Here is a 68551-nt window from a genome sequence, read left to right on the forward strand (position 1 = left end):
GTCTCCAGACTGTCGTGAATCTCGGCCCACATCAGTAGTGTCTTGGGAGAGAATCGAAGTCGACCTAGTTGAGGTATTCTATAATTCCAATTCTTCCTACTTGGATCCCATTTTCATTCCATGTGACTGTCTAGTCATATTTGAATATATTTGCGCCTCCTTTATCTTCTTCTTCCAGGCAAGTCTTGCATTTTGGATCTTTGAATTCCCACTTTGCATTTTCTCTAATATTGGAGAAGGGGTATTTTGTATGCCACCATCAGAAAGGGATTCTCATCCCATAGTCGCCTGCTGCTGCAATTATGCAAGCAACCTTGGATATTTGTTTATTTTAACCTATTTCAAACCAAGTAGGATGTGTGTAAAACTTTCCTCCTGATGGAGCTGATATTCTATCAAAGCCATGAAAATTGACCGGATTTGGTCTCTGTATGAAGAGGACTTTTAGTTCCATTACAAGTTCTTTGTTGATTAAGAATACATTAGATCCTAAATCTAACAGTACTTGTATTTTGTAGCGCTGGTGATTTGGGTTTATAATATAAATATAAGCATGTCCTTCAGGACAATTATATCTTGTAAGTTTTGATGCACTAAAAGCGCATTTCTTTAGGTAAGGCATCGAATGGTCGTTCTGTCATTTCAAGATATCTGAGATGTGATAACAACTGGAATATTTATTACTACGCCTGTGTAGTTTTGACTACTTAAGTCTCCTCAGACAAACTTATTTCCTTTTGTTATATTGGGCAGCACACTACTAGTGATCTTTACTCCCTGCTCAGGAGTTCCCATACTGTTTACTTTTACTACTTGTGGAATCAATCTAGTGAGTTTCTGCTATCATTCAAATATTATGGAAATAAAAGCTGGGTACATAGAGCTGGTTGGCTGTCTCTTTGATAACCTCTCTGGGCTTATTCTCCACCCTTTCTTAACCGCAGACAGTGTCCTCACTTTATCAAGTTCTACTCAGTCCCAGCACGGCCTCCAAGAAGCAGTAACTAAAGTTAAAATCTAGAGCTCTTGTATCTATTCACTGTATAGATCGAAGATATGTTTCGCTTTTCCTCTAAATCCTTCATCTTAGCCCCACTGTCACTCCCTATTCAGTGCTCTTAGTGCTGTCTGTTTCCTGTCTAGGTTTTGGTCCTTCTCAAAGACCATTCAATTTCCAGGTTACATACCTGACTACCCTGACAGACATGTATCAGGCTATTAGAAACAAACCTGTAATACTTCTTTGAGAAGTATAGAGGCACTGCCAATGTGTACATTGCTCTTTATTAATCCCCTTAACCTTGCAGTAAGACGGACGCTTGTAATCCCCATTCAGGTCATAATTGCAAGGTTGATTCCTTCACTTCAACATCACCTTTTACTGTTAATTTTAATTCCTAGAGTGTATGTCTCTTCTAGACTACCTGAATACCGTCATTGTTGGTATCAATAAAATAATCTAGGTTGTTTCTTTGTCTTCACCTAGTTCTCAGAGCTTGATGCCATTTTGAACTTGTAAAGTAGAGATCTTTCTGGGATGTTGAACTATTGCCACTATTCTGAACCTTAGTGTCTTGAATAGGCGGTCATCTGCCCTTGTTTTAAATACCTGAATTTGTTCTCAGTAGGTTTTGTACTCATAGTTTTTCTTTCCGCAATGAGTGCAACAGCCTTCCTACTTTCTTTCATCAATCATAGACTGGAGAATTCCTTTGTAGGCCTCTTTGAAGTTTGTGTGTATTAACTTCATAGTCTCAGTAGACCTCTTTACTAGTTTCTTGTGTTCCGCTTCCTGTTTTCGCTTCTGAAAGTAACTACCTCTCTTTATAATTGGTTTCTCCTTTTAACCTTTCGGTTGGTTCTTGTCAGCAGTGTTTTTATCTGAGAATGTTTTCAGGGGTTTTAGTTTATTCCTGTCTAGGTAGTCCCATTCCTGCCGTTCCTCCTCATCGCTTCCTGCTTGACAGACTGCCTTTTCTCAATGTCTGTCGATATTGGATTTGTTCAAAAAAAGCCGCCATCTAATCTTGGAGGACAACTTTCTATCACATGCCATATAGCAGGCTGGTCCTATTAGTCAAGTGTAGAGATTCAGATTATGTATCTTTCTCATAAACATCTGAATATCGTTTTTATACTTACCTAATTCTATGTCCTGTATAGCTTTATATCCTTCTTTAAGGTATGCCTACCAACTGGTGAATTGGTATTCAAAGCGAGTCCATGAATACAATTCTAGGTCTTGTTTTTCTCCATGGAGGCCATCTATTGCACATCAATACTATACAGCTATTTGGCTCACCTGATCCCTTTTTGTTCTCCCTAGGACTTTGATGATATGTTCCCAATTATCATCTCAAATTCTGGGATTACATTCGAAGTAATCCACACATTGAGTTAACCAATAGTAGATGCACTGATTAGTTTTTACTTCCAAAAATGGGGGCGGGTCTGTTAATCACTAAACTGTTTTTGCCAATACTTCTGCTAGCACATTGGTTGTTCCATGTTGTTCCTGGATCAGCTCTCATTTAGACCTGAATGGTCCTTCTCTACATTTTCCTCCATTTCTAGCATTATCCCTATTATCACTCCTATCATCCGGGTCACCCCTCAGTATCATTAGAGTTGGAGGTTCTCTCTTCCTTTATTTTACTCTATCTTGGACAGGGGCTTCCTCTAATTCCTCCCTTTCTGCAGCATCTTTCCATTCTTCCAGGACTGATTCTAACATAACATGCTAACTACTCTGTTGTCGGCTACCGAGTGCTTTAATTCTGTCAAGCACTAGGGCTAAGGTATCAGATATGTGCATTTGAATAGTACTAGTAAATTGACTATAGATTTCTGCCTCCCGTTCTTGTCGGGTGGCCAGATTGAATACCCGAGTTCGTAATACTTGGTTCTGTTAGGTCTGTTGTGCTCTGAACTCCTAGAAAGCTCGTTGCAGAGGAAGGTCTTATTCGAGAGCTTCTCAATACAGTTGGGTGGTTACCCTCTCATGATGCTCTTGTCATGCATCTTATACTGCCAACTTGGTGGCAATTTTCCCATTAATCCTTTTTTGGATCTCTTGGACATTTGCTTCCACCACAGAATACTGACCTAATATAACAGCAATATCACGGTAATGTATATCTTGTCCTTCCAGCAATAGTTGCTAGACTTCTATCAGCCCTTGTGCGTTGGTCTGTGTGTCAGCTGACACATTATTAAAGACAATATTGGCAGTATCAATACTAGTTGAGATGTCCTACTAGATTTGATCTATGACTATTTCTACCCTAGTAGCAAGTCTTGCAAGGTCTGGTGGATGGTTAGTTGGGCATGGTGTGGTAGATTGTGAAACAGAAAAGGGAGCTCTTAAGAACGGAGGGATACTGGAAGCATTATCTGCTTGTTCTACAAAGTATTTTTGTAGAGCTAGAGCGAGAGAGGATGAATGACTAAAACTTGTATAGTGATCATCTTCCGAGTTATCCTTCAGTTCTCACTGGGTAATTTGCTTAAGAAGTTGTACTATCTCCTTGGCTCATTTGTGAGCTTTGTCTTTTTATCATAAATGGGCCCAGAAGCCCGAGCTTCGGAAAGTATCCTGGTCGTGTCGTGCTGTAAGAGGAGGTAGGCCAACAGGTAGAGAGACTTGGTAACAAGAAGATCCAACAATATACTGTTAGGCACAGAAAATATTATAGACTTCAAAGTTGTTTAGGTCAACCAAGATTTGTTTCTGCAGAGGGAAATTGTCTCGGAATGCGCAAACTTCACACATTTCGTTTATGACTACTAAGACTGAAATAAAGTGGGCAAGGTAGAATAAAGTCATGAAAACAATATTATATTGTTAAGATATCTTATCCATTGCTTGATAATGTCCAAAAGCTTAGGAGGCACTAAGATATTTATATTCCGCATCTGAGTATTCGTGGACTATATATATTTATTATATAACTATGTACCTCTCTGATTGTAACTCGCAATATCTGACAGTCTTCTTAGATTCAAACCCCTGAAAACTCTGAAAATCACCACATTCTCTTCAGTAATTACAATATAACTAACTGGGAAGTAAGCTGTTCTCAATAGTAATTAACTAATCATCAGAGTCTTTAAACTTAAGGCCTAGTTCTCAAGTCGACCCGAGTGGACCCCAAGTGCTTCCATCATTGTTGAAATGATTAGGTTCATTTGCAGGTTGTATCTGTGAAGGTAGTTGTAATTCTAACCTTTCTAGGTTGCCTGATTTCAAACCTTCATAACACCCTACCCAACCAACAGATATCGTCGGGGGACTTCCTACTAATTTACAGGAAGCTATTCCACCAGATTGAAATATAATCTGACAGTCAACATTCTTAGTTGCTCTGGGTAACAGGTTTTCAATCCCTATTTTAGTATGAGGGGTCATCTCTTCAGCTACAATATATTCCGAAATTTAGTTGTATCACTCCATGAAGTCTATTGCCTTCTATAATAGTGTCACTCATAGTTCTAAACTGTTCTGGTTATTATAGGATGTGTGCAAATGTGTTAGGAATACCAGGATCCAATACCTAGGAACCACTCTAAGTAGAATAACTCTTCTCAAAATTGGAATTCCTTATCTTCAACAGCCCTCTCTAGCTCCTTTATGGGGCCTGCACATCATCATACATGTCAACCTCAGTTGCCTCCTGTGACTATAATACCACAGAGTTGAAGGTGCAAGAATAAAACAGTATACCTCGCCGCTGTCCATCCGACTGGATCCTGTTCATAAGATATATGAGCGAGAACCTTTGGCTAGGTCTGAGAAGTAGAATAGTGTAAACCTGTCAACTACTCAGAGGGTTACTAGGCTTCAATGATGTGATATCTTTGGTACAGGCTATAAGTAATGGGACATTATTACCTAAAGAGATAGTATCGAATGATAAAGGATCTCAACAAGAAACCAATATATTTACACCCACCTTACGACAATCAGAAGAGTCAAGAACTCTGAGAAACACTACCACAGAATCCAATAGACTTCATGGAGTGCTACAACTAGGTTTCGGAACACAATGTAGCTGTAGGAATAATTCTTCATGCTAGAATGTCTATTGAAAACTCTGTTATCCAGAGCAACTAAGGGTTATCAACCGAGGGATTACCTGTCAATCTGATAGTATAGCTTCCTGCAAAGTAGTAGAAAGTCCTCCAAAAGATATCAGTTGGCTGAGTAGGGAGTTAAGAAGGTTTGAAGTCAGGTGACCTAGAAAGGTTGCAATTACTACTACCTTCGTAGATACAACCCACGGAAGAAACTGATCATTTCATCAATGATGAAGACAAAGGGGGCTAACTCAGTTTCACTTGAGAACTAGGCCATAAGTGTAAAGACTCTAACAATCAGATAATTAATATTGGGAACAGTATGATTCTGAGTTAGCTAAATTGCAATTACCAAAGAGGATGTGGTGATTTTCACAGTCTCCGGGTGTTCACACTTTGAAGGATATCTGATGTCGTGAATTATAATCAGAGAGATACATAGTGGTATAATAGATAGATGTAGTTAGCAAATACTCAGATGTGGAATATAAATATCAAAGTGCCTCCCAAGCTTTTAGACATCACCAAGCAACGGAGAAGAGACCTTAACAATATAATATTATTTTCACGATTCTATTCTACTTTACCTACATTACTTCGCTCTTAGTAGTCATATATAAAACAAGCCTAATTTGTGCTTTCCTAGACAATCTCCGTCTACAGAAATGAATCTTGGTTAACCTAGACAACTCAGCAGTCTATTAAGTTGTCTCCACCTAACAGAAAGTATTGGTTTCTTGTTGAGATCCTTTATCATTCGATATTGTACATTGACAAAATTAACCACGATTCAACAATTGATAGCAACCCACCCCTCTTCATCACCCCGCACTCTCAACAATACCTAAAAATATTGCTCAAAGTCAACCAAGATGAAATCATTCTGCTCAATTCTTTTTTCAATAAACTATGCCTCCTATTCTTTGCAGTCATGACAAAAAACCTATTCTCCCTATATATTTCTCTGAGTTTACCAAGGGAAGGATTCTTGAGTTACACAAGGCTCAGATAAGATATCAGTAAATTTTCCACTAACTTAATATCCCCTACACTAGTGTCAGAGACACAATTGCAAAGAAATATCAGGAGGACAAGGAGAATAATGGTAGAGGAAAATATCCTAAAACTACCAAGTCACAAGATGATGCTATGGTGGAGCAAGCTCTCAAAAATCGCTATACCACTTATTCTGACATCATTGAGTAAGTTGCTCCCAATGTTTCTAGTAGAACAGTAAGGAGAATACTTGAAAAAAAGCATCTTGAAAAGTGGATAGCATAAGAGAGAGTTCATTTGGATAAGAATCTAACTCAAGAGAGGTTGGAATGGGCATTAGCTTATAGGCATTGGACAAAGAAGATGTGGAGAAGGAATATAATATGGGGGGATGATGTTAGGAATACCAGAACCCGATACCTAGCAACCACCCTAAGTAGGGTAACCCCACTTGGAATCGGAATCTCTGGTCTCCAACACTCCCCTCCGGCTCCCTTACGGGGCCCCCGCGTCATCATACATATTAATCTCAGTTGTGTCCTGTGACTATATTATCACAGAATTGAAGGTGTTAGAATAACACCATATACGTCGTCGCCGTCTGTCCGACCGGATCCTGTTCACAGGACATATGAGAGGGGACCTTTGGCTAGGCCTGGGAAGTGGAACAGAGTAATTCCATCAACTACTCAGAAAGTTACTTGGCTTCAAAGACATGACACCTTTGGGGTGGGCCGTAAGTAACGGGACGATTTCGCACAAAGAGATGGTATCAAATGGTAAAGGATTTCTACTAGAGGCCAATACATTTACATCTACCAGAAGAGTCTAGAACTCCAAAAGACACTACCAAAGAAGCCAACGAACTTCACGGAGTGTTGCAACTGGGTTTCGGAACACGTCGTAACCATGAGGGGATTCTCAATACTACAATGGTAACTGAAACCTACTACCCAAAGAGCAACCAAGGGTTGCCAACCGAGGGATTAATTACCAATCTGGTGGAATAGCTTCCTGCAAATTAATAGGAAGTCATCCAGAGAAAATCTATTGGTTGGGTATGGAGTTATAAAGGATCAGAGTTAGACAACCTACGATAGTTGTAATGACGACCACCTTTGCAAATATAGCCGTGGATAAAACCAATCCTTCTATCAATGGCGAAGACAATTGGGGCCTACTCAGTTCGACTTAAGAACTAGGCCATAAGTCTAAAGACTCTGCTAATCACGATATTACTATTGGGGACAGCACGTTTCCCAAGAAGAAATATCGTAATTACTGAAGAGGGTGTGATAGTTTTCAGGGTCTACAGGTATTCGCACCTTGGAAGAAAACTCGACATCGTGAATCATGATTGAAGAAGTACATAGTTGGATGATAAATAGATGTAGTCCGCGAATACTCAGACGCGGAATATAAATATCGAAGTACCTCCCAAGCTTTAAACATAATCAAGCAATGGAGAAGAGACCTTAACAATATAATATTGTTTTTATGATTCTACCCTACTTTACCTATTCTACTTCACTCCTAGTAGTCATAAACGAAACGAGCAAAGTCTGAGCCTTCCTAGACAATCTCCATCTACCGAAACGAATCTCGATTGGCCTAGACAACTTTGAAGTCTATCAAGTTGTCTCTGCCTAACAGATGAGGTAGCGGTGAAAAGGAGAAGAGAAAAGAGGAGAAAATGGGTTTTCAGATATATATATGAGAAATAGAATAAGAATTGTATTGAACCTAAGGCTAAAAGAGAGGAGAGAGGGATTAGCCAGATGATGACTGGTTGTTTTTATAGTCAAACACATGGTCTTTTTTTGCCTGTTTTTCCTGATCCTTCTTCAGCTAGGGGTGGAGTTACTGGGAAGTCAATTATTGATGTTTATAATCTTTATGACTTTCTAGGAATATGGGAGAATATCAGAGAAAAGGCTGAAGAAGAAGAGGTATTGTTATCATTGACAATGCTAAGACTCACTTGCCTTTTAGGAGATAGCTCAGAGGGCAGGGAATTACACTGATGGAAATTCCTGCCTATTTACCAGATTTCAATCCAATTGAAAATATTTGGTCTCTGGTAAAAGGTAAGCTTCATAAGCACTACTCTGAGCTATATCTTATGAAGAGTAATGTCAATGTAGTCAAGAAGGCAATAGTAGAGGCCATCACTCATTGTTGGGAACTTCTTGACCCAAAGGTTTTTGATACTTTAGCTGGATCAATGGTGGATAGAATAGTGGCAATTATTAAGGCTACTAGATAGTATATCAAATATTAATTTCTACTATATATATTTTCATCTTTTAATTTTTTTTTTGTTTTGAATGATAGTGGATTGGTGGGTGAGTGTCGTTGTCATCATTGAAGATTTTCTCTGTTGAATTGCGGGTAATTTTATCTATGCATAATACCATCTCTTCGTGCGAAAACATCCTGTTACCTACAGCCCATGCCAATAACATCACATTTCTGTAGCCTAGTAACCTCCTGAGTAGTTGGCAGAATTACTCCGTTCTACTTCTCAGACCTAGCCAAAGGTCTCCTCCCATATATCCTACGAACAGGATCCGGTCAGACGGATAGCAGTAACACAAACAGTATTATTTGTACATCTTTAATTCTCTGGCATTATAGTCATAGGATGCAACTGAGGTTGATATATATGATAATGTGCAGGCCACGTAAGCTGGCCTGAGGGGGGTGTTGGAAACCATGAGTTGCAATTCTGAGAGGGGTTACCCTACTTAGGGTGGTTCCTAGGTATCAGATCCTGGTATTCCTACCAGTTAGGTATTCTGGTATTCTCTCTTACACTACAAGTACTGTTAGACTACTATCAGAGTACCACTCTACTCATACTACTAGTAACCACTTGTTTTTGTTTCAATTCCATTACCTGTTTTATCAAGTTTTCTGCTTTACAACTTCTATCTTTTTACTACTGTGTAGTCATGTTATATAGCTTCCTTCAACAGGATATTACTATCATAGTTTCGTTCACTAGCTACTGTCTTTTATAATTCAAGAGCTTCCAATTCCCTTAGGATTTAGGTGGTGTTGACTAAACTTTATAAGAATGCTCTTTGAGTTCTGAAGGTACCAGGGTAGATCATGAATTCATAGTACAGAGCAGGAGTAGTGAGAGGTGATTTTAGGCGGCACTTTGGTACACTGCAACTAAAGTAACATTTCACAGAAGAAATATGTTTGTGGTGCAGAACCTCTTAAACCAAACCTTTTACCGAGATATCCTCTCACCTCAAGTTGTAGGTGTTTTCAGTTATTACATCTGTAGGCAAGAAATACAATATTAAATAGTATACCAATATATTCTCTAGATATAGGTAATGACATTTTCATGAATAGCATAATCTCCTCTACATAGGTTTGAGTTGACCAATAGCTCATGAAGTGTATAAAATGGAACTAGGTTTTAAGGAGTCACTTACCGCACTACAATTTGCCTTTAAGATTGTTTGATTTAATGAACTTATAAATTTATTAATATTCCTCACTATGATTTTACTTGATTGATCTTCCTAGTCCAAAATGAAAACACTATTCTCATGATATTATATTGTAAGTGTACTACACCTACTAAGACGTTACTTATGCACTGTACTATGAATTCATGATCTACCCTTGTACTACCACTCGAAGCTGAGTCGTCATTCTAGTATCTCTCTTCCTTAGCCCAAGTAGGTACCTATATCTTAGAAGAGTATCCATAAATGCTTCTCCTCCTATTAGTGTCCGAAAATCTTTCCGAGATTTTTGATATGCTTAGAAGCAGATCATAGATATTTTATCCAAGAATATTACTCTTAAGAACACGATGGAGGAGCAATAACTTGAAACTTTTTATTATGAAAGGATAATTATATATTCCGATTCTCCGTATCTAAAAGTACCCGCTCACAAATTTTCCAAGCGGGATCTCTATTATCATACTCGTACCTACAGCGATAACTAGGTAGAGGTCCGATTTTCTATAGGTTATCTATCACCTGCCGCATGCTGGTTCGGCGGTGTCGGGATAATAAAATTTGATTGAACACCCGTGAGATGTTTCACCATAGGATTTCATGATGCTCGCCTATAGTCTACCGTCTCACCCACTTTATTGTCACAAAGGCTGTCCGCGTGAGTCTGCCAGGTCCCTTTCGGCCGTGCAGCACCTGTACTACTTGTAGTGTGCTTGTGAATGGTAACACCAGTAGGGCTCACTCGATCGGTATGATGCCCACAGAAGACTGCTCGAGCATAGAACTCATCGGTATCATAGCATGATATGGATATGATTCGGTTGCCATGGGAATGACCCCTTGCACCAGATGATCGCCAGCGCAGCATCAGCATCTCCTACCTGGCCTTTGCATTGGTTTCCTGCATCTCTTACAGTTTTCTCTGATGCAGCGGGGAACGATGGCCGCGGTTCATATTCTTCTATGGGGTTAGCCACCATTATTCTACTCGAGTATGATACTAAGCCTTGGTTAAAATACAAAATAAAAAAACCCCGGGGAGGCTATTGCTTGGACGGCGAAAATAATAATGCAGTATCTCTACTCGAGTACGGTACTTGTACTGTATTATGACACAGTATGGTACTGGTAAGCATATTCGGGGCTTTCCGCCCCCGGTTCTGGTGGATCTTTGTCTGGGGAGTGGCGTTGGTGTGGGTTTCAGGTGTGTCGGCAGGTGCGCAAGCCAGGTGAGCCTTCCCGACGTGCAAACGGTCCAAATCTAACGCCTCTATGCCCTACTCCCAACCATAATTGACCTTATGACCCCGAACAGCAGGACGAGCATCACGCTTCAACCACCTCCTAGATCTCCTTCCCCGCCCTCCCCTTATCATTCCCCTTCAACTCCATCCACTTTCTCAGCGTTGGAGGTAGTAGTACCCGACTCGCATTCATCGACATCATACACCATGCAGAGACTCAGAGAATGGTGGAAACCGACCTACGAGCCTTTGGAGGACCAGGATGAGCGGGAGGATATGAGCTCGTCGAAGGCACAGCGTGTCTCTCGATTTGAGTATTTTATCTTCTTGTCCTTGGGGGTAGCTATGTAGAACCCCTTTTACCGCGGAGGAAGCCTAGATTAACATAAACTTATGGAATACAGGCTGTGGAGCTGGAACATGTTTATGGCATGCGCTACATATTTCCAGCGCCGGTTCGCTGAGGTGAGAGCTTTCGTGATTCCTGCACCGAACCGTGCGGCTGTTTGACAAGGCACACAGAACGAGTTTCTCCTGAACAACTTCCAGTCACTCATCCTAGCGGTAAGCACGATAACGAACTTGGGATCTGCGGTATACCTCTCGTATCGCCAAAAATCCGCAAGCTATCCTTGGAGGATATGTGCCTCGCTGGTGATTAACTGTGGTGTGTCTACGGTGCTGGCTTTATCCGCGGTTGTGTTTAGAGTTGGGCCGGAAGCGTACATCACCATTCTGTTGACCTGCGTATTCTGGGCGAGCTGGAGCGCAGGTTTGAGTCAGAACGGGATATTTGCATTTGTCAACAAGTTTGACGGAATATATACCCAAGCAATCATGACGTTTGTTACCCCATAGATACATCGGTGTGAATTAGTAGCTAAATCCAAGTTTAATACAGTGGCCAAGGAGTTGCTGGTGTTCTTCCCGCAATAGCCCGTATGTGAATCCTGACCCGATACCCTACAATATACGCCTAAATGCATACTAAAATACATCCAGAAATCATATCGGTTTTAGCGATCCCTCAGTCTCCGGGCACTGAGGGGAGCACGGCATCGCCCAAGTCCGCATTTATATACTTCCTTACGGCAACATTCGTTTCAGGTTCCTGCCTGCTTCTATTCCTACTATTACTTTCCCGTCACCGCATCTCCCCACACAAATCCGGTTCCGAAGTCATTGACTCAGAAGACCTTACTCCAGAAACCCACACCCAAGTATCTCTGTGGGTCCTCTTGAAGAAACTAAAATACCTTTCTTTCGCAGTATGGCTGTGTTTCCTCGTAACAATGGTGTTCCCAGTCTACACCCAAGTAATTCTTTCGGTCCGCCCAGAGGATTCGTCTCCCAGAATGTTTAAACCGGACGTATTCATCCCTATCGGGTTCATGCTCTGGAACTTGGGCGATTTATCTGGACGAGTAGTCTGCGGATGGCGGAGGTTCGCCTGCGACAGACCGAAGCTTCTCGCATTGATCTCCATAGCCCGATTGGTATTCATCCCTCTGTACACGATGTGCAACATCAAGGGCCACGGAGCCGTGATCTCGAGCGATCTCTTCTACTGGCTTGTCCAGTTCACATTCGGAATGTCAAACGGATGGGTTGGGAGTAATGTCATGATGTCAACACCTGGATGGGTTGACGATGACGAGAAAGAAGCCAGTGGCGGTTTTATGGGTATTTCCTTCCTTCCTTTTTGTTCCTCTTAGTTAGTAACACCGCTAACAACAGACCAGGAATGTGCCTGGTGGCTGGCCTTGCAACAGGAAGCTTGGCAAGCTTCTTGATTTTCAATGTTTGATAGCCGTTGTTACTGCTCTCAGCAGTGTTTATTGCCGTCATTGTGTTTTTGTTTTGACTCCGGGCGTTTTGGGTAGTGATGTGTTATCGCACGGTATATCAAGGTTGCTTTTGTTTCTTGGCCTTGGAGAAGGATTGCTTTGGGCATGATACTGGCGGTTAGAGTTTGTGTGGTAGCCTAGTAGAGATGCATAGAACAGTATCGAAATTTTGATACTGGCCATTTTTCCCCCCGATTGACGTGACTGCACAAGCAATTCTGGAAGTACTATCGTATAGTATACCTCCTACCACATACGTTTCGCCGACCTGGACCGGGGCTTACTTTGTCGAGTGCTATATTTGACAAATATTCACGCAAACCAACTGTACTGTACCACGTTCTGAGTATGCTATATCCTCCGTCCACAATATTCCATTTCATATTTCAAGATCCACCCCTCACGACCCAACCCTACCACATTCCCGGAATCAAGTACTGTACTCGGGGGTAGGCATAAGTCGGGCGCACTTCCGGATCGGGGGGGTAGTTACATGGGTAGTTCTATGGGAGCTAAAACAGATTAGGAAAGTCGAGTGATTGGTGATGAATACTGTTGCAGGCCAGCAAAAGAAGCGCACTTCTGGTTTTGAGAGAGCCGAGTGATATCTTGTGACCACGGTCGCATTTTCACTTTTTCTATAGAGCCTACAAGCGATTCACTAGATTAAACTAATAAATTATCTGTTACCCCCGAGTCAACTAATATACCGTCGCACCTCCCCCAGCATCAATAACAGCCTGCAACTGTTGAGGCATACTATCAATCAAGTCTAGCAGACATTTACCAGGGATCTCCTGCCAAACACATTCCAACACTCATTCCAAGGCTGGAATATTCCCAATCCTTCCCCAGGTCTCCCCCAGTTCTGACTCCATATCTAGCCATAGGGCTTCTATAAGGTTCAGAAATGGGGACTGGGCTGGCCATTTGATGGATTCCATCTCATTTAGTTGCCGGTATTGTCTGACTGCTCCTTTACTCCCAGGGGCACCATCTTCCACTACACCAACCCACCCATATTCCTCGCAAGCCTTATACCAGAATGGGATCCATTGCGGTTCCATGACCATCTCCACATACACTACAGAGTCTACCTTGGCTTTACCAGGGATAAAAACCAGATCAGACTTTAGGGTACCACAAAAGGCTCCACAAACCATTTTTGATTTCCTACCAGACTCAAAGGTCTCATCAACACAGTTGGGATGATACTCTTCTGAAGGCTTGCATGTTACTCAGGATCGATTGCTAAAGCCAAGGTTGGAAAAGGTTGATTCATCAGTCCAAAGTACTCAAAGCCAATCATCCCAGGTCCATTTTAATCGCTCCTGGCACCAAGCCACACAGATTGGACAGCTAAATGGGTGGATTCCGAATTTTTGTCAAGGAACTCGTCGGTGATATCCCATAGAGTGCATTATCCTCTTGACCGTATCTGGACTGCAGGCATAATTCATCTCAATACAGATAATATCTCAACTCATACATCATATTCTTGCATCGTGTATAACAAAGGCTTCAAACCGCTGCTTCTTAGTGTCATCAGATATTGGAGGCCAGCTAGTATGGTGTTGATCTGAAGGCGTGCCTGTTTCCTTACCTGTTGATAGATCTAGTCTCTATTTATTAGCTCTTTTATATCTTTTTAGTTCTTTCATACCTTTTAGGCTACTATATGCATCTTTATTTACCTTCTGACACCTTCGTCTATCAATATTTAATTAATTACCAATCTTTGTCCAACTCCACTCTGCCTCCCGTAAGGTAATTACCTTGATCTGTTTATTCCAGGTCATTTCATGGTACCTCACGCCCTCTGGCTGTTGTTTGCATATTGCTTTTTGCTTCATGTCAAGATGTTTATACGTGTCCAGAGTGTGGTTGCAGTGCCCAGAGTGTGGTTGCAATTTTCCACCTACTACAGCCCCTAGCAAGAAAAATCGGGAAACAGGTAGGTAAGACAGGGGAGCAGACAGGGGGGTAAGACATATAGGAATCTGTAATTAAACTCTAAAATACAAGACACTTTCAGCTTTCTACAGTACACTCACTACCATGTATACCCACCATTAGCACTAATCACGTCCTGAATCCGCTCCGGCATTTTGTCAACTAACTTTACAATTTCCTCAATTGTGATCTTGCTCGACTTATTGATTAAGGCCTCTTTGACTTGTGTTCTGCCTTTGAGTCTTGGTTGGCATTGGTTGACACGAGTCTTAATCAGGTTCCATATATTTTTGATAGGGTTTAGATTAGGGGAAAATGGCGGCCATTTCAGGAAGGGGATTTTGTAGTAGTCACAGTAGGATTATGTAAGATGGGCCTGATCAGATAATGCTCCATCCTCCATGAGCCAAAGAGAAGAACCTATATGGCAGCTCTAATGGTACCAGAATGGCCAGATCGTAGGAACAAGAATATGATTAATATTGATTTTGACTGAGATTGTGCTCCAATCATCCCTTTCCCAAATAACCAAAACCTTTTTTCCTCCATCACCTAATATGGCTCCCCATATCATAACAGAGTCCTTTTTTTGAAATTTTGGAACTAAACAGTCCTCATACCACTCTTCATGTACTGTACAAGTAACATACACCTTTCCTTGCAACCCTCTCAGCCAAACATAACATTCATCCATCCATATCACATGCCTCCACTCTAGTAAACTCTAATAAGAATGGCTCAAGGTAAAGGTAAGATGCTTTCCATGTTTGACTTTGTTGAGGTAAGGCTTTTGGCGGGCAGAGTGTCAGTGGTAACCCTCCTTGGCGAAGGTATTTCGCAAAGCTTTCTCACTGGCCTCAATTCCTAGCTTCCAGGCGATATCAACTAGACGCATATGGCGGTATTCAGCATCTGAAGTAGCTAAAGCTACCAGTTCTCATCATTGTGGAGCTGAGTTAAGCTTTCGACCAACCCGGGATCTTTTTTTTGTGGTGTTGCTGGCCTAGTGCATATTCATTCAACTGTTGATATCAGTTTGTTCTGGCTCTCCACTATTTGCTGTAGTGTCCAACCCACAGTAAACCGCAAGGCATGTATTGTGCATTGTTGCTTATAGCTAAGGTCACCCATTGCAGCAGTTGTTACCTGACTACCGACGCTGGAACTCTTCCTTCTCTCCCTTCTTTAAGTAATACTGACATTCTAACAACCAATCAAAGCCTGGTTCAACACAGACTTTGCACAGACTTTGCACAGACAGTTGAATTGTAGATTTCCCGATTTTTTCGACCGGAGGCTGTACAGTACTACCTTCGGAAAAGGGGCACAATGGCAGGGATAGAGCCTTGTTCTACCGCGCCCGAGATACCCCTACACCCAAGTACAGCCATCTATCTGTACCACCTCTGCCATGATAGGACATGCGCAATCGGCTCGCCCTCACGATACGAACGTTTGCAACTCCGGCTTCCCACCCACGACACCCCGTACGAAGTGAGGGGTACTGTACGCACCACGTAGACAGCACAGCGGAAACCCCAGAAACCACTCCGAGCTCGAAATGGTGACTCTCAAATGTACAGCAAGTAGTACCATATCCAGTGTGCCACCTGAATTTGAATCAAATCTGACTTCCGGGCGATGGCAACGGTGTGGCTGGGCCTGCGAGCAGGGTTTCGGTGGGCAGCATGAAATGGACTGATGGCTTTCTCTTTGTGATTTTTGGTTTCTCATGGTCTATCTTCGACTGATGCGGCCTGGCGTTGAGGCTTGCTTTACTCGTACAAGCATCATACCGTCGGGGTCGCCTCCCGCGATTCGTTCCTGTCCTCTCCCTGTTCCTGGAATCGGGCGCTGTGTGACTGCCTGCACTTCTGCGGTTCTGAACATAGGCTCTTGGGACAGTATCATACGAAGGGTTGCAACGGAGTTTAAATTTACACGGAGTTCTCATCGGCGTGTAATCACAGTACGTCACTCGCAGTGTGGGGGTCGGGGGCTTGGAGAGCTTTGCGGGTATGTGCGTAATAGCCATTAACCTCTCCATCAGTCGTGCGCCGTAAACGTACACAAGGGAAACAAAGGAAAAAAAAAAAGAAAAAAGAGATATCATAAGAAATGCCACCGGTCGCTCATTGCCTCCCCCTAATCAAGAGAAAATTAGATACGAGGGGGGAGAGAAAAAGAGAAAATGGAAGATGGAAGAATGGGCCACAAAGAAAGCATCCCAAATATGCTGCTAATACGATAGTTCTACTCCGCAACTCTAACTTTCTTAGAAGCCCTCCCCCCATCACCATTAGCAGAACGCTTCTTCTCCGTTTCTATCTCCTCCACTTCCTCCTCTTCGACAGGAGCGGCCCCGGCAGCAATCAGCAATCCCTTGTACTCATCCTCAACATGCAAATACGTATCATGCAGCCTATCAATCCTCTCTAGACGATCCAACTGCGCGAGCACATCCTTGTTCTGCTTGTATATCCTCGCCTTGACCAGTAAGCGGAAGACCTTCATGCTCTTCTCATCGCCCTTTTCAATCCCCTGGAGCATGAACATCTCGCACACACGTGCGAACTGGCGCACGGGCAACTTCGCCCGGGTGCGGATATCCGCGCCGGGGAAGGACTTGTTGGAGAATGATTGTGGGGTCAGGTTTGATCGCGTAAGGGCTGGGGTTAGCCGATGGAGGTCTTGGATGTCGCGCAGGTTTTGGAAGGCCTCGCTGGGGTCTTCGACGGTTATTTCTTGGATTGAGGTTATAGTGAGAAAGTGAGTGATTAAGCTGTTGTACAGGTTCTTGCCGTGACCTTGGTGTTGGAATGGTGGGAGGATAAGGAATTGGCTTATCCGGATGCGGCTGGTGTCGGGCGACTTGGGATTGTAGAGGTAGTAGCGGTAGCAGGTGCAGTAGCCGATGAAGGTGTGGTTGGCTGCAGATCTCTCATATCTAGCGGGGTTTGTTAGTGTGAGTAATAGAAGAGGGCGGGAGAAGGAAGGGAACTTACAAGAAGAATACTTCCCAGCGCTTGTTGGTCCATTCTTCGTCTTCAAGGTCGATCGCTGTTCCCCCTTCGATGTAAAGAGTAATCAAGATTTGTATATTCTTGAGAATGCTCTTACAGTATGCGTCATCGATTGTAGAGCGCCAGATCTCATAGGTCCTCCCCTTAAGAGTGTATTCCGAGATTTTATCCCCAGGCGGGCTCCATTTTGTATCATCACGTTGAGCGATTTTCGTCTGGAATTCTTTGAGGTCTTTCTCACAATCTAGAGCAAGACGTTAGTTTCCCCTCCCCCCCCCTTCTACCCTCCCCGAGCCATGGTGACCAGAATGGTGTCATACCTTCGGGAAGAAAATCCGTAATAATCGCTTCTAAATCCTCCGCCTGCACAGAGCCTTGCGGTTCCATCTTGTCCTCGTAGGAAATATCTAGACAACACTTCATGTCGTTCGCTGCAAACGATATTTGCAAGTTCGGATCCTTGTAACCGAATATATTTTCTGAATCCCCGAAGATCCCATAGGTGAACTGCGGATGGAAGGTAGCTATTGGTTTTCCACTAGTGGTCGAGATGAGCGATAGCTCTATAGCTTCGTTCGCGTCGGCGGACCATTCTTCCTCCATGGTGATTGTTTTTTTTCTCTCTCCTTCTCCCTCCCGATTTGATTTAGTTCTGTCGCAGGGGGAACAGGTAGAAGGTGTGTGTGTTTGGGAGGAAAATGCCGGAATGGTGGTTATGGTGGTAAGTGGGGAGACAGATGAGGATGGTAAAGGGTTGGGTGGGAAGTCGCGTTTTCTATGGGTGAGATACTCTAGTCTTGGCAGACTACTTGTTTATACGGTAGTTGCTTGAACCAGTATGATAGCCGTGTTTTCTGTCTGTGCTGTAGATCCACAGAGCGATGCGATGAGACTCGCCTTTTAACCAATATTTATGTAGATGATCCCATTCGTGAGAGAATTATAGGATAGACAAGCTTCCTCTCACCTATTTCGTTGATGTAAAAAAAGACGTGACAAACTGTATACAAAACACAAGCTGGTATTCCCAGACACGTTAATTGAAGCATCCCGAGAAACCCCTGAAGCCAAGAGTTTTTATTTGCTGCTACACACCGGGCATCACCTCCCAATCTCCCCGGGTGTCCTGGGTCTCTTGTAGGTCCTGGCCATCATCATCACTTCACATCATCTGGACCAAAAGACATCATTTCTCCCCTCACGACTAATGAACTTGATGACATCAAACAAATAGATCGCTAACTAACCAACCAACCATTGTCACTCGCTTTCTTTCACTCTTTCACTCTCTCACTCTTTCACTCCCTCACTCTCACTCCCTCACTCCCTCGCTCCCTCTCACTCTCACTTCCCAAGGTACAGAGCTGCAGCTATAGTTACCGGTATCCTGCCTGCATTATCGTAATCCGTGATAACTGCAATCACCATCATGCCAGAAGGCCTCTTCACACTTCTGCTTTTCTGCATCGTAATGGCCATAACGTACCCCCCCTCCTTCTATCCGTCATATGCCGCCAAGTGAACGCTAACGAGTGAAACAGCTCCTTCGGCGCTGGAATGCTCCCGTTAGCAGTGTCTCTCTCTCCCCCCCAACTGCGCTTGATCTCAACCGTAGGAATGGGCGTTCTAGTGGGTACAAGTCTGATAGTCATCATACCCGAGGGTATAGACACCATATACAGCGCTAAGACCTCTCCACCACCAACAATGTCTTCTCCGTCTGGTCCAATGCTGCGCGGACGTACTGCTGCCGCACCTGCTGCTTCCTGGTTCGAATATGCAGCAAACCTCCCCCGTCAACCCCGCCATCACTCCCGGGACGCCAAAGCCATAGAAGCCTCTGACACAAAAACCCACACTACCACCACCCCACCACACAGCCACAGCCACGACCACGACTCCGAGCATGAACCCAAATCCTCCCACTCAGATCCCGAGCCCGAGCATGAGCACTCCACCGAAACCGCGCACAAGTGGGTCGGCCTATCACTAATCTCTGGCTTCATCCTAATGTACTTAATCGACGTCCTCCCGCACCAAGCGCACAAGCACAACCCACAACCTTACCACATCGAGATCGACAACCTCCGTTCCCTATCCGCCTCCTCGCCCCCACTAGACAGTCCCTCCCCCTCACATCCGTATTCCAAAACCTCGTCCACCACCCTCGGCCTCGTTATCCATGCTGCAGCTGACGGGATTGCCCTGGGCGCTTCATCGACGAGCTCCAACACTGCCCTGGAGGCGATTGTGTTTCTCGCCATTATGCTACACAAAGCCCCGGCGGCATTCGGACTAAGTGCTGTCCTTCTGAGAGCAGGATTGGGAAAGAGGCAGGCGAGGGCCCATCTTATCATATTCTCGATGGCGGCGCCGGTGGGTGCGATCGTTACTTGGATCTTGCTCGGGTTACTGGGTGAGGGTAGTGGCGAGGGAATGCAGTGGTGGACGGGGGTGTTGTTACTGTTTAGTGGGGGAACATTCTTGTACTTTCCCTCCCTTTTCCCTATCCGGTGAACCATTGGACTAATTCGGAATACATTCGGCAGGTACGTTGCCATGCACACCATGCAAAGCCAGTCCGAACTCGAGCCAGGCAATGGCGGGCAAAAGTCCACTATGAAGGACACGCTCGCCGCCGTGGTGGGCATGTTATTGCCCTTGGCAACGCAGATTGGGCATCACCACCACCACTAGACACTTTGCCTATCCCGAATATATTTATCACAAGGGAGGCGGGTCGGGGAGTAGATTCGAAATTGTGTGATCGCAAGATTTGTTTTTTCTTTTTCCTTTCCTTTTCTTTCTCTTTCTAGATTCTTGTAAAAGTTTAAGATTGTTATTTTTAAGATTGTTATTGATCGGTTGTATTGGATTGGGTTTGGTATTGTATTCGGATTTGGTATCGTAGTTAACTTGAATTATAGATTTGGTCTTGGATTAGATTGGCTGGGTGTGGAGTGAGGATATTATGGATTGAATCAACTGCTACAAGATCGCCTGCGCTAAACCTGCCGTACCCACGATACAAAGGCCCGGCCCGATTTCCTTCACCGTGATAGTCAGTGAGTGATTTCCGGTGACCCACAGTTACCCCCAAGCGCCCAAGTCACTACTAGCATTACACACATACACACACACCAACCCCATAGCAGGCACAAACAAGCAAGCAAACAAACATAAGCCTTTCTGCCCATTGGTCGAACAGAGCCTGCCACTTCCTTTACTTCCTCACAAACCCCGTAACTACATCCCTCCTCATAGCCCCCCCAGCCTTCCTCCCAAACAACCAGGAATCCTTAATGCTACCGACAGTCTTAGCAGCAGGTGGCGGCAGTATCTTCCTAGACTTCATATCGTCCTTGAGCACCTTGACGCTGACGGGGCCCTTTTTGAGCGTTCTATTCAACTTCTGTCGTTGTTTCTTTCTGCGATTGCGTTCTGCGTTGCGACCACCAGTGCCGGTGTTGGTGACTTGATTCTTTTGCCCGGGTTCGGGGTTAGGGTATATGTCTGGTTGCTCTTCCTGGTGGTGGCGGCGTTTTGTTGCGGCTACTTGCGCCAGGAGTGTCTCTGGGAGGAGTGCCGGGGAGTTTGACTTTGTGAGATGTTGCTCTGCCGGCGGCGGTGATAGTGGGGACGGATTCGCCACATTTGCCCCATCCACTGGAGGTTCCGTAGATTTCTCGGTGATGGCCAATGCCCTGGAGTTATCTACCTCCTCTTCCTCGTCCTCAGGATTAACCTTGCGCCGCTTCTTCTTCCGTTCGTTCGCTTCTTCCTTTTGTTCTTTTAGCTTTGCGCCGTGAGCTTTTCGCTTTTTTCGGGCAGCGTCTGCCTGGCTGTTTCCAACCTTAGTTAGTCATTCTCCTTCGCATACTCACATATTAGATAGGGGGTGGCGGGGAAGGAGAGGGGGGTTACGCTTCCGCAGCTCGCTTTGCTTCATCTTGTGCCTTTTCCACAACCTCCCGACCGGTGTCTAGCGATACTACTTCTGGCGCTTCATCGTCGGAGTCGGAATCAGATTCGGAATCTGCCGCAGTGGAATTGGTTGGTTCGTTCCCCGGCGACAGTGGAGGAGGCGGTGGTTGGTTTACAATGTCGCTGGTGTGCTCGCCTGTGCCTTCCGCAATCGGTTTTTGTTTCTTCAGCTTGGAGGGCGTGGAGGCGGGCGCTGTTGAGCCTTCCAGTCGTTGGAGCAATGGGAGTTCTGCGGCGGGATGGGGACTGTTGGGGTCATCGAGGACCGGGACGAGAGGGATCGAGTCCCTTCTTCGACGGGCTCTTGTTACTGGAGCCATTGGAGGGCTGTCGTTGGAGTTTGCTTGTTCTTACTGGAGTAGTGGCTTGGTGGGGGGGACAACGATGGAAAATAACTTGAGGGGTGCGATGTTGGAAAATTGAGATAACTTGCCAGTAGCAGGGTGGACGGTCCAGGCCTATTTAGGATAAGCTCGCCAAGGGAGGAATTCACTTCCCTAGAGAAAGTTACCGATTCTGGAAAGTGGATTCGATCTAGAATTGAAACTTCCCTTTTACTGCCTGCTGCTCTGTTCGCTGTTACTGTTACAGTATCATACTGTACTCGAGTACCGGTAGATGTTGACGCTCGTATGATATATGGTCTATTGCATCGTGTTCTACCACGAGTGAGAGGGGAGAATGGGGGGGGTTTTAAGTTGATGGGGTTTTCCCTTTTCCTTTTCTCTTCTCTTCCGTGCCCAGCAGGAGAGGAAAGTCTCACATGACGACACGAATCTCCTGTGCTACTCTAGGTTTGATATGGTACAGTACAGCATGGCGCATGGCTTTATGCCCTTCTCCTGAAGAGTCGCTCTCTATCGCAGATACTCTTAGACGGCACGTATTCCTTCTTTTCGAAACACCATACCCCCCTCTCCCCCACCTCTCTTTCAGTTGAATCTTCACACTCTCTCTTCCCTCCTCTTCTCCCCCCCCCCTTTACTGTTCCAATCGCAGAAATACTCCGTTAAAAAAAAAAAAAGTTGGAGAAGGAAAGAGAAAACAGTTCAATGGCTCTCCCACATGTTCAAAGAAAATACGACCTCATCGTCTTCGGCGCTTCAGGTTATACCGGCAGACTCACGGCAGAACAAGTCCTCCAACATACCCCCTCGGATCTAAAATGGGCTATCGCGGGCCGCTCCCCTCATAAACTCGAGCTCTTGGCCACTGACTTCAATAGGAGGTTCCCGGACCGTGTTCCCGTTGGTGCGTCGTAGCTCAATTTACTGATTTGATTGATAGACACGCTAATATGGTCTTGGGTGATACAGGAATTTTTATTGCCGACCTTGACGAAGATGCCCTCGAGAAGATGGCTAGAGCTACCCGGTGCTTGGTTTCTACTGTTGGGCCCTTTATTCGGTATGGGACTGCGGTTGTGGAAGCCTGTGCGGTTAATGGGACGCATTATGTCGACTCCACCGGGGAGATTACTTGGGTGAAGGAAATTGTGGACAAATATCACAAGACGGCAAAGGCTAATGGTGCTATTGTGAGTGAAGAACTCGTTTGTGGTGTTTCTGCGAAAGTTCTCGGCGAAGAATAGGTTTGCTGACTGGAAGAATAGATGATTCCCCAGTGCGGGATGGAATCTGCCCCCGCTGATTTGGCTGCTCATACCCTTGTCAAGATCATGCGGGACAGTTACAATTGCCCGGTTGGAGATGTAACATTCTGCTTGCACGAACTCAAGTATGCCACCCTTCTCATTGTTTCCAGATTTGAAGCTAACTTCTCATAGAGCAGGAATGAGCGGAGGAACTCTAGAGGTAAATTATGGCTCTCTACATCAACTACTCTGGTTCTAATTTTTGGGTTACAGTCCGGGATGTCCCTTCTGGAACACTCTACTCTACAGGAAGTAGTCCACGCAACCAGAACTTATGCCCTCTCACCTGTCAGAGGCTATGACCTTCCGTTCGCGTGGCCAATGCGTAGACACCCTGAATTGGGGATTCTTACAAAATGGATTCAAGCTGTCCCAGATACCGTCTACGTATATCGGAGTTGGGGAACATTTGACAGGGGGCAGTACTACGGGGAGAATTTCAATTTCATGGAGTATCGCCGAGCGAGCAACTGGATTTCCGCGGTATTCTGGTTCTTAATGATGTGTTCGATCACGGTACTCCCGATTTTTGCTCCCTTCAGGTATGACCTGAACACCGTTTACGCAGAGCTAGAGAGCTGTTGCTAATGGTATGATATAGGTGGCTTGCTCGAAGGTTGATTCAGCCCGGAGAAGGTCCTACGGCTGAGTATGTTGCTGTGTTACTCTACATGTTTAACTTCGCTTATATTGTGCGTTTTGCGTACTAATTGAGGCTCCAGGCAGATGGAAAAGTACAGAATGGAATACCGAGGAGTAGCGGAGGCTGACGACGATAGTGAAGATCCTAAAAAGGTTTTTGTGAGACTTACGTATGAAAAGGACCCATACACATGCACCGGAGCCTTGATGGTACAGGTCGCCATGAGTATCCTATTTGATGAGGGCATCGAGGCGAGGAAATTGGGCTGTGGTATGCTCACTACTGCTACTGTTGCCACCCCAGAGTTTTATAGGAATTTGGATAGGGCTGGATTTTGCATAGAAACAAAATTGCTGTGAAGGAGGAACCGGCCCAGTTTACTTAGGAATTGTGTAGTCTAGGTTTTTAGGACTGCTCAATCAAGCTTATGAGAGTTGGTAACTTGCTTGGCTGCACTAACCCATTGTGATCATTGTCGCTTTTCCAACTCCCTTTGGATCAATGCCACCGCTTCCCTTGCTGAACCTACCGAGTTCTGATATCTAAAGCGCGGGTCAGTCCGTGATTATGCCCATTATTTCGAGAACACCCACCCAGCACCAGAATGCCCATAGTGATGACATATAAATCTCCTCCCCTCAACCTCCTTCCACTCAACTTCAATCCTGGGACCTCCCTTCCTACTTGGCCTCCTCCCAACCTGCTCGGAAATGACTTCAAACTCTCCATCAACCAATAGCTCCGGCGCCAAAATCTTACACCTCTCAACAATACTCTTCGACAACTCTTTATCAACCTCAGCATTCCAGTCCCCATCCACCTTACACCCCCCCAATATTGTCCCCTCCCCCGGCCGTCTAATAACGTAGGCAATATACCCCTCTCCAACCCTCAATCTTCCCGTTTCCACCTCCCCCCGGACAAGTATCGTCTGACCCCTCGTCGGGAACAGCTTCTCCGCCTCAACCGGGTCAACAAGGTCTATCGCTCCCAGGCCAGTACAGTTCACAACGCCGACTGCGTCAGGGACGTACCCGAAGACCTCAGTCAGGGTATCGACTTCATGTGTGTGCGTTTTCACGCCGTAATCAGCGCTGCGGGAGAGCAGGTGCGTGAGGTACTTCTGAGGGTTCAGGCAGAAGGACTTGTACATTATGCCGAAGTGCGCGGTTGCCGGGAGGAGCGGGTGCGGGTGGGTTAACGGGGTGAAGTTGGGGACTAGCGTTGACCACCATATCGATGCGCCCGAGTTGGCGGTTTCGGGGGTTGGGTGGTCCCAGATGTATATTAGGGGAATTAACTAAGGTGGTTAGTGGGAGTAGAATAGAGGAGAAGGAAGGGGGAAAGAGGGATTACGACGAGTCCTGTATCTTCGTCTCTCTTTACGAGCTCGAGCCAGTATTCGTAGGTCTCTTTGTCAAAGCGCTGGCCCTGGAGGTCGTCGGGCCCGGCGTGAGTTCTCCAGTGCTGTTCGTGCATTACATTAATATTTAAATCTATCTGTCTCTTTTTGTAGGTGGGTAGGGTCTTACGGCTCCAGCTCTACACGCACATCACTAGTTAGCCAATCGGAACCTATGCGACAGAGTTTCAGTGAAAAGGCATAAAATACTTTGGGGAGGTGTAGTTGATATGCTCATCCCCAGGCCAATACTTGGAAATGATAGTCACCGAATATCCAGACTCGAGCAGGGTCAGGGCGGTTTGCAGACCAATTACTCCAGCTCTATCAATTATTAGCATTTAGGATTCTATTGTGCCCCCTGCCACCGTATAATTGGGGAATAAATATACCTACCCTAAGACAACGATTTCCTTCTTTTCAGTAGACATTATGATGTTTATGTGGTATTCTTGAGGGTAGGTTTTTTGTCGGTTGGTTGACTAGTTTTGTGGTTGAGTGACTTTCTTGAGTAAGCACGAATAATACGGGTACTGTACTGTACAGTAGCTCCTTGGTACTGTAGGGACGCGCAAGGCGTTGCCGGTACTGAACTGTACTGTACCGTATATGCCAGCACTGGTACCCCGTTTGCTGTGAAGCTTATATAGACTCCCAATCCTCCCTCCTTCACACACGCACCAACGTTATCACCTTACTGCCCGCCCACCCTATTCTCTTCTCGGGAACTTGAAAGGGGAGTGAAAGGGAAAAAAACCCCAGATTCCCTAGCCTACTGATTACTATTCCCTAGTACTCATACTTGAAGGATACTTGAAGGGGGAAAAGGATGGGAGCTGACATATTGGCCAGGCAGCAACGAGGATAGGTATATTAGCTGCCAAAGTACGTCGGAATGGACTAGAATGGAGAAAAAAAGAATGGAAGTGTGGAGAATGACTACTTTTGCAGATTGAGTTTGTTTTGATAGAATTGATTTGGTACACATATACTCGAGTACATTGCTTTTGAACATGTGGGTTTATCATAAATTTAGGTTTATCTAACTTTACCTGGGCGGTTTCCTTTTAGCGCGTCTCACTAGTCTGTGCGAGTGTGCGGGCGGCAAGTTGGTCGAGCCTGTCATCGTCAAGGCAGGAGATAAGGAATCGGGCAGCAAGGAAAGAGAAAACTGAACAAGGTGAAACCCGGGTATCGGCAGGTATGATAGTTAGCGCCGACGAGTATGAGGAAGGTGATGGGCTCGCCCCTTCATAGAAGTCTCACTTCTCCTCCTCCTCAATCGCCTAGAAAGGGTTCTCGACGCTGGTAACCTGGTCACGGCATTATCTGCAGCTCTGCCTGTCCTTCGCCCGAGCCCACGGTAATCCGGAGTTTGCGCCCGAGCTCCAGTTTGAGCCCGAGTCTGAGCTTGAGCCTGGGCCATTGCTTCTACTTCGGATGCAATCCCCCTAACCCTCACCCCACTAGGGCTCGGAGCCGGTGAATTCCTGGTGCGGGTAAGTCCACTCTCACTGGGACGAGACGGAGGCTGCATAGATTGACGGTTTGTCTGGCGCTGTCCTGGTGGTTGCGGAGGAGGACTGGGATAGGTACCGGCATACCCCTCACTGGGCGGGTGGTAGCTTGGTGAGTTGCGATCGCTCCTGACGAAAGCCTCTGGGGGTTCGTAGGAGGGGGTCTCGGAAGGCATGCGGGGGCCACGATTGGAAGCGGCAGATCTGGTTGAGGGTGTAGCAGACATCCCAGGTGGTGGGCTGTATGGTGGCGAGCCGGAGGTTGAACGCACATTGGGTGGAGGTTGAGCATGATAAGTAGCGGTGGGAATGGGCGGGGCGATTAGGTAGCCCCACTGGTCACACCCAATCCGGGCTCCACTAGTTGAAGCACCGGCACCTGCGGATTGGCTATCACCGCTGGTAGTGGGCCTAATGGGGGCAGCCTTACTTGGTGTTTCTTGCGTATTTCTCATGGGGTAAGGGCGGCGTGGGTATACTACTCTCAGACTATTGGGTTCACCGCCCGGGTTCCAGGAACGGGGAGTAGCAGGAAGGGTGACAGGACTAGCACTCCGTGCCCGGGGTGGAATATCTCGCTGGTTCCGGGCCTGCCCCTGAACCCCATTGTCCCATTGTTGCTGTCCCAGCCTGGAAGGGATCCTAGGGAGACCAGGGGAAGCTTCCGGTCGAAGCTCTCTGCGATACTGAACACTGCTATCTCTCGACAAGTACGCCCCTAGGTGGGGGTAGGGCCTATGTTGCTGCGGGAGAGGATCTGAAAACGGTATCGACCCCGAAGTGTCATCCCTAGATCTTGACCTTGTAATTCTGCTATTATCATACGCTAGCTTAGGAGAACTGCCCCCAGATTTTGGCCCCGGAACTCTGCTATGACTACTACTACCTCCTATTTGTGACGAATACCCATGACTGTGCGGATCCTCAGGACCAAAAGGGTCTATAACAGCCGCTTGGGAAGGTGGACGACCTTCAAGAGCACGCTCCGCCCCTTTCGTCACACCCGCTGAATCAGAAGAGCACCAGCCCAGCAGATTCAACTCTCGCTTGCGATGCTCATCCTCTTCCTGCTTGGCCAATTAGTGGTCTGCTACTGCATTGGGAATTTGTGGGTGGGATTCTCGGCCGTAAGCCGGTTTGGACAGGGAACTGACGTTGAAGATGTATGCGTTTTTGCTAGCCAGCCCAAGGGGGAGACTAAAGGAGGAGAGGGTTGGGGTAGCCGCCTGACCGTGAGTCGGGTTGGGTAGCAGCTGGGGGGTTAAAACAGTCAAGGGAGTCTGTGTAGGCTTGCCAACATCCCCACTAGGCCCACAGATCGAGGGTGAAGCTGTAGGAGCGACTAGTTGAGGTGTCCTTGTGTGGGGGGTGTCTGTGGCGGATCCGTGTTTTCTCCTTAGTGCCGGGACTGGAATTGAGTCAGCTAGCTTGTGCCCTTCAAGCAGGGGTTTTGTGAAGAGTGGAGTTTTGGCAGCTATTTGAGTGGTAATATCCTTTGGTGTCCCTGTAGGAAAGGGACTACTCGTAAGAGGCGGTATATACGCAGGTGAAGCAATCGCAGGAGTCGCCAGCGGGCGAGCAAGCAACGGAGGCACATGCCCCGGCATACTAGGTGCAGACACAGAACTAGAGCTAGGTGTCGAGACGGGGAAGGAGGTACATCTATCGCTCCCCCGAACCTTAGCGGTAGAACGACCTTCTAAGGCCGATGCTGAAAAAATCCGGGTACCACCACCACTAGACCTCTTACCATCTGGACTTACCACCGCAGCCAGTTCCGTTTGCAATCCTCGGGGTCCTGGAACCGCCGCCAGCTTCGCAGTTTGTTCTTTAGGAGCAAGGAGTGACATGACACTTTTTCCCTGAGCCCTTTCAAGTTTCTCGCGAGGTTTTCTAGCCAGGATCATATCTTGCTCCATTTTTGCGTCGGCCTCCATTTCTTCGTCCGAGGGTATGATGGGGTCCCAGGGGTAACGAGGGTCAAATTTGTCGCAAGGGACGTGGTCGGGGTCAGTGGGGAAGGATGACATACTTGTTTGGGCAAGGGTCCCCCTCCCGGAGGACTACTGTTTATTCGAATGAGGAGATATGAGAAAGGGAAATAGAGGGAGGAATATGGGGGAATGGTGAGCTGGAGGCGACTGCAAATGGGGGAGAGTGGAGTGGGGGATGGTGGGTGGGTGTGGACGGGAGGGGGGCAGGGAAGGACGTAAGGACAGACGGAATATCGTAGGTGAAAAAAAGAGCTGTGCGCCGAGGGAAGCTATTGTGCAACTCAGGTCATGGTATTACATTACTTTCGCCTATACCCTAGAAATGTGTACTCTGTAGCTCGAGGCTCGTGGACTGCACATTGGAGTACCATACAACTATCACAACTTGCGGGCCTATACTATGGCTATTGCGGCTACCATGCGTAAGTGTTTCTTCCTCCTTTTGCTCAAATGGGGTTCTTTCTTACGCCACGTTATTTCTCTATTTCAATGTTCCCTCACCCTCACCTGCTCACTTTTTATCCAAGAGAAATGAAAACATCGAGTGACAGAATATGTTCCATCGAGTGATTCACTATGAAAACCATTTATCCAGACCTAGATGGGATGTCTAATATGAGGCCATAATATCATGTTTTGCAATCAAAACAAGAGCGGCCGGTATGATATTCGCACTTCCACACAGAGCGCTACATGCTGAAGCCCTGGGCCGCAAGATTCCTTTTGGCTTCTGGGAAGTTTGGGGTTATCGTGCCCGATGATAAAAAGCACCGGAACCCTCAAATAAAAAAATTATTCCTTCTCATTCCTTTATGATATTAAGTTTGCTCTTCCAGTTCAAGTTGACTTCCCTCCTCACCAGAAGCGACATCCCTCTCCCCAACCCGCTGGGCGAATCAACTCTCATACTCTCAACACGATCCAATTCTAACACAACTACCAATGGACGCAATCCCGGAACTAAACCTCCCCGGGCTGTCCCCGACCGCTGCGAAAGCCTTTGCCTCAGCCCGCTTCGCCTCAGACGGCGGTCTAATCCCTAGAGGAACTCCCCTCCAAATCTATACGTACCACGCCCGTGACTTCCAAGACGAGTATCATGAGTTGGTCTTCCAGAAACGCGTCCTCTACTATTTTAGAGGGAAATCCTTCACAGAATGTATCCCATGCATGATCTGGTTGCTGAATGGCTGGAGCAATGAGTTTGGAACTTTCTGCATCGACTGGGTCAATAAGTTTATCTCGACGCTGAGTCCGGGGTACTTTGAGGGTATGAGATTCCAGGCACCACAGGATGTGACCAAGTTTGACCCCTTCCCCCGTCTGTTTAATCTCTTTACCGATCGATAAGCAAGTAAGTTGCTAACCGGATGCGAGGGGAAAAAGATGTATATCCTTCCTCTGGGACTTCATTGTCTTACACTCCTGGACACCAACGCCATACAACTGGACGAAACCCATAAACCCGACCATCATCAAACTGTCTAAGCAGAAGGCCAGCACCATCGCCAACACCAGTACCAATACCAACACCAAAGCCACCCTTCCAGGCGAGAAACTTGCCACACTCTGGTGTAAGGTCCAAGTGCGCCACCTCGTGCGCCGTCTCGACGCCTTCTATGCTCCACACCCCCCCACCATCACCAGGCGGAACGGGCCCAGCGCGCCGCCGTATGAGTACTATGATGCGCCGCTGCACCCGGTTCCGCCGCCCGACAAGCGCCCGGGCTTCCGGACCGAGCGCGAGGTGATGCAGGTCATCAAGGACATGCGTGAGGCCGCGAAGAAGATCTCAGCCAAGGAGTTTTTCCAGTCGGACGTGCAGGTACTACTGAAGAAGACGGATCTGAGCTCGTTGGTTGAGAGGTACCTCTACATGCTGGATAAGGGAGAGTTCAAGTTTCTGGAGAAGGTGAGGGTGCAAGGGAACTCTTTTGGGTTTGTCTGAGAGGTCCCCTGTCGAGAGTGGAAATGGGATCCTGTAAAGTCTCGACCCATTTGTATTGTATGCAGCGCTTTGATTAAAGCTTTTTATTATGCCATTCTATTTTCTTAAAAAAAATAAAAATAAAAATAAAAAAAAGTTTGCGTCGAGTGAGAGATGTGATGCAAACACTGTTTTACGTAATCAGGTGAACTATGATAGTACGGTAGACCACTATTGACCAGTGCCACGCATTTAATTTATCTAATCAGATCCAATAAACCCGATAAGTGACGTCTTCCCCGCAAACCTCCCCAAGGTCCCGATTAGTTCTCGCACTCTATGAGTACTCGAGTAGAGTCTAGACTACAATACCAAGCTACCACTCCACCATCCAGATTTCCCGCTCCGGGCACATCATCACAGTTACCATCTCATTCACAAACTTTTAACCCATTAATTTTCCGAGAAACGACACAATGGTTCTACGCGGGAGAATAAGTAGGGTTCACCCAAACCTACCGTATACGCAAATAGAGATATCGTACTAATCCGAGACATAATAATAATAGATAATCCAGTACTCTTGTATTCATACCCCCTCTCCCACCCCAGAAGAAATTGCGATAATCTAACGCCCAAGCTGTGCACGTATCATAGCGTCTGCGATCTCCAAGAGAAATTCCGTACAGCGATATACGGATTCGACAAATGGTTTCTACCTATCACTTCCCACCCACCCACCCCCCTTCCTCCTCCAACCCAGTTGAAGCTGAGCTAAGTTACCAATTAGCGTCTTGACCGCCCAAAAACTACTAAAAGTCGGTCCGTTTACACAAACCCCCATACCAACACCTCCATCCTTTACTGTACTAACCCCCCCCCCCACTACCGTAGGCCAAATCCTCCAAATCCCAACGTACGCCACGACCCAACTGGCCTCGAAACTTGGCCCCCTGGTCCCGGAACTCCACCCGCTCCTAGTGAATGCAAAGGTCCTAGATAAGTCCCTCTTTAGCATGATGACGCCCGAGCTCCGCGCACGCCTCGACGAGGACGGCGACGATGGCGAGAAGAAGTCCGTCGCGCTAGTCGGGATAGAGAGCCATATATGCGTGCTGCAAACTTGTCTTGACTTATTGGCCGCGGGGCATGAGGTTTATGTCGTTGCTGATGGGGTGTCGAGTTGTAACCGGCAGGAGGTACCTGTTGCCTTGGAGAGGATGCGGCGCGAGGGCGCGGTGGTCACGACGAGTGAGAGTTGGATGTATGAGGTGATGGGTGATGCCAAAATTTCCGAGTGAGTATAATAGCTTATACAGTATGGATGTTCGTAAGGGGGAGGAATGTTGGCTGATGCGGTTGTAGGTTCCGCCAGATGGTGGGGTTGGTGAGGGAGTCGAAGGAGTCGACGACGCTGGCGCTTCAGTCACTTTTGTAGCAGTCGTAAATAGTTGTAGGCTGGGTTGGGAGTGGGTTCTCATTATTGGTCTACTGTGCTTTGCCCCAGCGACGTGCAAGTAAATAGCCTTCTGGATGTTCCCTTGGGAAGCATAGGCCCAGATTATGGAAAGTGGCTGTCTAATGCATTTAGTTTCCTGTTACCTTCTGCTCCTAGCCCCTCCTAGGCCCTCCTCCCACGAAAAACTACAGGCAAAACATCCAGCCTCACTCCTATTACTGCTCCTCCCCATCCCCAGAATGAATTTCATCGGGAAATATCAACAGAAACGATAGAAAAAAGGGGGTGGTTAAATATAACCCCCCTCCCTCCAGCCATCCGCGAAACCTTGCAAAGTACAGTACAGATGAATATGACAAGTGATTTTCCGTGAAGGCCTTCTAATAATGAATTCAAGGCACATTTAAAGAAAACCCGAAAGCCACCTGGAGCAAGAGCAGAAAAAAAAAAAGATCCAAGCAAAGATACTACAAATGCTAGAATTTGAAGGGAAAAAAAAAGCGCTCTACGCAAGGAACCTTCCTTTTTTTTGGGGGGAAGATAAAAAAAGATAAAAATGCTCCGGCCCATTCTGATAATTTAGGCTTGTCGCCATTCTATTGCTGCCTATTCGGCTGTGGTCTGAGCAGATGTTTTTGGAGTCATCCAATGGAAAGCCGAAGCACCTCCAACTACGTTTGTTGACTTCGCCTTGGACGGATGAATCGACCCTCCTTTAGGGAAAGAGTTTCCCGCCTCCGCCGAGCTAACCCTACGCTGGGGGCGGCTGACCGTCTTATCCCAATTTCCACCTGCTCCAGCGCTCAATGATGAATCGGTTTTAGAAAAACCCCCTCCTAGAGGACGGGGCATGGGGCCAACGGTGGAAGGAGCATTATCAAGCTCCACCGAACTATTTCCACCGGAGACATCATCTGTTTGATGAGTGGCTCTCGCCTCGGACAGAGAAGACGATTTCGATGTGCGTAAAACCTTCATTCCACGGGAAGACGCCCGAGATGTCTTGGCTGTTCCCGTACCGCTGTCGTCTCTTCCTTGAATGGTTACTTTTCTCCAGGAATCCCAAACCGGTCCTCCCTCCTTCGTGTTCCCAGTTGTCACCTCCATAGATTTGGCAGTACTAGAATTCCACAAGCTTCCCCCTTCCCCATCACTCCTAGTCCTGCGCTCAGCGTAATATGAGCCTTTCCCATCCTCCTCCTCATTTGAAGATGTCCCAACATCGTCAGCCAGATCAAGCCTGACCCCACATCCCCCCTTCCGATCTTCTTCCCTTTTCTTCTCTATGCCACTTCCAACCGAGTATATACTGTTTCTCCTAACACCGGTATACTTTCTTGGCGTATCATCAGGTTCTAAGGAAGATTCAGGGGAGGTCATTGTTGTTCTGCTTATAACGGAAGCCTTCCGCCCTCGCACAGGCTTCGGCGATGACACAGGAATATGAGATCTTTGCAGATCTATAGCCATCCCGGGTGCATCGGGTTCGTCGAACCGGCTACGTTTCATAAAAGTGGTACCCTGTTCCTGGCGGCCTTCCGTTTGTATCAAAGGGCCCAGGAGATCCCCCGAGAGCTGGTCACCAATGTGTGTCGTACAGACATCCGAGAAACATACTTGGGCCTCCGGGCGATGGAAAGGAACAAACATTTTCCGTCCATCATCTACTTGCAACAGCAGCTGACTCTGGGAAAATAGCACATCGCCCATGTGATCTGACATGAAGTCACTTCCCAGAAAAATTCCCACCTCATCTCCCTCTCCAGAATCCCCTTTTCGATTGGGCATTATGCTGAATCGAATGTTGAGTGGCGGGAGGCTGTGTTGCCCGCCTCCCCTTGTTGGCTGTTGAATGGTAGCATCAGGGAGATGCAAGGATAGGTTGATCTTGCATTCACCATTCGTGTCCTTATTGACCTGATCCTGTAACCCAAATTGAGTGATCAATGATATATCAATCAAAGATTTGACAGAGCCAGTGCAAACAACAGCGTATAAAGGCGGGGTGGGAGGGGACGTAAGGTCAGGCCAACAACGAATTATGGCTGGTGCTGGCCCAGAGGGTGGGGCAGGAGATCGGTGAGTCTCGCAATCAAGGAGTTCAAGGTTCTGAAGTGGAGGATTGAAAGGCACACCACCATTGATCTCACCCTCGAAGAAGGAGCTGTTATCCCCATAGGAACGCATTGAGCTTTGCCTTCCATCCGATTTATGGTCAGATTTATGGGAGGAAGATCTCTCAGTCATGGGGAAACCCCCTAAGCTACTACCACTATTCCGATGACCGAAATAGTCGTTCGAACTTTGAGGATCATGAATCCAGTGGTTCTGAATAGCACTGTCATCAAAACGTACACTATTTGCCCTAGACGCACCCCTCCTCGGCACGTCGACTTCATCCAGCTGCAGCCCTGCCAATAAGTTGTGCTGGTGTTCCTCGAAACTGCCGAAATCTTCTGGTGGCTCAGGGTTGTTCGTTTCTGCATGTCAAAGAACCGGGCGTTAGCTCGACAAAGATAAAAGACTTTGAGGGTTAGGAATAAAGAGGTCGGATAGGAAACCCAGAAATGTAGGCCTACGTTGTGCAAACGAGTTGGAGCTAAGCATTGGCGGAAAAGGAGATGGCGTGCTCCAGAGTGAACGTATCCTCGATTCATCCTGGCGCTGTTCCAGCCTATTGAGTCTCTCGGAGTGCTGGGTGAGACGTTCGGCGTGCTCGAACTGGGAGGCTTTCAACAACCTTATCTCGTCTTGTAGTTCTTGCAACCCCCACATGTGCTGAGGGTGATTGAACGTATCCATCCTCTAGGAGAACATGCACAGCCGTTTCAGAGGGCAACCTCACCCCCGAATGGCCCCCTTACTAGCAATATTCTTCCGCAGTCGGCGATGCAGTCTTGTGGTATATAGTGTAGGTGCTAGCAAGCTAGGGTCAAGCTGTTTGACGGAAGAGAAGAGGCGAGATTGTACAATAATCCCCGTAACACTCTTAGCGAATTTTAGAGTACTGTAATTATTTGAAGAACGGATTGTCTCCACAGTAGAGAGGGATGAGTTGGGTTTGGGATGCCTGAATGTAACCTTATGAATAGTGAAACGACCGGAAGAGTGTGTCAAGATAAAGTACGACAATGCTGACCAAAGCTAAAGGTATAGGGGCTGTAGAGGTACTGCGCTGAGGCGTTTGCAAGGGCCACGAGAAGATACGGCACTGGTGATGGATAGCTATGATATAAAGCGAAGGTGGGGAGACGCCGATAAGACGGAGGTTTGCAGATGGTGACCGCGGGAAACCGGGGCTCTGTTCCCTCTGGAGAAATTCCTCTTTCTTTCTTTCTTTCTTTTTTCCGCCCGGGTTTTGGGTATCGGAGACTGGTAAAGGATTTGTTACTTGCAATTTCTGCCGCAGGACAAGAAACGTAGGAGGAACAGCCGGTCGGGAGAATAAGAAGGATGCCCCGCCTTGCAAGAATCTTAATNNACGAAAGTCAATAACAAGTTGGATGGAGTCTTGCTGGGGAGAAGGAAGCTCGAAAATTCGTCTGAAGGGAGGGTTGGATGAAGGGCGCGAGTTGGAGCTCGCGCACCTCTCAAATTCTTCGGATTATCATTCACGTGTGGCTAGAGAGAAGAACGAGCTAACATAAGCAAACGGAAACAGCACAGCCACAGTTTCAACCTTCCTTCTTACCCCCCCCCGCCGGGCAGCCTAAGCAACTATCATACTGGTATTGTGAAAAGCGATCCCGCCACTCTGCTGCGTGCAGACCAAGCGTGAAATGCTAGGACTACTTCGCCACAAATCTGATCTTAGGATGAAATATGATACAAAATTGGCTTTGGGGAAGATGGTCTTATCCTCCTGCCTGCACGGGCCATGACAGAGGATCTGCAGAGTTACTTTACTCGAGTATGCTCTGAAACTCCTGCCAACCTAGTGGTGTAACCTATTATCATCTAATCGCGAGCATTACAGTACCGTATTGGTGTGAAGATCGATGGAAGCTTCTCTCACAAAACGCGTACTACACAATACCGTGGATTGAAGAACAGCGCCTTAACTTCTAGAGTGAGAATCGCGCACTAGGTAATGAGCGGCGAGGTAGCATTATTCGAGTGCAGGGGAAAGATCTAAAGTCTAAAATTACACCAGCCCAGTGATGCTCGATACAGCGTTTGAATTCTACTGTGGTACCGGTACTGTAACAATACCAGTCTGGGATAGGACGTCTGCTGTACTCGAGTACCGGGGGCCGCGGAGCAGATTTCATTCATTTGGAGTGAGACGCTTGAATGTGCACGCCTACATCACGGTACAACAGGCTAATGGTATAGCAACTGTGCTTGCTACAATAAGTTATTGGATAATAATGGCTTTCTTGACTAACCGCTCGCTCCAATGTCGACCAACCACAGCTAAGGCTAATATTAATGATACGGGCTTCCATCCTGTCTAGAATCCTTCCCGCAAGCACTAATTGGCCGTGAGGCGACCGCACATCAAGCTTGGTCGTAGGTGTATGAGTAGAAATTGCATTTTGGAGCATTCTCGTAGTGCGGGAATACGAGTCCCAAGTTCTCGGGGGCAAGTTCAGGAAAGTTTTCCTGAATGGTCCCCAAAACTAGGTCGTACAAAATCTGGTACCTGAGCAAGGTGTTAGCGGGAAACTATACTCGAGTATTGTGCTCGCAACCTTTCGGATGCGAAGGCAGTCCGGATTGTGATTCACCAACCCTTTTGGCCCGAAGTGAAGCCCTAGGGGTCCAGTCAGCTTTGATATTCCACCACAATTCACCCCGCAGTAGATCAACCGGGCACGGGATGAGCTATGCTCAGCCTCTCCCACCATTCTTCTGACAAGTCATGGATAGAAACCCTCACCGTCCCTGAGAAGCTCTCCAAATTTCTCATTCTTTGGGAGCTCCTTTGATCCTGGGAGCGGGCTTCCCTCTTCCCACCCCCCAACATACTGCACGAAAGCCCCCCAGATGTTTACGGTAGGGATACCGAGAGCCTTACCGACTTCCAGTGCTGCATCGGCATACTTTTTCGTATTGGTGGCTAGCCTCTGTATACCTACAATCCCTTTCGCAAGATCACTGTCTTGTGTGCGATATTCGCAGATTGGGGGAGGGGCAATGAGAACAATTTTCGGGCTGTGGACCACTAGCAGAGGATGATTTATGATTCTCTTCAAGTTTTCAGCGTACTGGTCAAGAGGGACATGTTGCGACCTATCGGGGAGTGTAGCATCATTTGCGCCAAAGAAAATGGTCTTATCATCAATGATCAGAAAACGTCTCGGGAATGCCCTTGGGTAAGATATTATATGATAACCAAAAAAGGGAGGAAACGCACAATGAGTCTTATCCTTGAAGTTGCGGTAGGCGGAGGTATGATCTTCGGGACAAGCTCCAATGCATGAAGAGTGTTGTATCCGCTACGTGATAGGGCATTCCGGGATTGAAGGCTAGGTTTTAGCAAAATCACCGGCATCCCACTTGTATGCGGTCCCGAACGAACCTGAATCCTCTGCCAACCACATCGATTTTTCTTCTATAAACTGGGAAAATCGATCAACCTGAGTGGGGGGAGCTCCGGGCGGTATCAGATCAGCACTTACTATCGGTAAGAGCAGCACCAAATCCGAATCCTCTGATCCGCACAACCCAGAATCAGCACCACGGAATCTGATATCATTCCTGAGCGCATTGAACCTACCTCTCCTGCTCGTATGATTGCTCAGTGATCGAGTCTCCGAAGAGAACGATCTTGTCGTAATCCACAAACGCCATACTAGGAAAAGCCGGTTGCGCCGTAGACGGTGTTTGTCTACACTGCCGGTACCCTCCCGGCCTCTTTTATAGTGTGATATGGCGCAAAAGGTAATAGGCCCCAGAAATTCCAAGCCCAAATTCCAAACCCTATTGGTGAGAGTATATATCTCACCAGAAACGAGGGCTCGAGTATCATAGCCACACACTGGGGAAGGGTGTAAAAAAGATTCCGCCCATCTGCCTATTTTGCCAAACAAAACTCCACTACTCGAGTGTCATACTTGTACTTGTAGGGCATTCGGGATGGATCCTTGCTCAGAACGGGATTAACCGGAGAGCCGGATTTTGCAGTAACCCCCCACGTTTAGGAATGTATGGTTACTTGTGTAGCGGTACTCGAGTATCATACCGTACATATATATATGGACAAGGGAGGTAGGTAGAGTGGGTGCTGCGCAGCCGGCATTGGTAAGGGCTGCTCGGAGGCACAGATATCGTATCGTACTCGCACAATGTTTCTATCCCGGCGGGCAGAAGGTGCTGGGCGATTGCGCTATCGGCGGCCGAAATGCATGCAGAACAAAATGCACTCCATTCTTGCGGTAACATTTAATTTACCCCACTTTTTTTTTTTTTTAGATCGCAAATTTGCCGGACTTTGACCAAAGATTTCTTGGTGTGGGCCCTGGCGGTGAGAGGCAGTATCATATGGTAGGAATAGTTATCAAGACATCTCGGAGGTGGACCCTCCCTCCTTCTCTTCCGCCTTCCCATTCCTCCCCCTCCTCCCTCCCTCCTTTATGGTATTACCGGTACTTGTATGATACCGTGCTACCGGTAGTCTACTCAGTCTCATCACATTTGTTCATCCGGGTCACCGGGTCTTGGCACGGGATGCTACTTACACTACTCGTACAATGTCGTGAATGTTGCTCCCCCAACTTTTTGGCGGCTCAACAAGCACCCACCAAAGTGCGGCGCCAAAATGTGCTACTGTACCAAAGAGGAAGGGGAGGCTTACGGGGTTATGATACAAGGCATGCTTTGTTATGATTTTACCATCAGAATAACCCTCAATATCGGTAGTTCGCCGTGGCTACCTTGACCCGATCCTCTTCTCATGCACCCAAAGCAAGTAAATTTATCAAAAATATGTGATCATAGATTGGTCTGCAGTGTCTTGCCAGTAATTACTCAAGAACTTGTTTCTCAAATGTCCAAGGCTTTTTGAAAGGTGGTGAGCCCGCTGTCAAAGTAATATGTGCCCCGGGTTTTCTATCTCATTGGGAACACAGTACCGGTACTGGTACGAGTACGAGTACAGTACGTACCAGCAACTTATGCCATAATGATTTTGGAAGAAAGCCGTTGTTGCGCTGTGCAACTGGTGAAGGGAACACGTTCTTGAACCTTCAAAATCTAACTATTCGTGACGTTTTGAAATCTTGTATAATTGACAGTCTACCGTAAATCTGGTCTGGGGGTTAGTAGTCATGAGACTGCCGTCCTCCGTTTCGAAAATCAAACACATCCTACAGCACTGCCTAGATTTGTGAGTGCGACTAAGGGATCCACCTCATGACGGCGTTGGCCTGCGTCCCACCCCCGGGGTGCCGCTGATCTGCCACAACTATCACGCGTGCCGAACCCTACTCCTTTCCTTCCTTTGATCCCCTCCTATCTCGCTCCTCTCGCCAAACCTTCCACCATCCTACCCGAGTTTCGTGGTTTGTTCGCAGTGGTTTCGCTCCCCTTACTGCCCCTGCTGTTATCTAGTGCGAGGCTTTTGCTACCCGTCTGCTTGGATCATGGCCGACGACATCGGAAGTATGCCTGGTCAACGCCGGGTCCCGGAGAGAGATTTGAAGGCCGGAAGGAGAAGTCGTCGAAGACTCTCTGCTTCCTCCAGAGATAAGGATACCGAGCAGGACGAACAGTCTGGCTTGCTTGGAGGATCATGCTCCGGGGATCAGAGGGACTACCAAACAGTCCCGGGGACCCCTCGACATAGACTTTCCCGACATCACTCCTCACATTCTCCTATGGCTAGTCGTCCTAGCAGAGTTCCGTCATTCTCACAATGTTTGAGCAGGGCCCTATCGAACTACGATCTCAGAGACAGGAACAATGAGTCACTTTTGGAGGATCGGGTTTGGTATGATCAGGTCGGTATCACACCGGTGGAAGCTCAAGTGAGGGGTGTTTACTAATACTTTGCCCATAGTTCACCTCTACTGGTAAGTCCCGGAAGCACCTGTCGGCGACTAAATTCGGCTCAGCCCATCATAATATTGTGCATGGAAATTTACGGTTGGCATAGATTGGATTAACGACTCGATCAAGGATGCCCACCGAGTGAGGGCTCTGAGGGCTCGCAAGGATTTCCGGGGCAGAGTCTACGCTTGGTTCGACGGTGCCCAAGGATGGGTTCTGGTTGCGATTATTGGCTTTGTGACGGCCTCCATAGCCTTTTTCATAGACGTTACGGAGAATGTCCTATTCGATTACAAGGAGGGGTATTGTACGAGTGAGTTAGCATGACCGTTCGGTCATTACTTTGGTTGTTTTACAAGTATGAGCTAAGACCTGGTGTTACACAGATGGGTGGTATTTTAGCAAAAAGAAGTGCTGTTTAAGTGATACCAGTCAGTATATCGTGCTGGGCGAGAAGAGGAATTCACTAACGATATGATAGCGAATGAATTCTGCCCTATGTGGCGCTCTTGGTCACAGGCAATTACGAAGTCTGAAGTGTCTACTGAGCGCATTGACTATATCGCATATGTTACGTTGACGGTGATCCTAGCTACCGCTTCATCGCTACTCACCATGACTACTCGCACGGTTTACCCTGGGACCCTGCGCATCCAGACCGTAGACGAAGACCTCTCGCAAATTCTAGGTGGAAGCTCCGGTGCTGAAGCGAAGGCTGCTGTTGCTTCACCGACTGTTTACTATTCTGCTGCTGGCAGCGGTGTGGCAGAAGTCAAAGTGATTTTGTCCGGATTCGTTCTCCACGTATGCTCCCTTTAGTGGCTTTGGCTACAGGTTTCTATATTAAATTTCATGAAGGGGTATCTCGGTTTAAAGACTCTTGTGGTTAAATCATTCGCCTTGATTTTGAGCGTTGCTTCTGGGCTGAGTTTGGGGAAGGAGGGGTGGGCTCAATCTCACTCAATGGTCTGCTGGAACAGGTGTACTGATATATTGCAGGCCATATGTTCACATCGCCGCTTGCGTAGGAAATATTGCTTGTCGTCTATTCTCCAAGTATAACCGCAACGACGGTACTTCGCACCGATCCATAAAGCAGTACCTGTAGATTTACTTACTTCAAAAGCCAAGCGTAGGGAGGTTCTGAGTGCTAGCGCGGCGAGCGGGGTTGCGGTTGCATTCGGTGCCCCGATTGGTGGGGTCTTATTTAGTCTCGAGGAAGTCAGGTAAGTTTTGTACGTGATACAGGATGACTATTAAACCATCTAATGCTCTAAAGCTACTTCTTTCCTTCGAAGACCCTGTTCAGGACTTTTTTCTGTTGCATTGTGAGTGAATTCCTGTTACCTGTAATTACGGAATCGTTACTTATATCGTACTCTCAGGTGGCTGCTTTGTCGTTGAAATTCCTGAATCCTTATGGGACAAACAAGATTGTACTTTTTGAGGTTCGGTATACCTCTGATTGGCACATATTTGAGCTCTTTGTATTCGTGTTTTTGGGGATGTGTGGTGGCGTTTATGGTGCCTTTTTCATCAAGGCTAGTAAATTCTGGGCAACTACATTCCGGCGAAACGGGTTTATCAAGACCCACCCGGTTCTGGAGCTCAGTCTTGTTGCCCTTGCAACTGGCTTGGTATCCTACTGGAACCGATTCGTCAAATTGGCCGTTAGTGAACTCCTCTTCGAGCTTGCGAGCCCGTGTTCTGGAAACCCATCCGATCACTCAGGACTCTGCCCGAAGCCCGATGAGATACCGAGTACTATATTGTACCTTTTGGTTGCTTTGGCCATTAAAAGTGTTCTCACGTATGTTCCCTTCTCCGATATTGAGTCTAGGTACTAACCCAACTAGCGTTGTTACATTCGGAACCAAAGTCCCCGCAGGAGGTAGATCTATACGTTTGCGTTATTCATGCACAACAGCTAATTGGTTTGCAGTTTATGTACCTACCATGGTTATTGGTGGCATTATGGGACACGTTGTTGGCCTCGCTGTGGAATATGCGGTTTAGTAAGTTGGCTATGTCTATTGCGGTTCCGGAGTAGGATTAATGTTGGATGCAGTAAATTCCCGCACTCCCCTATGTTCGCTTCATGCCCAGTCGGTGGAGCCTCGTCAGCCTGTGTAACTCCAGGCGTATACGCTCTTGTAAGTTGCTTAATCTGTGCTGCTATTGGTTCTTAGGAATGACAAAATGCAGGTTTGCGCAGGTGCGGTTATGTGTGGGGTCACTAGGCTATCAGTAACACTTGCTATCATTTTATTCGAAATGACCGGCAGTCTTGATCATGTCTTGCCGTTCTCATTAGCAGTGCTTGTATCAAAGTGGACTGCGGACGCTATCGAACCCCTAAGCATTTATGTTTGTTCCCGTCTGTCCTATCAGAGATATGCTCCGCTAACAATTGTCAGGATCTTCTTACTGCTCTGAATTCCTATCCATATCTCGATACAAAAATGCGGCCTGTGTTTTCTTCTCAGCTTAGTGACATTACGCCGAGGCCAAGACCAGAACGAGTGATAGACATCACGGATTCGGTTTATGTTCCTGCTGACGAGCTTCGCGAAAAGTTACAGATGCTACAGGCCGTCGGAGAACTCGATGGTGGACTTCCGATTGTTAGAAATGACATTCTTGTTGGCCTTATTCCCGCTCCAGACCTAGAGTTTGCTCTTGATAATCTACAGTCCTCTGAGCAAGACGAGCTGTGTTGCATGGAGCCTAAGGGCGAGTGGTGGGATGGAGGATCTGATGACGACTCAATGAGGGACCCAACATATTTTTCGCAATACATCGACCCTGCACCCGTTGCATTGGAAAGACACTCGCCTATGGAGTTGGTTTATGAGTGTTTCGCCAAGTTGGGGTTGAGATACATGTGTGTATTGCGGGATGGGCAGTTTGCTGGAGTGGTACATATCCCGAAAGCCTCCGTGATATCTTCATCAGATATATTACTAACATCCGTTCAGGTTCACAAAAAGACGTTCGTAAAGTACCTGATGGAGGTCACCGAAGGCAAGGTTGAGTAAACAGTCGGCCCTCCCCCAACTTTTCTTCCTTCGGCACCTGTTGTATACCGAAACCCCACTTGCTATTCTTAGTCCGATAGTGCTAGCTATATTATTACTGTGTGTGTGCGCGTTTGTGCGTGCGTGCGTGCGCATTCGATTATCACCTCGTTTCTCCTATTCTACTCTTGTGCATCCATTGTCGAAAACATTGGTTCTTCTTCCTTAGGTTATTTTTCTTATATACCCTTCCCATGCTCGGTATCTGTGCTTTTTTATGATAATTGGGCTTACATTTTTGTTTTTTATTCCATCCGCCAGAAATTCCGTTATTTCATTTTTCATTTTTCACTTTTCTGGTTTTAGTCATACATATTCACGAGTGGTCGTATAGTTCTAGAGAGGGATGGAGGGATGTGCATGGTAGATAATTGGCGCGGTGAAATCATTGTAGCTTGTCTTAGAAGAGGATGTAGAGAGTGGGCCTGTATTAGGCTGAGATGGTAGCATGTCGAGTGATGGACTATGATGGGAGTACCTAGCTGATTGGGTCATGGATCTGAGGGCCTAGATACGGTAGGTATGTCGGAAGCGATAACGCTTTGGCCCCCACCGAGAGTTAGTCACAAACAATCACTCGACAAGTCATTACTATGCGTCCAAAAGTCACAATATCAGTGGGAGGAACAACCTAGTGCCGTGGTGAGCACCTGCAATCTAAGGGCCCAGTCAAGCCCGCTCATTATCCGCCTTGCTCTCTAATAGATTATCCCTCCGCACCCTGGCAGCCGCATCCTCCTCCAACCGCCTCTGCACGGTAGCGGCTATCTCCCCAACTTTGACCAGCGCGATCTTGGCGCACCGGAGCAAATTCAATCCATTGATGGCCAATCCGCCAGCCTTCGCAATCTGACATAGCTCACCAAATTTGTTGAGCGTGATTGTCATGTCTCCCTGCCTCAGCTGCTCTTCCTGCAATGTGGCGTCGACCAAGCACACCTCGCCGTCGAGATAGAATGAGAAAGTGACGCAGATGGGAACGTGTAGGATAGACAGGGGCACGGGGATCCGCTCGGTCATTGTGTGGATGGTGACCTTCTCACCCTCAACCGAGACGTCCGGGCGGCGGAAGTGCTGGAGCGCGGCCACCACGGCTATGCACGAGGCGTCGACGAGGGCACCGTCGTGGGAGAGGAAGTGCACATCTGCGCGGATTTGCCAGCACTTCTGTCCGGCGACGATGCAGAGGGATTCGGTGTCTAGTGCGTTTGAGCGACGGATGGCCTTTTCGATGAGACGGGAAAGGAGGACTTCTTGTTCGGTTTGACTGTGTTTGGGATTGGTGGGTTAGTGGAGGTTGAAGGAAGGGGGGAGTTTTATTACCGGCCGGGCTCGAAAGCTGGGGAGGCCATAGGACCTAGCTCTGTCGTTATTGTGAAGATTCCATCGAACGGACGGTCGGTGAAGGGCTTTACTACTTCCGCGGATACACGGGCGAGGACACTGGGATAGCATCGGTGTTAGCGGTTCATTGTTCGTTCAATTGAGCTTTGGAATTCAGGTAGGGGGGTAGTATTCAGGGTGGTGGGCATACCGGGTCTTTCCCAATTGCACATCTGCGAGTCCATAATCATCTCCGAAGTTAAGCTCCAACTCTCTAAAGGAGTCCAAGTCCCGGCCGTCAATTCGGAGCTTTTGGTTTAGCGCGTCGAGAATGAAGCTCTTTTCGTTAATTGTCGGATCTATCTCCCTCGGCATTTCGTCGTACTTTGAGCAGCAGAGGTGGTGGGATTAATTGTTGGGGGATATGTTTACTTGTTCTTAGTTGGTGGGGGGAAGATAGTCTAAGCATCATACGAGCCCGGTGTGACTCGGGGGTGGGTTGTTTATCCGCGACCTTTCCAAACGTGGCTGAAAAGGGAATCGGGTGTGGCGGGGAAACTGGTTTGAGGACTCCCAAAGCCACAAATTCTAGCGTCAGTTCTAACTCCCAAGAAACTTCTCTCGGTGCAACCCTTCTCATCTTAACAACCCCCTCCCTTCCGTCTAACCTTACAGGCTACTTTTTTCTCCTTTTTTCCCCAAGCACCAAAACGACAAATTTTCCACGATGACTACAGCCCATAGGTGCGATTCCTTTATTGTTTTGTCCGGGAGTGGAGGAATGAAGGAGTAGGGGGAATGGGGAACATTTATTAATGTTTGTTATCGTAGACCAACCTTCGATCCTGCCCGCGGAAAAGAAGCTCCCAAGGGGCCGGCATACCACCAGCGCCTCCTACCAGCGCATACAAAGCTAAAGGTCCGGCAACCTGGTCAGGGCGGTGACGCAGACAGTGAAGTCCGAGATCTTCGCGCAGAGCTCCTGAAAGCAGAGGCAGTGCATTTCGCCAAGAAGGGAAAGGGGATTTCTCCGCTGGAAGCAAACGGAGCTGGGTCTCCTGGGGAGGTAGAGGGCAGTGGGCAGAAGAGAGCTATTGAGGATTCTAAGGACGGTGATGATGCCGGAGGTGAACAGGGGAAAGAGAGCCTGGAAGCGAAGAGACGAAGAATCCTAGAGGAGACGAGAGGCATTGATGCGGATTCGGATGGGGAGAGTGATAGCGAGAGCAGTGAAGAGGACAGGTTCGTTTCCGCCACCCGTCTCTTACGGGATTGTGCTGAGTATGTGGAATTCCAGCGATGATGACGATGAGGACGAAACTGCTGAATTGCTACGGGAATTGGAGAAGATCAAGAAGGAGAGGGCTGAGCAGCGTGAGCGCGAGGTATACTACTACTACAATGATTTTAGCCAATACTCTCTTACGGAAGTTTTCAACTAATATTTTACCACAGGAACGTGAACGAGCTGCTGAAGAGCAAGAAAAGAAAGAATACGATATTGCTCGTGGAAATCCACTTCTCAACCCTTCGGCTACAGACTTCAAGCTAAAGCGAAGGTTTGTTGGACCTGAGTTTCCTTTCTCTTTCCCTCTTTTTTTAATTAACATTTTTCTCATTTCGCGGGTGCTAAATATAAATTAATTAATAGGTGGGATGACGATGTCATCTTCAAAAACCAAGCTCGCGGCACAGACGACAAGAATAAGAGGAAGGAATTCGTTAATGTATGCTCCAATACATTGAGAAATGTGTTTCCCTCTACTCTATACTAATACCGACTGCACATATAGGACCTTTTGCGGTCGGACTTCCATAAGCGGTTCATGGTATGCATTTTATACATCTGTGCCCCCATTACCCCGATAGCTGCTGTTGGGGGTCACTAGCTAACTGTACGTCCTGCAGAATAAATACGTACGATAGATGGGGGCAGTGAACTTGCTGTGCTGGTGTCCTCTTATTGCGTTTCTGTTTTCTTCTAGCCTCATAATATCCTCTCGACCGGCCAAAGGCAAATGTCTTTGTTTTCTTGGTGGTACAGATTTGTGGCTTCCGCTCTCACCAAATTTGTAGTTTATAGCCCTGAGAATAATCTACTTTTTGCCCTTTCTACTACGGGATCATACAAGTGGCGCAGGTATCATATTATTATGATGTGTAAAGAGCCCGTAGTTTTCGATCGTCGGGTGTTGGGTGTTGGGGTTGAGATGGGCAAGGAGAGCCAAAGCTTCATACTCACGACCCTCTAGCATACTCGGGTATCATATAAATTTAGTACTCTGAGTATGATATCATACGAAGTATCATAGACTACTGTGCCGGTAACTTAACCAAACTGCCACAGCCCTATTCGATACCGGTATGGTAGTAGATAGTACAAGTGGTGGATCATAATTATTTGAGCCATGAGAAAACCCCAATCAAAGCGATCACCCTGAATAGCTTCGTAGCCTTTCAAATATCATCACGAAGAACACAAACACTGGTGGCTATTCTGATCTCATCGATCCGGCATCTCGGCAATTGGCCTATCGCGACCTGCCTAAGCCCCAGTCGTGTTTGCAATCCTTGGCAGAATAGTGCAACCAAACTTTGTCTTGTCTGCTTGAGCCTGCATCGGGTCCCGCAATCGCTAATATTCCCCCCCCCCCCGCCTCCTCCTGCTTCGGATCAGTAGCGGCACCAACTCCAGCAATAGCCGCAATAACCACCACGTCGTATCATACCTGTTGTTCATCTTTGCTTCATTTGGCCCGCGTGATCACAGAATCGCACTTCCGGGCAGAAAGCGCCCCCGCACACAAGATCAAAGGATGAGCGATTCTTCCCAGGGTGTTAGGGCTGGGCTTCAAGGTACCTCCCCCTCTTGGGGGCGGATTATGTTCGCTGAGCGCATGTGTGACTGATTCTGTTCCGGGGGGGGATCGCGAAAGGCCGGGTGAACTCTAACCTCGACATTCTTCTGAAACGTTTCGAGAGTATCATTCAGTTAGCTTCTGTATTACCTTCCGCTCTCCTTCCTCCTCAGCCACTACACTGGGTTCCCCCTCGACCAGCTACTCGTATCTAACCGATTAATCCAGGTCGATGGCAAAGACCGTACCGTTACTGCCGCAGAAGCGTACCAGATTGAGTGCCACGCTTCTTCGATGGCATCCCCCCTCTTCCCTCCTTCCCTCCTTCCCTACCTTTTGCTGCTAGGACTAACAAGCAACGCACAGATCCGTGCAGCAGAGGACCTGCTGGCACTGACCCGCTCGCTGAAAGAAGCCTGGATGTTCGGACAATTAGGCAGTGAACTGGGAGTCGTCGACAAAGCTATAGATCAGAACGCGAGGGAAGTCGGGGAAGCACTACAGAGGTTGGCGACAAAGGGGGTCGGGGGATTGGATCAGTAAATTTGATTTATCTTTCCAGCTTGAAATTTCGCTCTTTCCTTGCTCTGGGTCCTTTGGGAAGTACGGCATCTGGCCTCTGGCGTATGGCATGGTGGTCTTGCTTTCATGGAAATACTAGAGAGGTGCTCGGACCATGGCTTTCTTTTTCTTTTCTTCTTTTTCACCCTTTTCCTTCTCTCTGCCGTCGTAGTAGTACTGAGATGCCATATTATCGTAGTTACACCTTTCAATAATACAGTACCTTCTAGATCTCCTAACTCAGTATTACAACCTTGAGTTGAATCACTGATCCATGCGCTTCCCGGGAAATACCTGTGGGGGTGGTGTCTGAGGTCTATCGTACTGCATCTCTAACCGGCCCGGGTAACAAATTCTCTGCCTAGGTGTGTATATTCAGCTAGGCGGTAAACCGGTTGCACACTCAGCGAGATTCTTTCCTTTGAAGGTAGCTTTCTCATAGTGATTAGCAGTTTATTAGTAAGGAATCTCGCTAAGGGTGCAACCGCTTTAGTTACCCCGAAATTTCGCATGGCTCAACTATTAATAAAAGAACCGTGTGCTAAGAAGTTGATTTAAGGTGAGTCAGACTAAGGTGGATGATGATCCCCTCTTGTGCATCATTATTTTCAGAGTTCTTGGCACTAATTGAAAAAAAAAACATTTACATTGTCTTCAAGCTCTTCCTCACAATTCATCAACATATTTTCTGTCACTCTACCAGCCTCCCTCAAGGCCATCCCACCTGCAACCAAGGTACCCCTCCCCTCTTGTTGACACTTTGTTAATCCTTGAACTAGGAATTCTGTCTCTATCCCCTTGATAGAGATCTTACTATCAGTACTTCTATCGATTGGAAGTGCCAATTCTACCACCTGAAATGATCGCTAAATAATATCTACCTTCTCCTAGGAGAACCTCACATACGCCTCTCCCACAGCCCATGTTGCTGTAATATGTCGTCATCCTACTATACTGCCAGTAAATTTTCCTCTTCCTATCAAGATATCTTCTTCTTCCTTATCTATGATATTGAGTATGGTATTTATTCTTCCTATTATGAAACTATCCCATAAGCTGTCGAGACATTCAGTCCAGTTTAAAGTTTAGAACCCTAACTGCATTGGGTTAAGTGCGGTGGTAGTTCTCAACTTTACGGTAACAACACCAATTAAGAACTATTTACTCTCGTGTCCAGCAATCAAAGCTACGATGCTACTAAAAAGAAAAGCCTTTGCAGAAGTATCAGGAAATGCAAAGTCAATCCACATATATTCCCGGACCTAATACTAGTAGTCCACCCAAACGGCGGTGATACCTGTCAAAGTCTTATTCTGAAGAAGCAGTCTCCCTACCTGTTACGCCTAAACCGGGGAGCTTGGCTGGGAGACTTGGTAGTAGTCTCAGTAGTGGGCTCGGAGGAGAGGTATCGGATGGGAAAACCATAGATGTAAGAAAAATGGTCGGGGCAGGGACTCTGACAGGTGTGCCTCAGTTTAAAACGTTCCGCTCGCCCTATCCCGAACATTCAGCGAAGGTAGGGGAGTTCTATCTTCTAATAAGAAAAGATTATGCTGTGAATTCTAAAATGTAGGCGCATGTATAGTTCAATCTGCCCGAAGGATGTGGAAATGATACGTTCTCCTTGTTTTCGTTGTTTTTTCACCACCGAGATATTTGAAGAACTCGCAGTAAATACAAATCTATACACTTCTTTAAAACAAGAAATGGTAGCGAATGGGAGAGGTATATGGAAAGAGACTCGGAAGTCTATTTCCAACCAGCTGGGAATAGGAATTAGACAACGGAGCTAGAGGGAGACAACTGCAGCAGAATTGAAAGTATGGTTTGGTCTAATCGTTAAGATAGGACTTCACTGGGAACCAGCTCTCCTTTTGTACTGGAATAAATGGGCACTAGCAAGCTGGCACCAGGTTTCCAAAAAGCCAATCTGAGTCCGAGTCTGAGTCCAATAGTCAAATCGGCCAAATAGACCGCAGTTTCCCTCCTACCGAATGCCTAAAAACTGTATGTCACTTACCCCATTCCAGCAAATCAAACGATATTTTTATATTGCAGATCCAAGAATAGAGCTTTCGGCCATGCTCTGGTACTACAAGTTAGAGCCTTTAGCTAGTCAACTGCAAGAGCACTTTTGGCAGTTTTATGTGCCAAGTACCAAGGTAGCGATATATGAGATGATAATCTGATTTTGTGGTCGGAGTGCAAATACTGTTAAAATGAAAAACAAGCCAATCAAGCAAGGCTACAAGGTATTCGCACTGTGCTCTCGTGGCTATACCTATGGCTTTTTGTGGTACTCACTAGTGCATGGTACTGCAAATCTTGTTAAATTGGATCATTTAATACCTACTGCTTCTGCAGTATACCAACTGGTCAAGCGACTGCCAGCAGAGCACTGCCGGAATCTTGTTCTTAACAACTACTTTACCAGTATCCCACTGTTTGAAGAGTTGCGCAAAATAGGTATAGGAGTTGCTGGAACGACATAGGTAGATGCTTGTGGCTTCCTACCTTGTCTGAAAATTGAAAAGGCTGAGGCAAAAAAGAGCTTACCATGGGGTCATCTTAGTGGCATTGTTGAAGCAAATACCTGCTACTTGTTTTGGCAGGATAACAATTCTGTTCTTTTCATGACTAGCTATTATGATATATCCGCTACTGTAAACTGTCTTTGATGCTGTCCTAAGAAAACTGGCACAAATGGTAACACTATTTGCCAAATATTTAGTGACAATTCACACAAGCTACTTCCAATACCAGTATTTATCGATGACTACAATCACCATATGGGTGGGGTAGACATTGCGGATCAACTACGAGGCTACTACTCTACTCAATTGAGGGCCTGCTGAAATTAGCTCCCTCTTCTTTTTTTGGCTACTTGATACTTCTATTGTTAACACTTACAGGATCACGAAAATCCTACATCCTAATCGGAAAGGACGGAGCCAGCACTTATTCTTCTGGGAAGACCTAGCTGACAAGTTAATAGAGATTGGATTATACGAAGGTGGATATATGGATGGTTCAAGCTCTCAACCAACATACCCTTCACCTTCACGGCCAACTACACTCCCAACACCTCCAGCTAACAGCGAAAGGCCTACTCCTTACACCAGCCGAAATAGACCTCCACCTCAGCCCATTCTATTCCCTCCCCCCAGTTTACATTTATATGAGCAGCACCCTACCCGAAGTCGGTGTCTCTGGTGCCAGTGGAAAAATAAAGTAGATAAAGGAGTTAAGATAAGGTCAATTAGTTTTGGTTGTCGGGAGTGTAATTATCCCTTGTGTCCGGACTGTTTTGTAGAATTCCATTGTATGGCAGGTACCATAGGTTCTGGCTAAACTTGACCTGCTGCGGTCACCTGTATAGTAGTTGCTACTGGTATTCTGATATCACGTGCAAGTAGTCTTAACTAAAAGTAGTTAGGGTTACAAATTTTAAACTAGACTGAATGTTTCGACAGCCTATGGGATAGTGTGTATATAGAAAGAAAAAAACAAAAAAAAACATTAAATTTATCTCTGTCATTCCCTCTTCCTCATATCATTAGAATGTCCTTGAAAGCGTAATTGATGGAAACATTAAGAGGTTGTATAAGTTCAGTACAATCTCCAGGTAGTATACTTACTGTAATATCGTTAGTACTTAAGGTGTTTAAACTCTTGTCAGTTTTATGAGTGGTAAAGAGGTCTATTGCAAGCAATGTATTCTGACTATTGAGAATAGGAACAACCTGCTGGCATTCATCAAGCCACTTGACAATATTTTTCAAATTGATGTTACAAACCTGACATAGTTTGTAATTGGTAGGAGTACTCAGTTAAGGATTTTGCTTGATATTTTGTTTTAAGTATTGTTCTGATACCTGTTTTGTTTTAAGTATTGTTTGATACTTGGTTTTGTTTTAGGTTTTGTTTTAAGTATCGTTTTGATACTTAAGTTATTTCGCTAAAAGAGTATTGCTTAATATCTTTGATTAGCTTCATTCATACTAGACATAATTAGATTTGTGTATTTAATAACCACCTGATTCCACAATGGAAGAGGAAAATTATTTGACAAAAAGTATTTCAATATACTTGATTGAATAGTTACTCTTTGGTTTTCTCAGTACACTTTTGAAGCCTCCTTTAATTCGCAGCTCTCACCTTCTGTTAGGCAGAGATAACCTATATAGACTCAGGATTGCTTAAGCCAATGGAGATTCATTTCGTAGATGGAGATTTATCTAGGAAGTTTCAAGATATGCTCATTTCATTTATGACTCAGGCTACCAAGAGTAAGATAGAGTATAGATAGATGTTAGGAGTAGCAGGATCTGATACCTAGGAACTACTCTAAGTAGGGTAACTGCACTTGGAATCAGAGCCCATAGTTTCCAACATCCTTTTCCAACCATCTTACAGGACCCACACATTATTATACATATCGATCTTAGTTGCATAACTCAATGAAAATATCACATAACATTTTTCTGAAGGTTACATGCTCAACTCTTGTTATTATCAAAGTTATTTCTGGTATTGAGTTATTTTCTACCAATACCACATGCAACTGCAAGGCTCCCTGTATGACAACCTCTGACCTCTGACCAAAGAGTTAAGATTATATCCTTATAGAAGTGATTCTTTTCTATAGAGGGAAAGTCACTGGATAGAAATATGTCAGTTGGATCAGGAGATATTGAGCTTTATAGTTAGCAACCTAAAAAGATTGCATATATAGCTTTCCAGAGTTACTGATAGAGGAATTATCTACCAATCCGGTAGAATAGTCTTCTGTGAATTAGTAGGAAGTTATTCTGAATATATCTGTCTATTAGATCAGGAGTTACTAAGATTTAAAGTCGGTGACCTAAACATGTTACATTTATGAGTGCTCCCACAGACATGACCTTCAGATGAAACTGATTATTTCATCAATAAAGGAGACCATTGGAGCCAACTCAGTTTGACTTGAGAACTAGGTCATAAGTGCAATAACTCTGAAGATCGGATAATTACTATTGGAAACAATATAGTTCCTAATTGATAAAATAGTAATTACTGAAAAAAGTATGTTGGTTTTCAGGGTCTCCTAGTGTTCATACTTCAAAAGAATACCCAAGATTGCAAGTTATAGTTAAAGAAGTTCATAATTTGTATGAGGGATAGACGCAGTCTACAAATACTCAAACACGGAATATAAATATTGAAGTGCTGTTAGGCAGAGACAAACTGATAGACTTCAGAGTTGTCTGGGCTAATCAAGATTCGTTTCTGTAGATGGAGATTGTCTAGAAAGGCTTGGACTTCACTCTTTTCATTTATGACTACTAAGAGCAAAGTAAAGTAAGTAAAGTAGAATAGAATTGTAAAGACAATATTATATTGTTAAGGTCTCTGCTCTGTTGCTTGAGTATGTCTAAAAGCTTAAAAGGCACTTTGATATTTATATTCTGTGTCTGAGTGTTCGCGGACTACATCTGTCTATTATACAACTATGTACCTCTTCTGATTATAACTCGTAACGTTGGGTATTCTTCAAGGTGTGAAAACCCAGAGACCCTGAAAATCACCATACTCTCTTTGGTAATTACAATATAACTAACTAGGAACTATACTGTTCCCAATAGTAATTATCTGACTATCAGAGTCTTTAGACTTATGGCCTAGTTCTCAAGTTGAACTGGGTTGGTGCCAATCATCTCTGTTATTGATGAAATGATCAGTTTCATCTGCGGGTTGTGTCTGCGAAGGTAGTTATAGTTGCAACCTTCCTAGGTTGTCTGACTTCAAACCTCCATAACTTCATATTCCACTGACAGATATCTTCTAGAAGACTTCCTACTAATCTATAGGAACCTCTTCTACTGGATTGGTAGATAATCCATTGGTCAGCAACTCTTAGTTGATTTGGGAGCTGGGGTTTTAATCACACTTCTAGTATTGGGAATTATTCTTATAATTACAGCATATTCCTGGACCCAGTTGTAACATTCCGTGAAGTCTATTGACTTTTGTGGTAGCGTTCCTTGGAGTTCTAGACTCTTCTGATTATTATAGGTTGGTTGTAAATGTATTGGATTCTCATTGAGATCCTGTACCATTTGATACTCTCTCTGTATGCAAAATCGTCCCATTACATACAGCCTATACTAACGATGTCACATCTTTGAAGCCTGGTAACTCTCTGGGTAGTTGACGGATTTACTCTGTTCTACTTTTCAGACCTAGCTGAAGGTCCCCTCTCATATATCCCGTGAACAGGATTCAGTTGGATAGCCAGTCGCAATTTATGCAGTGTTATTCTGATACCTTCAATTCTGTAGTATTATAGTCACAGGACGCAACTGAGATTGATATGTATGACAACGTGCTGGCCCTGCAAGGGGGCCGGAGGGGGGTGTTGGAGACCAGAGATTCTGATTCTGAGTGGGGTTACTCTACTTAGGGTGATTTCTAGGTATCGGATCCTGGTATTCCTAACAAGTGCCTCCTGATCTTTTAGACACCATCAAGCAATAGTAAGGAGACCTTAACAATATAATATTGTCTTTATGATTCAATTCTACTTTATCTTAGTTTACTCTTAGTAGTCATAAATGAAACGAGTAACCCCTTGAGCCTTCCTAGACAAATCTCCGGCTACAGAAAAAAATCTCGATTGGCCCAGACAATTCTAAGTCCATACACATTGTTTCTACTTAATATCTTTTTTGAAGGATTTCGATAACTACTTTCAGCTTTGGTCTCCACTTTTTATTAACTCCATAAAACTTATCTGTTGAAAGTGGTTGCAGTATTGGCTGTACCCTGACCTGTCTCCATATTCTTTTCTCTTGTTTGGCTGATATTATTGACAATTAGTATATCTATTAGAACCTTCATACTTTGTGCAAGTACTTTATTTATAATCTGAGTTGTTGTTAGCTTTACCACTGACTCAATCTGAGTCGTGTAATTTTGAATTGCTAATTTTACATTCAAGACACTTTTTTACCCCCTGTTCCTCTGACTCACCTTAAATCAACATAGCACAAGGTTCGTTTATTTGAGTTTTTACGGTAGTTAGCTACCAAACCGGCCAGATGAATAGACGTATTGTGGCCTAAAAGTGGTGATATGGAAGTCCGGGCATTTAACTTCTCTCTATGATTACGCTACTGGTATGATATCTGTGGCAGAGTTGGGGGGGATTTTGAAGAGTTTCTTTTTTTCTTTTTTTCTTTTTTTTTTTTTGGGGGGGGGGCATGGAGTGGTCGAGCATGGTGAACGCTCTCGTTCCGTCTCTTCCTCCTCCAAGGCCCCTTCCCGCACAAGAATTTTCGAGAAACCCATTGGAACATGATAGTATTGTGCCATATCGGGGCTCTAGATTCTGCACACACTGCGGTGCTACCAGGTGCTGGATAATCGGAATCGCCGACTACTCGTGCCGTATCCCGTGAAAGGTTTATCCGACGTGGAAGCCAAGGTGACCGAGAGCCGGTTAGCGCCCCCGCCGAAATTTAGGAGTTCAATGGCTCACAACGAGTTATTGTTGAACAATTCAATACGCAGGGTTGGAGAATAGTCCAAGAAAATGCTGCCCTCTATGGCGGCCAGAAGATTACAGAACATAACCTTTCATCGATAGTGTTGCTGCTTACCGTACCACAGACAAGATAATTGGAATCCCAGCTTGGAGTATATGTATTTATGTGCCTAAGGGTGAGGCGTGCGATCAGCGATGCGGTGGAAGGGGGGTAATTGGCTATGCTTCGATATCGCAATGAGCGTGGCAGATCTCACTCAACCTTCTGCCGGACTCGTCCGGGATTCATGAATTTGAGCGGTTATCGCGCAAAGGGTATCGCGCTATTTGATATCTGGAGGGAGCCGGAAGAAGGCACTAGGATAGCTCTTCTCGGATTTTGACCTTTCGGAATTCCCCTGTGCGGGTATGGCACGGTTTCGCGGGGAAGGAGGATGTATGAGACTCGAGGCACTTCTAAAGTCAGGAGTGGGTGATTGGCTGTCACTGGATATCACTCGCCTTGTCGGATGACCAGCCTGAAGAGAAGAGAGGAACAGAGCGTCCGTAATGGACACCTACTAGATAGAATAGCAATCCCAGTCATGAGAAAAGAAGTGAAAAACAATCCAGGACTTTGGTATTCTCACGTTTACGAAACTATGTTTTTTTGGCTCTCATCAATGGCATTTGGGTTACAGTGGATCCAGACAACCATTCCTCGCAGCACAACCTGTTGTAACTTATCTGTTTGTGCGAGCATCCTGGATAGTAAGATAGGCTGCGTGGACTCGCGTCAGCCTGCCCTTAGAGTAAGAGCTGTTAGGCTGGTATCTTGGGAGAGGACACGATCTGTAGCGCGAGGAATGTAGCAGGATCTGGAGGCTTTTGGTTCTTTCTTTCTCCCATCCGAGTTATTAAGGGAATTACGGGGGGCTGGTCTCACTAGCTAAGGTAGTTTCGGCAACACATTCTAAGGATTCAGTCCCTTCATGCACGTTCTGATCGATATTACATTACGGGATAGATACTTTTGTAGATTTGAGTGAAAAGGCGGGCGACGGCTCAATAGTAAACGAGTCCCAGAGATTATTTAGCAGTATTTGTATTACGGGGCTATTTTGAGTATTCAGAGCTATCGACCCTATCTCTACTCATAATGCATGGTATAGCTCATCGGCGTGCGAGACAACCCAGGCCCAGGAGGCAATACTACATGAGCACATCTATCCCGGGTCTTGGTTTGCTCTTTCTGTAAGACAGTTGCATACGCATCCCTCATACCACTGGCCCTTTACCACCTCGTGAAGTCATAGTATTGTGCGTGGACAAAATTAACCACGATTTAACAGAGGAAAATCTTTGGTGATGACAACCACACTCACCCACCAATCCACTATCATGAAAACCAAAAAAAAAAATTAAAAGATGTAAATACATAGTAGAAATTAATATTTGGTATACCATCCATTAGCCTTAATAATTGCCTCTATTCTATCCACCATTGATCCAGCTAAAGTATTAAAAACCTTTAGGTCAAGAAGTTCCCAACAATGAGTGATGGCCTCTACTATTGCCTTCTTGACCACATTGACATCACCCTTCATAAGATATAGCTTAGGGTAGTGCTTATGAAGCTTACCTTTCACCAGAGACCAAATATTTTCAATTGAATTGAAATCTGGTGAATAGGCAGGAATTTCCATCAGTGTAATTCCCTGCCCTCTGAGCCATCTCATAAAAGGTAAGTGAGTCTTAGCATTGTCAATGATAAAAAATACCTCTTCTTCTCCAATCTTTTCTTTGATATTCTCCCATATCTCTAGAAAGCCATAATGATCATAAACATCAATAATTGACTTCCCAGTAACTCCACCCCTAGCAGAAGAAGAATCAGGAAAAACAGACAAAAAAAGACCATGAGTTTGACTATAAAAACAACCAGCCATCATCTGGCTAATCTCTCTCTCCCCTCTCCTTACCTTAGGTTCAACACAATCATTATTCCATTTCTCATATGGGTATCTGAAAAACCCATTTTCTCCTCTTTCCTCCTCCCCTTTCTACAGCTACCTTATCCCCCCATATTGCCTTTTTTCTCCACATCTGCTTTGTCCAATACCTATAAGCTTATACCCATTCTAACCTTTCTTGAGCTAGATCCTCATCCAAATGAACTCTCTCTTGTGCCATCCATTTTCTAAAATGCTTTTTTTCAACTGTTCTCCTTACTGTCCTACTAGAAACATTGGGAGTAACTTGCTCAGCAATGTCAGAATAGGTAGTATGGTGATTTTTAAGAGCTTCCTCCACCATAGCATTATCCTGTGACTTGGTAGTTTTAGGATGTCTTCCTCTACCCTTATTCTCCTTGCCCTCTTGATGTCCCTTTGAAATTGTGTCCCTAACAGTAGTGTAGGGGATATTAAGGTAGTTGTCACGAATGTGGCTTGGCACGGAAAAGGTTTTCATGTGACTCATGATTATGAGTCATAGGTATGTTATTGTTTCGAGCATATATGACTTATTTGGGTCATATGACTTAGTATGTTATGATTTGTTATGTTTTGCATATGACTTGAATATGAGTCATGGGACGTGTGCCTGGCGAGTATGCCTTGCAAGTATGCCTTGCAGGTATGCCTTGGGCATATGATTTATGTTTCGTACATGACCTCATTATGATATTATGGGTCTCACGCATAGGACTCATTTGAGTCATATGACTTGTTTATTGCGTTATGATTGGTTTATGCGTTTTCACACATGACCTTGCTATGAGGTTATAGGTTTTGAGTGTGTGACCACTTTGGTCACATGATTAGTTTGTTATGATTTGGTTTTGCACATATGACCACTTTTGGTCACATGACTATGGGCGGGAAGAATACTATAGAAGGAGGTCGATGCGGCCAAGGAGGATAGATTCTTCATGCTTTGTTCTAAGTACATTTCCTCGTCCTTGCTGTCGCTTTGCCTCGAGCTTTTCTTTTGCACCCATGATGGACCTTGATGCCTTGGATTCTGGGGGAGATATCTGAGTTTGCTCAGTAGTTCCTGGGGTTCTTGGTGTTGAGGTCTGTTGGCGTTATGTAGCGGATTACTTGTTTGCTTCTCGTTTTGTTGCTGGCTGGTTATCTCACGATGCTGGCACCTTGAGCTATTCATCATGGTTGCTTACAATCCTCTTTCGGTAAAATGTCTACGGCTTCCTGTCTATTGTCTACTCACAGGTTTCGCGTTCGATTGGGGAGGATGGAACATTGTATTTGGGGGGATCACCCATGTTGTTCTTTGGGCCAACTCATGTTTTTTGTTGAGTTTTAATGGAGTCCTTAGTTCTCACGATACAAAATGCCCATGGGTTCGCTTGATGACCATCCCATGTCATCAACTCATCGTACCGGCTGCATCACTTCTCACGTGGCTGGGCAGTACCTGCTCCGTCCCTCCTCATTACATCATGTTTCTACAGTCTGGATGCTACGATATTATTTATCGCCATTATCTTAGAAGCTTTGTCCTGGCGGCATTTACAGTGGTTCAGTCAGGTGTTTCCTCCTCACCTCGGTGGGGATGGCTTTGATCCTGAAAAAATCCTACCCCCTAGTGTGGTTTTTCATTGCTGCCTGGGGTGGTGTGGGACAATTAGCTGGTAGACACTCACATTGTCTGTACGTTTGGGTGGCTCGGTTATAGATTGTAGTTGGCGGCTTCACCTATTACAAGTGGAGCCTACCTTCTCTTTGTTTACTTCTGTTCACTTGCCCTCCTCCTTCCTGTCGTATTGGTTGGGGGTGCTTCTTGCCCATTGTTTGGTCTGGTTTTTTCGGACCTGTGGGGCTGGCTTTAGCTGGCTCTGCTTACCCTTCCTGACTCGGTTGGACATCGGTTTGGCTGGGTTGAATGGCGTAGCTGGTGCTGGTGCCTTTGGGTACTGGTACTGCCTCCTTTGTGGCTCCTGGCTATGGCTGGTGAGCCTCCCTCAGCTATATGATGTTGGGGGTTGGGATTCTGTTAGTGTGGCCTAGACCAGTAGCTGCCTGATAGGGCTAGGTATAGGCTGTCCTGTGGCTATCGGATTGTTGATCTGTCTGAGGGGCTGGGGGGCTGGATGGGCTCTGTGGCGTCTGGTGTGTAGGGCTTGGGGGGGGGCTGATTGGAGGGGGAGAGGCACTGTAATGATCACTTCTTGGATAGTTAGTTCTTGACGACGGGGAACGATACTTCTCTTCTTCTGTTTCTTTCCTTAGTCTTACGGTGGCACTAGGCCTCTGCCTACGTTACTGATAGTACAAGACCTTTGTCTTCTATCGGGAATGCCAAGCATAAGTTTTCACTAACTCTTCTTCACAAATAACTTTCCTTGGCGTAAAGATAACATTACAATAAAGATAAAGATCGTAAAGGTGTTATATATTCATTAAAGTAATAAGTAGGAAAAGTACTTAGAATTCAATCTAATTTTATTTAAACTCATACCGCCAACACTGGCATATGACGAGCCCCCGCTAGTACAGGGATACTGCTAACCGGTATACCACTAATCCTAAGCTAACCAAGTTTATGGCCTCATACCTGCCATCCCCGAGTCATGCCTGCACGAGAACTAATTATAAGACCATCAAACAACCCAGTGCCTGCCTTGGTCCAAGTCCGTAGCCACTCTGGTATGAGGCCAACCAGCACTAAGCGTAGCCAAAGCTGAGCAAAAGACCAACCCGACCAGGTTCCTCATCCAATAAACATAAAACCACTACCACCTGGTCTAAATACCGTCCCGTAAAACCTCTATCACAGTAGAAAACCAACAAAATCCAAACTAACTCTACAGGTGGCACAATAGCAGGGAGGAGGTGACTCACATGTCGACCTCTCGTACCCGCATGCCAGGCCATTGACCCTATGAACCAACTTTGCTAGTTGCCTCTGAAGCGTGTACCGGAGAGGAGGACCTGTACCTGCTGCCTGTTCCCCAAATGCAACAATATAAACAAAAGAAATACATAGAGATGGTGATAGACCCAACAGGTTAGTGGGGCCTATCTCCAACCTGTGGTGCCTTGTCTCCTCCTGCCATACCTAGCACCAAACTAAAGAAACCAAACAAACCCTACAAAACCCAGCACGCTAGATCCAAATAAGTCCAACCAGGTGGTGTCACAAATATGGCTTGGCGAGGAAAAGGTTTTCACACAACACATGGTTATGAGTCACAGGTATGTTATTGTTTTACACATATGACTCGAATGAGTCATATGATTTGTTATATGTGGGATTTGTGATGCTTTCGCATATAGCTCAAATATGAGTCATGGGAGTGCGCCTGGTGAGTATGCCTTGTGAGTGTGCCTTGTGGGTAGGCCTGGCGCATATGATTTATGTTTCGCATATGACCTCGTTATGAGGTCATTGATTTTACGCATATGACTAAGTCGAGTCATATGTAACGATCCCTCTTTGGATAGTTAGTGCTTGGCGATGGGGAACAATACTTCACTTCCTTACTTTCTTCTTCTCTTTATCTTACGATAGCTCTAGGCCTCTGCCTATATTACCGATAGTACAAGACCCTTGTCTTCTACCGGGACCGCCTATCGTAAGCTTTCTCTAACTCTTCTTCGTAAAGTGCCTTCCTTGGCGTAATGATAATATTGCAATAATGATAAAGATCGTAAAGGTATTTTATATTCATTAAAGTAATAAGTAGGAAAAGTACTTAGAACAAAGCGTGAAGAACCTATCTTCCTCGGCCGCATCGGCCTCCTTATATAGTGTTCTTCCCGCCTTTAGTCATGTGACCTAAAGTGGTCACATGTGCGAAACTAAATCATAACAAACTAGTCATATGACCAAAGTGATCACATGCTCAAAACCCATGACCTCATAGCGAGGTCATATGCGAAACTCATAAACCAATCATAACGTAATAAACAAGTCATATGACTCGACTGAGTCCTATGCATGAAACCCATGACATCATAATGAGGTCATGTGCGAAACATAAATCATATGCGCAAGGCTTGCCTGTAAGGCACACTCGTAAGGCATACTCATTAGGCGCATGTCCCATGACTCATACTTGAGCCATGTGCGAAAGCATCACAAATCCCACACATAACAAATCATATAACCCGAATAGGTCATATGCGTGAAACAATAACATACCTGTGACTCATAACCATGTGTCACGTGAAAAACCCTTTCCTCGCTACGCCACGTTCGTGACACATATGACTTGTTTATTGCGTTATGATTGGTTTATGAGTTTTGCACATGACCTCGCTATGAGGTCATGGGTTTTGAGCATGTGAAAATCTTGGTCACATGACTAGTTTGCTATGATTTGATTTCGCACATGTGACCACTTTGGGTCACATGACTACAGGCGGGAAGAACACTATATAAGGAGGCCGATGCGGCTGAGGAGGATAGTTTCTTCATGCTTTGTTCTAAGTACTTTTCCTACTTATTACATTAACGAATATAAAACACTATTACGATCTTTATCTTTATTGCAACGTTATCATTATACCAAAGAAAGTTCTTTACGAAGAAGAGTTAGAGAAAACTTATGATAGGCATTTCCGATAGAAGACAAAGGTCTTGTACTATCGATAACGTAGGCGGAGGCTTAGTGCTATTATAAGGTGAAGAAGGAAGAAGAAAAAGAGAAGTATCATTCCCTGTTGCCAAGACCTAACCATCCAAGGAGGGATCATTACAGGTGGTCGCAACCTACTATCTGCTCAGGTGGCCATCAGCCAACTGGTCCGTCGGGGAGCTTTACAGCACTCAGCACCTTCATCCAACAGCCCAAACCAGACTGGAAATACTTAATTAGACCTCGCCCAACCTGATGCAGGCCTGACCAGTGCTCGCTGGTGCCCCTCCCCCTCCAATCAGCCCCCATCAAGCCCCACACACCAGGCGCCACAGAGACCATCTAGTCCCCCCAGTCCCTCAGACAGATTAACCGTCTGATAGCCACGGGACAGCTGATACCTAGCCTCATCAAGCAGCCACTGATCTTGGCCACCCTACAGAGCTCCATCCCCTAGCTTCGCATAGCCAAGGGGGGCCCACTAGCCATAGCTGAGAGCCACAAAGCATCCAGCACTAATACCTAAAGGTATTGGCACCAGCCACACCGTCCAATCCAGCTTAACCGAAGTCCAACCAAGTCGGGAAAGAGTTAGGTGGAGCCAGCCTAAGCCAGCCCCACATGTCTGGAAATCCAGACCAAATGATGGGCAAGAGGCGCCACCAACCGATGCGACTGGGAGGGGGAGGGTGAACAAACTGAAGCAGACAAACAGAAGGTAGGCCCTACTTGCAATGGGTGAAGCCGCCAACCGCAATCCACAACTGAACCACCCAAACATACAGACAACATGAGTATCTGGCAGCCAATCGTCCCATACCACCCCAGGCAGCAATGAAAAACCACACCAGAGGGTAAGTCTTTTCAGGGTCAAAGCCATCCCCACGGAGGCGAGGAGGAGACACCTGACTGAATCACCATAAATACCACCAGGATAAAAACTCCAAGGGAACGGTGATAAACATCATTGTAGGATTCCGACTGTAGAAACAAACAGGTAATGAGGAGGGGCTGGGTAGGTACCACCCTGCCACCAGAGCAATGATGAGGTTGGTACGATGAGTTGAAACTTGGGAAGGTCATCAGTCTAACCCAAGAGTGTTTTGTATCGTGAGAACTAAGGACTCTATTAAAACCCAACAAGAAACATGAGCTGGCCCAGAGAATGATATGGGTGATTCCCCCAAACACAATGTTCAAACCCCCCTAATCAAATGCGAAACCTGTGAGTAGATGATAGACAGGAAGCCGTAGACATTTTACCAAAAGGAGCTCGTAGGCGACTGTGATGAAGTACTTGAAGTGACAGTATTGTGAGAAACTATCAGGCAACAAAATGAGAAGCAAACAAGTAATCCGCCATGCAAAGCCTAATAGACCTTAACACCAAAGACTCTAGGAACTACTGAGCGAACTCAGATATCTCCCCCAGAATCCAAGGCATCAAGGCCCATTATGGGTGTGAAATAAACGCTTGAGGCAAAGTGATGGCAAGGACGAGGAAAAGTACTTAGAATAAAGTGTGAAAGAACCTATCTTCCTTGGCTGCATTGGCCTCCTTATATAGTGTTCTTCCCGCCCATAGTCATGTGACCCAAAGTGGTCACATGTGCGAAACCAAATCATAACAAACTAGTCATGTGACCAAGATGGTCACATGCTCAAAACTCATGACCTCATGGCAAGGTCATGTGCAAAAACTCATAAACCAATGATAACACAATAAACTAATCATATGACTCGACTGAGTCATATGTGTGAAACCCATGACCTCATAACGAGGTCATGTGCAAAATATAAATCATATGTGTAAGGCATACCTTCAAGGCACACTCACAAGGCATACTCATCAGGCACACGTCGTATGACTCATATTTGAGCCATGTGTGAAAGCATCACAAATCCCACACATAACAAATCGTCAGACTCGAATGAGTCATATGTGTGAAACAATAACATACCTGTGACTCATAACCATGTGTCACGTGAAAACCTTTTCCTCGCCAGGCCACATTCGTGACAGGCACCGGCGAGCACCAGTTGGGCCTGCGTCAGGTTGAGTGAGGTCTAATTAAGTGTTTCTAGTCCAGCTTGGGCTGTTGGGTGATGCTGCTGAGTGCTGTAAAGCTCCTTGATGGACCGGTTGGCTGATGGCCACCTGTGCAGATAGTGGGTTGCGACCGCCTGGTTGGACTTGTTTGTGTCTTGCATGCTGGGTTTTATTGAGTTTGTTTGGTTTCTTTGGTTTGACTACAGGTTTGGTAGGAGGGAGTATGGTACTACTGACCTTCGCGGTCTGTTACCACCTTTATGTATTTCTTTTGTTTAAGTGTTGTTTTGTTTGGAGGACAGGCAGCGGGTACAGGTCCTCCTCACTGATACGTTCTTCAGAGGCAACTGGCAATGTGGGTTCATAGGGCCGATGGCCTGGCATGCGGGTGCAAGAGGTAGACATGTGGGTCACCTCCTCCCTGCCATTCTGCCGCCTGTAGGTTTAATTTAGCTTTTGTTGGTTTTCTACTGTGGTGGAGTTTTCGCGGGACGGTATTTAGACCGGACGGTAGTGTTTTATATTTTGTTGGATGAGGAACCTGGTTGGGTTGGTCTTTTGCTCGGCTTCGGCTACACTTAGTACTAGTTGGCTTCATACCAGAGGGACTACAGACTTGGACTGGGGCAGGCACTGGGTTGTTTGATGGTCTTATAATTAGTTCTCATACGGGCATGACTTGGGGATGGTAGGTGCTGGACCGTAGACTTGGTTAGCTTAGGATGAGTGGTATACCGGTTAGTGGTATTCCTGTGCCGGCGGGGGCTCGTCGTATGCCAGTGTTGGCGGTATGAGTTTAAATAAAATTAGATTGAATTCTAAGTACTTTTCCTACTTATTACTTTAACGAATATAAAACACCTTTATGATCTTTATCTTTATTGCAACATTATCGTTACTTCAAGGAAAGTTATTTGTGGAGAAGAGTTAGAGAAAACTTATGCTTGGCGTTCCTGATAGAAGACAAAGGTCTTGTACTATCGGTAACGTAGGCAGAGGCCTAGTGCTATTGTAAGACTAAGGAAAGAAACAGAAGAAGAAGAGAAGTATTGTTCCCCACTGCCAAGAACTAACTATCCGATGAGGGATCGTTACAGTAGTGGGAAATTTAATAATATCTCATCAGAGGCTCGTATAAACTAAGAATCCTCCTCCTGGTAAACTCAGAGAGAAGCGTGGAAGGAATAGGTTTTTTGGCATGACTGTGAAGAATAGGAGGTATAGTTTATTGAAAAAAAGAATTGCACAGAATGGTTTCTTCTTGGTTGACTTAGAGCAATATTTTTAAGTACTGTTGAGAGTGCAGGGTGATGAAGAGGGGTGGGTTGCCACCGATTGTTGAATTGTGGTTAATTTTGTCAACGCACAATATTTTAGGCCTAGGGATTGGTTGACCGGTTATTGCGACTGCGGGATTCTGACGTTATCGGAGTTGCTAGATTTGATTCAGCGTACTTTGCTGGGCGTTTCGCGACCACAGTAGAGCGCCGGTGCCCTGATGGGACTTCACCTCTCCCAGAATCGCGTCAATGTTAAGGGAAGCGGGTAGCAGGAATCTGTAGAGCATTCGTTAGCGGATTTGTAACCACGATTTTATGGGGGTGCGATGTTATGAGGATCCTCCTACCCACATTTCAGAGATTCTTTCCGGGGTTATTCTCATATATCCGCCCCCCGGGCCATCGTCCATTGCATTGGGCTCTTTTTGTCCAACTTCATCTCCAGATATCTCTTGGTGTCATTCTTATCTGGACGAGAGGATTATGTGAGGCCTCCCGGTAAGGAAATGCACCACAACTTTCTGGTGCTCTCCCGGTGCCGGCCCCCAGGCCGTTAGGATGGCACCCAACATGTTCGTCGTGGATTGCTCTTTCTAAGCGAGGAAATTGCGATATAGCCCCGTGGGAGGCATCGCTGCCGCCAAGCGTCGGGGAGCTATTATTGCTTGCCGTTAGCGATATCCGGTTCTCCTCCCAGAGGATTGCCTTCATTACCTAGGATATGTCTCCCCCAGCCTAGGATTGCCGTGGCAAAAAATGATAGCCTCATTATACCCCTTTTCACCCCTTCTCCACCCCCCAGACTCTTTGGCTTCTAGGTGCCGGCCGTGGGGCGCGTTCTGGTGCCTGTTTTCGGGCTCTGGCTGGGATAATGCCCGCATGAGCTGTGGATTCTAGTGGGTTCTTGCTTTGCTCGAAGTGATGATACTGTTGTAAATGCTGATGACGCTAGTGCTAAAGGGGGCAGAGAAGTTGGCTTGACTGTGATGTTCTGCTGAACCGGCAGATCTGGAACAATAAACAGAGGGGTCGAAATAGAGGGGTCGGGGATGTTTATGGACTGTTTAGCAGAGGAAAAGAGGGGGCTGAACCCTAGGAAGGTGGGGCGATAATGATTTGAAGTTACACAAGCACTCTCCTATCCTCCAATCATTTCCTTGCCAAGGATCCTTCAACTACCCCCTTACAGAAGACATAGTCTAAAGGTTGCGAGAAAACTGCTGTGCTTAACTTACCGGTACGGTAGTCTAACTCACACTGCTCGTAGTATCATATTATGTTACAGGTCACTATTGGGGGGCAGAATACGAGGCCTTTTTTTTAAATTCAGAACACCAAAATTCATGCTTAAATTGGGATACTATAGCTGTTCAATCCTGGACGACCCTCCCACATATTATCATACTGGCCAGAGCCAGGTTGACACAAGGGAGTATTATTTGGAGAAGAGGGTAGTTGTACGAGAATTTCCCGCATTTAAAAGGGTTTAATTTATGTCCACAACTTCCACTAGCCACCAAGAATTGTTAAAGCGGGTCAGTCAAGCATCTACTAGGGGTGATGCAAGAGTTTATCCACTCAAACACCACGCCTGCCACAACCTTCTGGGCACGGAAGCTGGAACTCCAGCTCAGGTGATATCTAGCTAAAGGATTGGGCATGGCTCGAGTAATCGATCTCAACCGAGCCACAGGTTCATTCTTGTAAAGCCCTCCTGCGAAATACACAGAACTCTCCAATGACTTTGATATCCTTTGCCCCAGAATTACTGGTTCCTCGTAGCAAAGGAAGGCAGCTGAGGCCTGAGGCAGCCTAGGTCTTTACGTCCCCTATTTGCATTAACCCGTTTCTCAGATTGCAGGTATTATGTTAAGAGCTGCCTCTGCGAGTATAGAATAGCATGTGCAAGCCTCTAAGGTCTGCAGCCAGTGAGTGCAAAGCCGATTTCCGAGCACTAGGTGGTAGCGAACTTTAATAGCCGGGGGGGGGTTTCGGTTGCTACTAGGAATTACCACTACTATTGAGGCATATGGACTAAAACTCTACAACATCCACCAAAGAGGGGAACATAATAACAGTAGCTGTAGACTAGGGAAATTAATACTAGGAAGATCGACCAGCCACCCCCCATGATGCTTACCTATATATTACTATTTATAAATGCTTCCACGGGAGACTTGCTCTGTGGCCAGTAGGCATGTATAAGTTCAAAGTAAGGAAGTCCTCAGAAACGTTATACTTGGCCTACATCTCAAAGCCAGCCCAAATATCATTGAAAGTTCCTTCCTTTCAGATCATGCCAAGCTTCTTGCGAGTATGATACCGACTACTGGCATTCTGGGTACCCTTGGCTGAAGTCTGGTGCTCGTGGACTAGTTTTTTTAAAGTTGTTAGTATGGATTCTCCCTCAAAATAAAAAACCAAGAAATATAGTTTGATAATAACATTATGATATAAATAACTTACCCTTTTCAGCTTTTTGTCTATTAGACTTATGTTAGTACTATTCATATTTCATATACTAATTTTAAAGTTAAAGAAGTACCAACATTGTTAAAAAGTACTAGTAAAAATTTAACTGAAAAAGGAGGAAAAAAAAACCTCTTACTTGAAGAAATCTGAAAGTGGACAAAAGGATAAAGGACTTAACTTGTAAATAATAAATCAAATTAAGTACAAAGATATGGAAATTTTAAAGTACAAATTTACAACTTACTAGTTGTAATCTATCTTTAAGTATCTGAAGAATCTCTAAGATTGTAACTTGAAAACATAATGATAATGTCCTGCTTAAGGAAATATACAATAATACTACTTAGTAGTAAAAGGTAAATCAAAGCAAAGTCTTAAAGTAGATTTCATGGATGTGACAGGATTTTACACTTGACTCAATTATGAGTCATGGTTCTCGCACATATATCTCACTCTAGTCATATGACTTGTTTATGTTATATTATTGTTATATTTTACACATGACTTGATTATGAGTCATGGGTCTCGTGCATATGACTTACTCAAGTCATATGACCTGTTTATGTTATAATTTGTTATGTTTTGCACATGACTCGATTATGAGTCATAGGTTTTACACATAT

General features: G+C 45.8%; 11 protein-coding genes; 6 read left to right on the forward strand and 5 right to left on the reverse strand.

Annotated features, from left to right (window-relative positions):
- Positions 1-10861: 10861 nt before the first annotated feature.
- On the forward strand, positions 10862-12823 carry GSTUM_00010232001 (uncharacterized protein; the record flags this gene model as incomplete). XM_002841147.2 has 6 exons in its annotated part: positions 10862-11151; positions 11209-11269; positions 11327-11646; positions 11706-11743; positions 11807-12487; positions 12547-12823. The coding sequence occupies 6 exons, from the start codon at positions 10862-10864 to the stop codon at positions 12609-12611; spliced, it is 1455 nt and encodes a 484-aa protein (XP_002841193.1). The 3' UTR covers positions 12612-12823.
- Positions 12824-16616: 3793 nt separating this feature from the next.
- On the reverse strand, positions 16617-18355 carry GSTUM_00010233001 (uncharacterized protein). XM_002841148.2 has 3 exons: positions 17948-18355; positions 17610-17871; positions 16617-17551 (listed from the first exon to the last, which is right to left on the reverse strand). Exons 1-3 carry the CDS (start codon positions 18228-18230, stop codon positions 16858-16860), a joined length of 1239 nt encoding a protein of 412 aa, XP_002841194.1. The 5' UTR covers positions 18231-18355; the 3' UTR covers positions 16617-16857.
- Positions 18356-18752: 397 nt separating this feature from the next.
- GSTUM_00010234001 (uncharacterized protein) lies at positions 18753-20572 on the forward strand. XM_002841149.2 has 4 exons: positions 18753-19109; positions 19169-20015; positions 20070-20113; positions 20177-20572. Exons 1-4 carry the CDS (start codon positions 19057-19059, stop codon positions 20322-20324), a joined length of 1092 nt encoding a protein of 363 aa, XP_002841195.1. The 5' UTR covers positions 18753-19056; the 3' UTR covers positions 20325-20572.
- Positions 20573-20651: 79 nt separating this feature from the next.
- GSTUM_00010235001 (uncharacterized protein) lies at positions 20652-21977 on the reverse strand. XM_002841150.2 has 2 exons: positions 21552-21977; positions 20652-21469 (listed from the first exon to the last, which is right to left on the reverse strand). The coding sequence occupies exons 1-2, from the start codon at positions 21929-21931 to the stop codon at positions 20851-20853; spliced, it is 999 nt and encodes a 332-aa protein (XP_002841196.1). The 5' UTR covers positions 21932-21977; the 3' UTR covers positions 20652-20850.
- A 275-nt stretch (positions 21978-22252) lies between these two features.
- Positions 22253-24349, forward strand: GSTUM_00010237001 (uncharacterized protein). XM_002841151.2 has 7 exons: positions 22253-22862; positions 22928-23148; positions 23224-23348; positions 23398-23425; positions 23479-23807; positions 23867-23914; positions 23988-24349. The coding sequence occupies exons 1-7, from the start codon at positions 22664-22666 to the stop codon at positions 24265-24267; spliced, it is 1230 nt and encodes a 409-aa protein (XP_002841197.1). The 5' UTR covers positions 22253-22663; the 3' UTR covers positions 24268-24349.
- Positions 24350-24482: 133 nt separating this feature from the next.
- GSTUM_00010238001 (uncharacterized protein) lies at positions 24483-25779 on the reverse strand (the record flags this gene model as incomplete). XM_002841152.2 has 5 exons in its annotated part: positions 25707-25779; positions 25521-25634; positions 25441-25450; positions 25265-25375; positions 24483-25208 (listed from the first exon to the last, which is right to left on the reverse strand). Exons 1-5 carry the CDS (start codon positions 25739-25741, stop codon positions 24483-24485), a joined length of 996 nt encoding a protein of 331 aa, XP_002841198.1. The 5' UTR covers positions 25742-25779.
- Positions 25780-31160: 5381 nt separating this feature from the next.
- GSTUM_00010239001 (uncharacterized protein) lies at positions 31161-32239 on the forward strand. XM_002841153.2 has 6 exons: positions 31161-31246; positions 31318-31333; positions 31406-31459; positions 31539-31570; positions 31643-32045; positions 32114-32239. Exons 1-6 carry the CDS (start codon positions 31225-31227, stop codon positions 32184-32186), a joined length of 600 nt encoding a protein of 199 aa, XP_002841199.1. The 5' UTR covers positions 31161-31224; the 3' UTR covers positions 32187-32239.
- A 73-nt stretch (positions 32240-32312) lies between these two features.
- Positions 32313-35009, reverse strand: GSTUM_00010240001 (uncharacterized protein; the record flags this gene model as incomplete). XM_002841154.2 has 2 exons in its annotated part: positions 32313-34687; positions 34787-35009. The coding sequence occupies 2 exons, from the start codon at positions 35007-35009 to the stop codon at positions 32814-32816; spliced, it is 2097 nt and encodes a 698-aa protein (XP_002841200.1). The 3' UTR covers positions 32313-32813.
- A 4650-nt stretch (positions 35010-39659) lies between these two features.
- On the forward strand, positions 39660-43675 carry GSTUM_00010242001 (uncharacterized protein). XM_002841155.2 has 16 exons: positions 39660-40150; positions 40210-40222; positions 40306-40512; positions 40586-40630; positions 40681-41003; positions 41058-41143; positions 41199-41272; positions 41326-41425; positions 41479-41527; positions 41585-42009; positions 42056-42090; positions 42142-42214; positions 42268-42352; positions 42405-42566; positions 42617-43117; positions 43178-43675. Exons 1-16 carry the CDS (start codon positions 39794-39796, stop codon positions 43235-43237), a joined length of 2595 nt encoding a protein of 864 aa, XP_002841201.1. The 5' UTR covers positions 39660-39793; the 3' UTR covers positions 43238-43675.
- A 270-nt stretch (positions 43676-43945) lies between these two features.
- Positions 43946-45032, reverse strand: GSTUM_00010243001 (uncharacterized protein; the record flags this gene model as incomplete). XM_002841156.2 has 3 exons in its annotated part: positions 44811-45032; positions 44600-44719; positions 43946-44543 (listed from the first exon to the last, which is right to left on the reverse strand). The coding sequence occupies exons 1-3, from the start codon at positions 44972-44974 to the stop codon at positions 43946-43948; spliced, it is 882 nt and encodes a 293-aa protein (XP_002841202.1). The 5' UTR covers positions 44975-45032.
- A 15-nt stretch (positions 45033-45047) lies between these two features.
- Positions 45048-46714, forward strand: GSTUM_00010244001 (uncharacterized protein). XM_002841157.2 has 8 exons: positions 45048-45343; positions 45431-45665; positions 45708-45841; positions 45897-45984; positions 46055-46158; positions 46251-46326; positions 46393-46428; positions 46508-46714. The coding sequence occupies exons 1-8, from the start codon at positions 45327-45329 to the stop codon at positions 46523-46525; spliced, it is 708 nt and encodes a 235-aa protein (XP_002841203.1). The 5' UTR covers positions 45048-45326; the 3' UTR covers positions 46526-46714.
- Positions 46715-68551: the final 21837 nt, after the last annotated feature.

The sequence above is a fragment of the Tuber melanosporum genome (genome assembly GCF_000151645.1).
Source record: "Tuber melanosporum whole genome shotgun sequence assembly, scaffold_68, strain Mel28".
Taxonomy (NCBI): domain Eukaryota; kingdom Fungi; phylum Ascomycota; class Pezizomycetes; order Pezizales; family Tuberaceae; genus Tuber; species Tuber melanosporum.

Bases quoted from the DNA above. Each gene is read 5' to 3' on its own strand.
- GSTUM_00010233001 (XM_002841148.2), bottom strand. From the start codon at position 18,230: ATGGAGGAAGAATGGTCCGCCGACGCGAACGAAGCTATAGAGCTATCG. The intron at 17,872-17,947 runs GTATGACACCAT...GTCTTGCTCTAG, and splicing joins TACGGATTTTCTTCCCGAAG to ATTGTGAGAAAGACCTCAAA. The intron at 17,552-17,609 runs GTAAGTTCCCTT...AAACCCCGCTAG, and splicing joins CGCTGGGAAGTATTCTTCTT to ATATGAGAGATCTGCAGCCA.
- GSTUM_00010234001 (XM_002841149.2), top strand. From the start codon at position 19,057: ATGCCAGAAGGCCTCTTCACACTTCTGCTTTTCTGCATCGTAATGGCC. The intron at 19,110-19,168 runs GTACCCCCCCTC...CGAGTGAAACAG, and splicing joins TGCATCGTAATGGCCATAAC to CTCCTTCGGCGCTGGAATGC. The intron at 20,114-20,176 runs GTACTTTCCCTC...TACATTCGGCAG, and splicing joins TTTAGTGGGGGAACATTCTT to GTACGTTGCCATGCACACCA.
- GSTUM_00010235001 (XM_002841150.2), bottom strand. From the start codon at position 21,931: ATGGCTCCAGTAACAAGAGCCCGTCGAAGAAGGGACTCGATCCCTCTC. The intron at 21,470-21,551 runs GTAACCCCCCTC...GGTTGGAAACAG, and splicing joins GCAAAGCGAGCTGCGGAAGC to CCAGGCAGACGCTGCCCGAA.
- GSTUM_00010237001 (XM_002841151.2), top strand. From the start codon at position 22,664: ATGGCTCTCCCACATGTTCAAAGAAAATACGACCTCATCGTCTTCGGC. The intron at 23,149-23,223 runs GTGAGTGAAGAA...CTGGAAGAATAG, and splicing joins CAAAGGCTAATGGTGCTATT to ATGATTCCCCAGTGCGGGAT. The intron at 23,426-23,478 runs GTAAATTATGGC...TTTGGGTTACAG, and splicing joins TGAGCGGAGGAACTCTAGAG to TCCGGGATGTCCCTTCTGGA.
- GSTUM_00010239001 (XM_002841153.2), top strand. From the start codon at position 31,225: ATGGTTCTACGCGGGAGAATAA. The intron at 31,460-31,538 runs GTTTCTACCTAT...GTTACCAATTAG, and splicing joins ATATACGGATTCGACAAATG to CGTCTTGACCGCCCAAAAAC. The intron at 32,046-32,113 runs GTGAGTATAATA...ATGCGGTTGTAG, and splicing joins GGTGATGCCAAAATTTCCGA to GTTCCGCCAGATGGTGGGGT.
- GSTUM_00010242001 (XM_002841155.2), top strand. From the start codon at position 39,794: ATGGCCGACGACATCGGAAGTATGCCTGGTCAACGCCGGGTCCCGGAG. The intron at 42,010-42,055 runs GTATGTTCCCTT...TAACCCAACTAG, and splicing joins GCCATTAAAAGTGTTCTCAC to CGTTGTTACATTCGGAACCA. The intron at 43,118-43,177 runs GTACATATCCCG...ACATCCGTTCAG, and splicing joins ATGGGCAGTTTGCTGGAGTG to GTTCACAAAAAGACGTTCGT.
- GSTUM_00010244001 (XM_002841157.2), top strand. The intron at 45,842-45,896 runs GTTCGTTTCCGC...GTGGAATTCCAG, and splicing joins GAGAGCAGTGAAGAGGACAG to CGATGATGACGATGAGGACG. The intron at 45,985-46,054 runs GTATACTACTAC...ATTTTACCACAG, and splicing joins CTGAGCAGCGTGAGCGCGAG to GAACGTGAACGAGCTGCTGA.